The sequence below is a fragment of the Lactuca serriola genome, chromosome 6 (assembly GCF_051521515.1).
Source record: "Lactuca serriola cultivar US96UC23 chromosome 6, Lser_US96UC23_V15, whole genome shotgun sequence".
Classification (NCBI taxonomy): domain Eukaryota; kingdom Viridiplantae; phylum Streptophyta; class Magnoliopsida; order Asterales; family Asteraceae; genus Lactuca; species Lactuca serriola.
The window spans coordinates 106,973,650-107,045,738 of NC_136413.1; the positions used below are offsets into that span (position 1 = coordinate 106,973,650).

Genomic DNA, 72,089 nt, shown 5'->3' on the forward strand with positions numbered 1-72,089 from the left:
AAAAAAAGTTGTAACTTTTTAAAAAGTATTATGAAATGGTTTGTAAAAACGTTTGTAAAAAGATTATAATTTTTTTTTAAAGTTTGTGTAAAATGCCTTTAAAATTTTTAAAAATATTGTAAAAGAATGAATATGAAAGAAAATGTTTGGAACAAATTTGTAAGAAAACAAATTTATAATAAAGTTCACGTGTGTCACAACTAGAAATTTTGTGTCATGTAATCTATACACTCAAGTTAATGTTGAATCAAAAACTTAAGAGCATGTGTGATACCCATTATTATGACATCAAAAACTTCAATCAAATACATCATACAAGTACTACAAATAGTCAACAAACAATTGGAAACCCTAGAAGTTCTTGTTTAGGTCCATTTTGGACTAGGACTTCCTTATTGGACCCAAATGGACCAATAAGCTTCCAATTTGACTATCATGGGCTTAGAACCCTAATTGGGCTCTAATTGGACCCACAATCGTTTATTTCAACATTTTGGGCCATTTTGGGCCTAGGATGAAATGAATTAAAAGCTTTGATCCATGAATAACCTAAACTAGTCCAACAAAAATGTAAAAATCATACTATATTCTTTTAGGTTAAAACTCACCCAAACTAACTCTCATATTGGGCTTAGGGGCAAAAAACCCAAATTTTCCTTTTTCCTTCAAGATTCTCGGCCCAAGGCCCAAGTCCAAGAAGAAATGGAGAAGTGTTGACTATTTGCATGCCACCTCACTTATATCCAACATGTTTCCATGCACCTCTCATACTTCTAGGAACATATCACTTCAAAGATCACTTCTTCTTTCCCTCTCTCACTCTCGGCCGAAACACACACAAACACATACACAAATCTCTCACAAATTCTCTCTAGAATACTCAAGAACTCATCCCTCCTCTCCATTCAAAAATCTCGAAAATTAAGAGGCTTTCAAGAGGATATTTCCACAAACTCTTCATCTAAGGTAAGGTTATGCTTGGATCTATGACTTAGATTCTTTGTTTTATCAAAATCTCTTCCTAATCCATGCAAAAATCGTGATCTTACATCCTAGAACCACCTCAAACTCGAGATCTTCAAGAAAAGGGTGCTAAGGCCAAAAATCACCAAGTTTTCTTCCATCTTTTCTTCAAAAACCGAAACCACACCCTAAGGTGAGCTTCATACTCCCTATTTTTCTGTTTTATAAGTTTTGTGGGGGGGGGGGGGGGAATACAAGTGAAAGTGTAGATCTATATGTGTTTTGTATGCCTTGTATGATTTCTATGCTTATATGTGTGTTTTTGTGTGTTTATAATGTTGGATCTAGCCATAAACCCCTAAAAATCAAGATATACTTTATGTTAAATGATACTAGCATCAAATATATTTCTACATACAAAGTGTTCCAAGAAAAATAGCTAAATGGCTTAATAACATTTTATTTGGGCTAAAAACTCAATTTTTGGACATAAAATGTTAAAAATATAAAGTTAAAGGGCCCAAAACGAAATATTTCGAATTCTGATGGATGAGATGATTCAAAACAGTTCCCATAATGTATTTTCTGAAAATATACCCTTTTGGAGGATTAAAAACATAAATTTCAAGCTTAATGGGCTAAAAATGACATTTTCGGCCCAATAGGGCCCAATATGCGAAATTTTCTGTTTTGAAGGGCCAAAACTGTGTTTTTCTGTAAAACAGTGGACTACTAGTGTTCCAAGTCCTTTTCTAAGGTTTAAAATGCTTTTCAAATTTAAAAAGGACCAAAGTTGCAAAAAATTTCCAATTTGGGCCAAAATTGTAAAAATTGCGAAAAAGAGGGGTTACAACTGAGAAAACTGTATTTTCAGGGACTAAAACTGTTTTCAACTAAAAATGTGCTGAAAAATATCAATTCCAATAAGTTTTGATGTTAAAATGCCAAGAAAAATAGTTGTTAAACGAATTGATTCGGTCTCGAATCAATAACAACCCGAAACTACTAACACGGCGATAACTCGATTCACACAAGTAACATTTGGGAATTTAATACACACGTGAGAGTGCACAGACGTCGACGCACCATCTTTGGGCCCCAAAGTGTAAAATCTTGTTTGTTGGGCCTAGCTAGCCCAATGACCTGATCTTAAGGCCCGAAGACTTCTACCTTACGAGTTGTTGGGTCTTACATGATCTAACACAGCGTAAAAGGACTTTCAATGGCTTTTATACTATTGGTCCCCAAGGGTCCTTTGGTACTGCTAGTAAAGTCGGTTATTTTAATGCGAGGCGGGTCAAGGGCCCCTCGTACTCTTTTTTTTTTATCCCCAACCGGCTAATGGAGTTATCGAGGTCTTCGTGCCCTCTTTCTCTTCGGATGTGGGATTACTCGAAGTCAGGGCGGTTGGATTACGTGAATAGTACGGACGACGCCTACGGGATCGTTAGTATAGTTGTAAACTGGTCGTTTGCGTAACGCGTGTTTATAGCAATTCACCATGCGCAATAATCCGACGTCGCCTGGAATTAATGACTTCACACGCCGCGATGGTTTTATTTTCAACTTCATGGAATTCAAAGAATTAGGAAAACATCGGGTTTTCCTAGGGTTTTACAATACATACAGTTTCGAAATGTACACAAGCATAATGAACATTTTTTTTACAACTATAGAAACAAACAAGCATACTTATGGATCTTCACAAACGTTTTCAAAAACTCTTTTCAGAAAATATCGGATTTTCTGGTGGTTTTCAAAATAATACAAAACGTTGCTTTTCAAATACCGCTTATGAACTCACCAACATTTCATATGTTGACGTTTTTCAAAATACTTGTATTCTCAGGTAACAAGTGAACCAAAGGAAAATGTACTCAGTGATGGCTTGCAGTTTATTTATTTATGAATCGAACAATTTATTTTTGGGAATGTAATGTTTAAACAATGTACTCAATGTAAACTTTATCGGTTGTACTATATTAATGCATGGTGACGAATGATGTTACGTTTCATATATATTCAATGTTATGGTATTCAATTAAGTGACGACAGCCCTCAGACGTTTCCGCCGTCTGGTTCGGGGGTGTGACAGGTTGGTATCAGAGCTTTGTTTATAGTGAACTAGCATATCTAGCCACACATTGATATGCAACTATAAACCAAAAAGAGGGACTAACATAACTCTGAACAAAACAAGTAAATAAAACACCCTTGCTTGCATTAGGAATAAGAACATGACCCCGAACCAAACACAATAATGCTAGTATCTCGGTTAATTCAGGACTGTTCTTAGTGGTACCAAGGAGTGGATGTAGCCTGATCAACTACATTCTCTCCAAAGTAAAACTAACACACGCCCTGATGAGATCGGGATAGCTAGGGAACCTAAAACTATACCCTTTTAGCACCAAAAAGAGAATGCATGTTTAAGCTTATGCAATAACCGTAGTGCCTTAGGAATAACGTTAGCGTATGTACACACTCTCGCAGACAGCATGGCTGGTTTTCATCATCCCGGGGATCCCTACTTCCCTAACCAGGGAAACAACGGATGGCTAGAGGAGGAAGAGCCTGAGGAAGAGCCTAAAGAGGAACCTGAGGAAGACCCCGAAGAGGAATCTGACGGGGAACCGGAGGCAGAAGTCGAGGGCGAGCCTGCCGAACCCGAAGAAGACGAAGAGAATTTCGAAGAGGAACCCGATGACAGCGAAGGGGGTGATTCGGACGCAGAGTCTGAGGTCATCAACCCCCCTTACCCGATCAGGGTGCCTGCTTACCGTGTGGGCCCCAGATCAGGGTCTCGACTTCAGGACGCAGAATGCTTGGTGGCTCGTCTTCAGGGAGCATCCACATCCTCGGCACCACCTCCGGACGCAGTTCATCGCAGTTAGGGATAGACTTATCTTAGTAGGTCATTAGGAACTATGCTATGTACTCTGACTCTATGTTTAAGTGACTACACTACTCATAGAGCCGTTATGCTGTCGAATTAGTGTAACTCATGTATGCTCTTACGAGCAAAATTTTCTGGTATCAAATGCGGATAATATTAATGAACTTTTACGTGCTTTGCTATGATATTACAAATCGCTATGTGTTAAGAATTTATGATTGTATGTTCAACGGTAGTAGTGTTCCGAGTTCGTACCATGCACCTAGTTAGTAGGATCACAACCTCACAGAAACCACAAACACTCAACATCTTTCCATTTCGTGACAGAAAGATGCCTCTCCGACCTACTCGTGGAAACCCAGGACCAACTCCACCTGAAGTTGACTCAGCCGCATTCCAGGCAGCTGTATCTGCTGCGGTCACTGCAGCGATTGCACAAATTCATCAAGGGGACAATGGAGGAGTCAACGGACAAGGAGCCGGAAGTTCGAACAACGGAATGAATCAAGGACCCACCAAAACTTGTACCTACAAGGACTTCACAAACGCCAAACCACGAACTTTCAATGGCACTGGAGGGGTGATCACTCTGAAGCGATGGATCGAAAAGGTGGAGTCGGTATTCGAGATATGCGATTGCCCCGAGCAGATGAAGGTGAAGTTCACGGCCTGCACTTTTGTGGACCAAGCACTCACTTGGTGGAACGGACACGTGGAAGCCATGACGCTCCCTGTAGCCAACTCTATGCCATGGGCATAAATGAAAGAAATGTTAATGGCTGAGTACTGCCCATGAGGCGAAATACAGAAGATGGAGCAAGAGCTATGGAACCTCACTGTGCAGAATGCGAATATCGATGCCTACATATCGAAATTTAGTGAACTATCTCTGCTGTGCCCGGGTATGATCACCTCGGAAGGAAAGAAGATTGATCGATTCATCTGGGGACTAACATCACCAATTCAAGGGAATGTGAAGCTGCAAACCCCGAGACATTTGACAGTGCAAAAAGATTGGCAAAGAGGGTGTATGACCATAACAACAAGAAGGGCGAGAAGCCAGTGGAGGCTGAGAAGAAGAAGGAAGGTGATGGCAAGAAAGGGAAGAACAATAAGAGGAAGGGGCGACAGGGCCCCGAGACCTCTAAAAAGCAGCAGACAGTGGCAGTTAACGCTGTCACCGCACCGGTTCCAGCCGCACCACATGCTCCAGCCTCAGCTGCTTCAAATGCTTCAAGACCTTATTCCGGTAATCTTCCCAAATGCAATAAGTGCGGTCTCCATCATAACAGAGAATGCAAGGATTTTCAGTGCACTAGTTGCAATCGAAGGGGACACACCGCAAGGTACTGCAGGACTTACCCTCCCCAGAACCAAAATCAGGGAAACAACAACAACACCCATGCCGGCGGCAATAATACAGGGCCTAGCCACACCTGCTTCGGGTGTGGGAGGACTGGGCACTTCCGCCGAGACTGCCCTAACAACAACAATTTAGGAAATGGAGGAACAGGAAGGATGCTGACCATGGGTTAGGGTGAGGCTATTCAGGACCCCTCTGTTGTTACCGGTACGTTTCCCCTAAACCACACTTATGCATGCATCTTATTTGACACCGGAGCGGAGCGAAGTTTCGTAAGCGATAAGTTTAAGCAATTACTAAAACAACAGCCCCAAAAGCTAAATGAAACCTATACGGTGGAAATGGCCAATGGGAAAACCGAATCCACTGGGGAAATCTACATCGGATGTACCCTAACCCTCAATCAACACGTCTTTCGAATAGACTTGATGCCTGTATCAATTAGGAGTTTCGATGTGATTATTGGCATGGACTGGTTAAGCCCCCACCATGCTGAAATTATGTGTCACGAGAAGGCCGTTCGCCTTCGCCTTCCCAATCACGAAACCCTAGTAATTTACGGAGACAAACCTAGCATGAACCTATGCCTTATCTCGTGCATTAAGGCACAAAAGCACCTACGAAAGAAGGATTCGGCATTTCTGGCTCACATAGTGAATAAGACCAAGGAAGAAACTAACATCCAAGATATCCCGGTAGCGTGTGAATTTCCAGACGTGTTTCCTGAAGATCTTCCGGGAGTACCCCCCGAGAGACAACTGGAGTTTCGGATCGACCTCGTTCCAGGAGCAACTCCTCTCGCTAAATCACCCTATCGGCTGGCTCCTGCTGAAATGCACGAATTGTCCAGCCAACTCAGTGAGCTTCTGGACAAGGGATTTATCCGACCTACTTACTCGCCATGGGGAGCCCCAGTCCTTTTTGTCAAAAAGAAGGACAGATCTTTTAGAATGTGCATCGATTACAGAGAGTTAAATAAACTCACTGTTAAAAACCGCTACCCACTCCCACGAATCGATGATCTATTCGACCAGCTCCAAGGAGCTAGTTATTTTTCTAAAATAGATCTACGGTCCGGATACCACCAACTCAAAGTCCGGGAAGAGGATATTCCAAAAACCGCTTTCCGAACCCGCTACGGACATTATGAATTTGTTGTAATGCCCTTCGGTCTGACAAATGCTCCTGCCGCATTTATGGACCTAATGAATCGAATCTGTCGACCATTCCTCGACAACTTTGTTATTGTCTTCATTGATGACATTCTCGTTTATTCTCGAAGCGAAGAAGAGCATGGCCGACATCTCCGACAAATCCTAGAAACGCTGCGATCGGAGAAGCTATACACAAAACTCTCCAAGTGTGAGTTCTGGCTCCGGAGTGTGAACTTCCTAGGCCATGTAGTTAGCCAAGATGGAATTCATGTGGATCCCTTTAAGGTCAAAGCCGTGGAAGGATGGGCAACCCCGACAACGCCCACTGAAATTCGTCAATTCTTGGGTCTAGCAGGCTACTATAGGAGATTCATTCAAAACTTCTCTAAGATCGCCAAGCCACTTACCTCGCTTACGCAGAAGGGCGTACCATTCAAATGGACAGACAAACAAGAGATTGCGTTTCGAACCTTGAAGCAAGCTCTCTGTAGTGCTCCTGTACTATCTCTACCAGAAGGCACGGAAGATTTTGTAGCCTACTATGACGCGTCAAATCAGGGCTTAGGTTGCGTTCTCATGCAGCGTGAAAGAGTGATAACATACGTATCCCGCCAACTAAAGACGCACGAAGTAAATTATACGACCCATGACCTAGAATTGGGAGCCGTGGTCTTCGCTCTGAAAATTTAGAGGCACTACCTGTACGGTACGAAGTGCACCATCTTCACGGACCACAAGAGTCTCCAACACATCTTGAACCAGAAGGAGCTGAACATGAGGCAACGAAGATGGGTTGAATTGCTAAACGATTATGAGTGCGAGATCAAGTACCACCCAGGCAAGGCCAACGTGGTAGCTGACGCGTTAAGTCGGAAGGAGTACCCTAATTGCCGCGCGAAAACTCTCTCGATAACCATTCAAACTCATCTGGCCACTAAAATTGCGGTAGCCCAGTCGGAGGCAATGAAAACGGAAAACAAGGCAAGCGAAGAATTGCGCGGGATGGAGAAGAACCTAGAAGTAAAGGAGAATGGAATATACTACTTCATGAACCATATTTGGGTCCCTAAGGTCGGAGGATATAGGGAGGTAGTTATGAAGGAAGCCCACAAGACGCGATACTCCATTCATCCTGGTTCAGACAAGATGTATTTGGATATTAAACAACACTATTGGTGGCCTAACATGAAGGCGGAGATTGCTAACTATGTTAGTAAATGCCTTACGTGTGCCAAGGTAAAGGTGGAATACCAGAAGCCCTCAGGGTTATTGCAGCAACCAGTAATCCCTGAGTGGAAATGGGAGGGAATTTCAATGGATTTCCTGACCAAGCTACCCAAGACGTCGGACGGACTAGACACCATGTGGGTAATAATCGACCGACTGACGAAATCTGCCCATTTCCTGCCAATCAAGGAATCCTACAAGATGGAGAGATTGACGCGTTTGTACCTACGAGAAATCGTGAGACTCCATGGAGTGCCAAAATCTATTATCTCGGATAGGGACAGTAGGTTCACTTCACGTTTTTGGCAATCACTCCACAAGGCAATGGGAACTCACCTCGACATGAGCACCGCTTATCATCCGCAAACGGATGGTCAAAGCGAACGAACCATCCAAACGCTCGAAGACATGCTCCGCGCATGCGTGATAGACTTTGGGAAGTCTTGGGATACCCACCTACCTCTGATCGAGTTCTCATATAACAATAGTTATCATTCGAGCATCAAGGTGGCTCCTTTCGAAGCACTGTACGGGCGTAAATGTAGATCACCGTTATGTTGGGCTGAAGTAGGTGACACCCAGCTAGCAAAAACACATACGTCGGACAAGGCACTAACGGGACCGGAGATCATTCGCGAAACCACGGAAAATATCGTTCAAATCAGAGCTCGATTGCAAGCATCGCGTGACCGACAAAAGAGCTACGCCGATAAACGGCGAAAGCCCTTAGAATTTCAGGTCGGTGATCGAGTACTGTTGAAAGTCTCACCCTGGAAAGGGGTTATACGTTTCGGAAAACGGGGAAAGCTGAACCCACGATACATTGGACCTTTTGAAATCGTCGCCCAAATAGGTCCGGTAGCATATAGACTGCAACTACCCGCAGAGCTAAACGGTGTACACCCCGTGTTTCATGTCTCTAATCTGAAGAAGTGCCTATCAGATGAAACCCTCGTCTCGAAATCAATGAGAATCTCCTGTTCGTTGAAGAACCAATCGAAATCATGGACAGGGAGGTGAAGCGTACTAAGCAAAGTCGCATCCCGATCGTGAAAGTACGGTGGAACGCAAAGCGTGGGCCAGAATTCACGTGGGAACGCGAAGACCAAATGAAGCAAAAGTACCCTCACCTATTCTAGCCTTCTCAAACCTAGCTTCAAACAGAATTTCGGGACGAAATTCCCTCTAACGGGGGGATGATGTCACAACTAGAAATTTTGTGGCATGTAATCTATACACTCAAGTTAATGTTGAATCAAAAACTTAAGAGCATGTGTGATACCCATTATTATGACATCAAAAACTTCAATCAAATACATCATACAAGTACTACAAATAGTCAACAAACAATTGGAAACCCTAGAAGTTCTTGTTTAGGTCCATTTTGGACTAGGACTTCCTTATTGGACCCAAATGGACCAATAAGCTTCCAGTTTGACTATCATGGGCTTAGAACCCTAATTGGGCTCTAATTGGACCCATAATCATTTATTTCAACATTTTGGGCCATTTTGGGCCTAGGATGAAATGAATTAAAAGCTTTGATCCATGAATAACCTAAACTAGTCCAACAAAAATGTAAAAATCATACTATATTCTTTTAGGTTAAAACTCACCCAAACTAACTCTCATATTGGGCTTAGGGGCAAAAAGCCCAAATTTTCCTTTTTCCTTCAAGATTCTCGGCCCAAGGCCCAAGTCCAAGAAGAAATGGAGAAGTGTTGACTATTTGCATGCCACCTCACTTATATCCAACATGTTTCCATGCACCTCTCATACTTCTAGGAACATATCACTTCAAAGATCACTTCTTCTTTCCCTCTCTCACTCTCGGCCGAAACACACACAAACACATACACAAATCTCTCACAAATTCTCTCTAGAATACTCAAGAACTCATCCCTCCTCTCCATTCAAAAATCTCGAAAATTAAGAGGCTTTCAAGAGGATATTTCCACAAACTCTTCATCTAAGGTAAGGTTATGCTTGGATCTATGACTTAGATTCTTTGTTTTATCAAAATCTCTTCCTAATCCATGCAAAAATCGTGATCTTACATCCTAGAACCACCTCAAACTCGAGATCTTCAAGAAAAGGGTGCTAAGGCCAAAAATCACCAAGTTTTCTTCCATCTTTTCTTCAAAAACCGAAACCACACCCTAAGGTGAGCTTCATACTCCCTATTTTTCTGTTTTATAAGTTTTGTGGGGGGGGGGGGGGGAATACAAGTGAAAGTGTAGATCTATATGTGTTTTGTATGCCTTGTATGATTTCTATGCTTATATGTGTGTTTTTGTGTGTTTATAATGTTGGATCTAGCCATAAACCCCTAAAAATCGAGATATACTTTATGTTAAATGATACTAGCATCAAATATATTTCTACATACAAAGTGTTCCAAGAAAAATAGCTAAATGGCTTAATAACATTTTATTTGGGCTAAAAACTCAATTTTTGGACATAAAATGTTAAAAATATAAAGTTAAAGGGCCCAAAATGAAATATTTCGAATTCTGATGGATGAGATGATTCAAAACAGTTCCCATAATGTATTTTCTGAAAATATACCCTTTTGGAGGATTAAAAACATAAATTTCAAGCTTAATGGGCTAAAAATGACATTTTCGGCCCAATAGGGCCCAATATGCGAAATTTTCTGTTTTGAAGGGCCAAAACTGTGTTTTTCTGTAAAACAGTGGACTACTAGTGTTCCAAGTCCTTTTCTAAGGTTTAAAATGCTTTTCAAATTTAAAAAGGACCAAAGTTGCAAAAATTTTCCAATTTGGGCCAAAATTGTAAAAATTGCGAAAAAGAGGGGTTACAACTGAGAAAACTGTATTTTCAGGGACTAAAACTGTTTTCAACTAAAAATGTGCTGAAAAATATCAATTCCAATAAGTTTTGATGTTAAAATTCCAAGAAAAATAGTTGTTAAACGAATTGATTCGGTCTCGAATCAATAACAACCCGAAACTACTAACACGGCGATAACTCGATTCACACAAGTAACATTTGGGAATTTAATACACACGTGAGAGTGCACAGACGTCGACGCACCATCTTTGGGCCCCAAAGTGTAAAATCTTGTTTGTTGGGCCTAGCTAGCCCAATGACCTGATCTTAAGGCCCGAAGACTTCTACCTTACGAGTTGTTGGGTCTTACATGATCTAACACAGCGTAAAAGGACTTTCAATGGCTTTTATACTATTGGTCCCCAAGGGTCCTTTGGTACTGCTAGTAAAGTCGGTTATTTTAATGCGAGGCGGGTCAAGGGCCCCTCGTACTCTTTTTTTTTTATCCCCAACCGGCTAATGGAGTTATCGAGGTCTTCGTGCCCTCTTTCTCTTCGGATGTGGGATTACTCGAAGTCAGGGCGGTTGGATTACGTGAATAGTACGGACGACGCCTACGGGATCGTTAGTATAGTTGTAAACTGGTCGTTTGCGTAACGCGTGTTTATAGCAATTCACCATGCGCAATAATCCGACGTCGCCTGAAATTAATGACTTCACACGCCGCGATGGTTTTATTTTCAACTTCATGGAATTCAAAGAATTAGGAAAACATCGGGTTTTCCTAGGGTTTTACAATACATACAGTTTCGAAATGTACACAAGCATAATGAACATTTTTTTTACAACTATAGAAACAAACAAGCATACTTATGGATCTTCACAAACGTTTTCAAAAACTCTTTTCAGAAAATATCGGATTTTCTGGTGGTTTTCAAAATAATACAAAACGTTGCTTTTCAAATACCGCTTATGAACTCACCAACATTTCATATGTTGACGTTTTTCAAAATACTTGTATTCTCAGGTAACAAGTGAACCAAAGGAAAATGTACTCAGTGATGGCTTGCAGTTTATTTATTTGTGAATCGAACAATTTATGTTTGGGAATGTAATGTTTAAACAATGTACTCAATGTAAACTTTATCGGTTGTACTATATTAATGCATGGTGACGAATGATGTTACATTTCATATATATTCAATGTTATGGTATTCAATTAAGTCACGACAGCCCTCGGACGTTTCCGCCGTCTGGTTCGGGAGTGTGACAACGTGAAATTGTAATATGTACATCACATACAAATTTGTAATAATATGTCATAACATATAAATTTTACACAATATATTTGGTTTTTCTTACAACTTTAATAGTATTTTATAGTTTGTTTAATAAAATTAGTAAGAAATTAAAAAAATACTTTGTTTTGTATCAAATAAAATGTCAAATAAATAAGTCACTTATTGTAATAAAAAAAATAGTTAGTGTGTATCGATAAAACCATGTCAAATAAGTTGATGTGTGTAATAGACAAGTCCATAAAAAGCAAAATCAAAATCTTTGACAAACATATCTAAATATGGTGGTTGGAACAATGATTAAGTGATTTTGTTTCAAAAACAAAATACTCCCGTTCTGAAAGTTAGATGTCATGATTAATTAGTGCAGAACTTTTTTTCTTCTTTTTCTGCATATACTGTGGTCTCATTCTTCTCGATAAATCCCTACTCTCTCTCTCTCTCTCTCTCTCTCTCTCTCTCTCTCTCAACAGTGGCGCCCATGGCTTTTCTTTAATCCTTTTAGTAAAGGTCTTAAATTTATATCTCCTTTTCTTGTTCATGTTTTTTCTTCAACTGGATGCACTTTGATACTAACTTTCAATCCGACGAATCAAGTGTAACTTTAGTTTCCACTTTTCTTACTCCCCCTTTTAACTTGCATGCATTTATCAAACCTTTTTACTCTATATTTACTTATCCTTGTGTTCTTCCTCTAAAGCTTTTTTTTTCAGCTAATCCTCGAATCTATCTTGACAAATTCCATCTGTTGTTTTGCCACACCGAATCGTCATGCCAAAGTCATATAATTTGAATCTTTTCTTGATATGATGATTTGTCTTTCAACAGCAGATCGTACTTATGTTAAAATGGTTGGTTCTTGTTAGGTTTTAATCATGATGCAAGAACTTCTGTGTGTTCTGTTTTGTGTCAGTGTGTGTGAATAATCAATATGTGTTTTGCATAATGGGTTATGACCTACAAATAATATATACTTTTTTTTAATACTTTGAATCATTATTAAGAGTGAGTCTACTTTATGATTATATATATATATATATATATATATATATATATATATATATATATATATATATATATATATATATATATGATGAACAAGATGTCTTAAATTATGAATTCTCAGATGAGGAAAGTTATTATGAAGAAATCATTTGCTGCTTAGATTTTACAACTTTTATTAATTAAAATTTATTTGTTACATGTACAATTATTCTATCATCAGTAACTGCTTCGATTAATGATGTCTGGATCTTCAACACTAATATATCTGATCACTGATCTACCCATCAAGATTCTAAAACATGCATTATTTTATGCGGATCCAAGACCGATGAGATTAAGTTTTTGATGTGGATTTTTATGCAGAGTTTCTAAATGAGAAAAATGATTACGAGTAGAGAGATCTGATTTATATAAACGATGCCGAACAGCTATGGTTTGCACTGCAAATGAGTTATTAGGGTGGAAAGATTTTCCAAAGGGTCTTAGAGTCTTGCTCCTTGATGAAGACATCAATTCTGCAACTGTAATAAAATCTAAACTTGAAGAAATGGATTATGTTGGTTAGTTACTTCAACTCCAAACTGTTCTTGATTTATTTAGTTGTAGATTTATTGTGCATGACTTTTCCACATGTTTAGTTGAAGTTCTTTACTTTATTATAATTTATGTTCTTGAGATTGTCTTAATCATGTGCTGTGCAAAAAAAACTTTAAGATAAAAGAAATACTCTTTTCGTAGGTTGATGATCACGGAAATGGAGTTCGAGTATTTAAGATGTTTATCTTTCTGAGTCAGAGTTTTAATCGAATTACATCTAAATGTGTTCAAAATCGGATAATATTTTTATGTTCAATACATAAAACTATTACCTTTTAGTTTTGGTTCCATATGTTTGCAATTTTTCATCTTTCCTATCACATTCATTTTAATTTGTATATAATATGTTATAGATTGTATATATTCATATCGGGGACTTCCCAGGGCCGTTTCAAACATATTTTGGGTATGGACGAAAGGAAAAAAAATAGGCCCTTAACATACAAAAATTTCATCTAGTTTTTTATAATAACTTAACAATCGAAAGAAAATTATTTGTACTAGCTTCTAATATAACATTTTTTATTATATAATAATAATAATAATAATAATAATAATAATAATAATAATAATAACAATAATAAAGTCCACAAAAATTTTGGACCCCTTTAAAAGATGGGCCCTGGACGGTCCCCTATCGCTCACCCTCTGGAACGACGGCCTTGGGACTTCCGAGTTTGTTATAACATTGAGAAAGAAAACATAAATTTATTTTGTAAATCTATTCACATAGGAAATACAAAATTAATATTAATATACTATAATATTCCATAGTATTTAGCTTCAATTTTGAAGGGTTCAAAACCAAACCAAACTTACATTTTGACTCTTGAACTCAAATCAGATGTGCAATAAGACCATTTAGAAAATTAGAAGTCTATAAAATAATAATGCTAAAAAGAAAAATCGATTCCCCTTTTAGTTAAAACAGAATATAAAAGAGGTATTAAATAAATAAATTTCGGATATCAGATAATCCGAAATATCCGAAATATTTTGAAATCAATATCCAAATCCAAATTCGAAAATTCGGATAATTTCGGATTTTCGTATTGGGTATCAGATATTGGATATTTTTTAACACCTCTAATTATCTATGTATTCAAGTCTATAAGCTCTTTATTATGGCAAGAGAAATTAAATATTCTCCTACTTTTTGTTCCTACATATTCTCCTACCTAATAAAATGGTGACATGTGTAACATGTAATAAAATTTAATGATATTTTAGGATAGTAATATGACACATGTCATCATTTAAATGAGTAAAATGATGGTAGGAACAAAAGGTGAAAGACCCTAACTTTCGTATTTCTGAAAGACCCAAACTTTCATACTTCACAATATTGTTACTCCGAAACATGCTACATGCATATTCATAAAATAATATTTTACATTGATAGTTTGATTACAAAAATCGGATACAAACCGACAACCGACTATTACAAAGTGTTATATATTACATAACTACCCAGAATACTATACTTTGATACATACATGATCCCTAAATACAAAAGTAGTATTACAACTATTCTAAACCTTCCAACAGTATATGACTATACTGGTTACTTATCTCCTGCAAATTTGTTAAACATTGAGAGGGTAAGCGGTGATGTTTAGTGAGTTCAATAATAGATACAATATAACGTTATGCCATATATACACTTCAATATGGCAGAAGCAAGGAGGAACAAGGAACAAAAAGGCATATGTGAATAATGCGAAAAGGTTTCCATATTAATTAATGAGACATAACAATTTCCATACTTGATATACAATCAATAGAACTTCAGCACAAGTGGCATAGAAAATACTCATGAATATCATTTTGCTAAAATATCCAGGCTTTCAGCCTTATCTTAGCATACTGCCGAAGCCAAAGTGATGCCTATGTCATACACTTCATGATCAACGGTACATACTAATACCTAAGTGATGCCTATGTCATACACTTTGTGGTCAGAGGTATAGCCTTGCTACAACAATAGCAGAAATAATATACGAGATGATAACATGGAAAAGCACATAGCATATATAACACATAACATACAGTTGTTCCTATATATTGAACTCACCTTGAATTAACCGGGGGTTAAAATAGTAAATTGGGCAGCACTTCGGCTCTAAATATGACTTTCTTTGTTGAAAACCAGGAGATTTATAGAAAACCGGGCCCTACGAGGGTTGGGCTTCAAAACCAAAAAGATAAATTTTTTTGGGGGCTTCTCAGGCACTTCGGGGCGTGTTCCGGGTGTTAAAAATGATTCCGGGGCTTCGGGGGAAGTGGAAATAATGAAAAATATGAGTTTAGGGGTCAAAATTGGCAAATTTCACATTTTACTCGGGAGGGTTCGCAACCTTCCTATTTATAGGGCGAAGTCCGAAGTCGACCGAGAAGGAGGGGAGTCAGCGAAGGCAGGTGGCAGCGAGGGAGAGAGACACGCGCTAAGCCTCGGACGCGCCACAACGCTGCGCACGTGTCAGGCTCAGGGGCTTCGGACGCTACACGCGTCAGACGGAGATTGGACCGCGCTTCGCCTGCGATAAGTGGCAAGACGCGATCAGATACGGGGCGAATTGCGAGGATCCGGCTGACGTGGCCTATTCCGGACCTTACCCTTGCGAGATTTCTCGGAAAATGTGCCCCAAACTTCTGAAATCCATAACTTTCGTATACGAGCTCCGTTTTTGACGTTCATTATATGCACGTGTAGGTAAAATTATTCTCTACAACTTTCGTTGAGACTTTGTCGGCTAATTTTGAATTTAATTTTAATATTATTATTTTTAATAGATCGGGACAGGAAAATCAGTTAAAAATTCATAACTTCTTCATCCAACGTCTGTTTTGTCAGACTTTTTACCATTGTACTACTATTGACGAGATCTTCAATTCTCGTTTAGGTTGTGTCGGCTAAAAATCAGTCGATTTAAAATTCGAGTTTTTAGCTGTCTACTACTAAGTTAAAACTTAGAAAAATCATAACTTCCTCATACGAAGTCAGATTTTGGCGTTCTTTTTATCCAACTTCTTGGTTTAACGAATACTACAACTTTCATTTAGATCACTAAGGTTAAAAAGTAGTTTATCAAAAACTCACTTTTTACGTCATTCGCTGCCATGCCGGATTTGTTGCGGATCTTCGATTGGTCATAACTTCTTCGTTATAACTCGGATTTCGATGAGGTTTTCGCCTAAATGCTTCTAACGAGATTATCTACAACTTTCAATAATAAAATTTTACTTATTTCAAATTTTATATTTTCGTTAAATTTCACCATTTGACATTTGATTGGAATCTCATAAGACTTCCAGTATTTTCTGAGTGATTCTAAACATAGTTTTACTTCATTTATAGTAAAAACTATCTGTTAGAACTCAACATGAAAATTCACATAATATTTCGTAATATTATTTACAATACACGATAACGGAACGTGTATGTTACAAAAGGTAGTAGGATATTAATATACGCGCTGGAGGTTATCTAACTTTGGCATTAATGTGTACAGTTTCTGCTTTCTATAGTGAGAATGATGCATTGTTGGCCATTTCGGAAAAATGTAAAGGCTTCCATGTAGCTATAGTAGAGGTATTGAAGTATTTTTGAATTTGATATACTTTTTGATGACATGTATACTGATGGTACCAAGTTTTTGGAAATTAATATTTTCCAGATATGGGTGTTACAAAGTGGCACCTGGTTGCCTCCATTTGAGCGTGTTCTTGATTTATTGGCTTCAATTTGAGGTGTCTTATGTTTTTTTATATTTTGTGACAGGTGAGAGCAGGTAACCTAGATGGAAGGTTTAAATTTCTTGAAAGGGCGAAAGACTTGCCTACAATCAGTATGCCTCCTTAACCACTAATCTAAATTTCTATGATGATAAATCTTTTTATACGAACATAAATTGAGTTTCTTCCGGTTTTGATTGCAGTGACTTCAGATCTGAATTGCATCAGTACCATGATGAAGTGCACAGCAGTAGGTTTTTATTCAATACAAGATTGTTTTTAAGGGTTAAATGCAATAAAAAGCAATATATTTGTTGATTACTGCATTGTACTTTCACTTTGTCCTGTTAAAGCATTGCACTTTAAAAATCTACCAATGTCATCTTAATATAATGCAATTTTTCTTGCTATAACTAGGTAGATTTTTCAAAGCACAATGTCCTAATAAGATAATTAATAATGAAAGTAAATGCTATAGTTAATACATTTTTTTTAAATCCACTTCCATGATAAGATTTTTTTTTTGAAAATTTAATGTTGTAATGGGAAAAAATGAAAATACAATGCTAAAATGAACAATAAATGAAAGTATATTGTTATTTCTTGCATTTAGTCATATTTTTAATAACCAACTAGTCTTAGGCAATGTTTATGTTTTTCCCCTATTCAGTATCATCTTGAAAAATGTTGTTTAAAATATATTTTAGAAAAATAACAGAAAAATATATTAATGTGAGCAAGTATCTCAAGTTACGACAAAGTGCAAAAACCTCTTTTTTTCCGAACTATCTAAGTCATTCTTTATTTAATAATCAAATAAACATGAATACATGCTTAGCATATTAAATTGTATATACTGATCAACGGACTAAATCTTGTCCCCATTAAGTCAAAAGAAAACAATATCAAAATCATTTTAATACTGAAATCTCAATGATCTCAACCCATGTGCTTGTTTTCTAGCTTGGTGCAGTCGAGTTCCTAGAGAAACCATTGTCCGAAGATAAACTCCGAAACATATAGCAGCATGTGGCTCACAAGGTTAGTAAGTTTAATTTCTATTGTGAACTAATAAATTCATTACCTTTCACTTGTTTTCTGATAATGGGATAGTGAAAACTTCAAGCAGGCATTCAATGCAGGACCAAAGGATGAAAATGAACCATTGAAATCCCAGAGAGCTTTGATTCATTTGGAAAAAGAAGGTATAAAGCAAGAAATCATTCAAAATCAAGAACATAATGAGGAGGTATCAATTGAAAGTGATAAATATCCCGCTCCATCAACCCCACAGTTGAAGCAAGGAATAAGGCTAGTTGATAATGAAGATCAAACTAATCTCTCAACTGAGAAAGAGTGTGTCGAACATGATGGTGAGTGTAAATTTGTCGAAATTACTTGTGATGATCATTTAGTTGTTGATATTGTTATGGAGACAAACTCCTACAAGAGTTTGGATGAGGGAATCAACAAGCCTTCAAATAATGAATGTTGCCCCGATCCTAAAAATGACGATAAGAAGCAAAACGAAGCATCCGAGCATCCTTTTTCACGTTCTAGTAAATTCGGTCGAAGAAAGATCAAGGTAAAGATGATGATTGATATGATTTATTTGATTAATCCTGAAATCACTGTGCCTCATAGAAAATCTATGAGGCACGCTATGCTCATGCCTAATACATACTTGTATGTATGAGTGTGAGGCACACTGTGTGTGGTACATACTTATATGTATCAGGCACATTTGGTATGTATGTATGTATATATATATATATATATATATATATATAAGGCACGCCATGCATTGTACATATTGTACCTCATATAGTCTGAGTTGAGAGCCTAGTGGTTGAGTTACCAGATTTCTCATAGGAGGTCTACGCGATTTACCCCCCATAGGATGGGCCTTATGAGGCACATTGTGCATGTGCCTGATACATACATGTGTATGTATGTTATGTATGATGTAAATGTGCCTCATATACTTGTAGAAATCAATTGTGTATGGGCCAAGATGCATTGGTGCACCATGATTATATTTGTGATTTTAAATGGAGCATTTGTTTCAGGTAGATTGGAGTAGTGAACTACACAAGAAATTCATACAAGCCGTGGAGCAACTTGGTGTTGATCAAGCCATACCTTCACATATATTAGAACTTATGAACATAGATGGTTTGACTAGGAATAATGTCGCAAGTCATCTCCACGTTAGTACAACTTGGTTCTTACACATAATATAATATAATATGATAGGTTGTTCTACATTTGGCATGCATTGTGGACAAGACAGGAAATCTTGATCATCACAAATAGCCTTAGAAAGCTTGTCCAGTCCTAGTCATATATATATATATATATATATATATATATATACACACACACACACACACACAAGCTACCATGATTGTTTTTTTTATCTAAAACTGAACATATATTTTTGTTATGATTTACGTAGAAATATAGATTACAACAGAGACATATTTTGCCCAAGGAAAGTGGCCGAAAATGGGCTCAAACTAGGCACCATTCAACAACAAGAAACTACTATCCACAAAAGCCCATTATGGCCTACTCTCCTCCATATCATTCTAACCAAGTATATCCTACTTGGCCACCTCCACACAGTTACCCTCCTCCACCTCAGATGTGGGGCCCGCCATATTATCCAACATGGCATTCTTCCGAAAGTTGGCCGTGGAATCCCAATCCAGGGGTAAATTTGTCATTCTACACTAATATATTCATTTTGTAATGTGTGTACCGAGCCTTTTGACCTTTACGAGACAATTATGGGTGTGTTCTTGTGATGTTCCAGGCACAAACTGAAACTTGGGGCTGCCCAACCATCCCACCTCCCCCATCTTTTCCTCAAGTAAGTATGCTTTTTGTAATCGGGTAAATGCAATGAATAACTTTATACTTTTATTTATATGTGTATTTTAGCATCTTAGTTTTATTTCGTTCAACTACAACATTGCGCTTTCAATTTTTTTAATCAGGGTAATGTATTTTGAAAATTCTATCTAGTTATTAGGATTATATTTCATTTTTTTCTTATCAGGATACTATCATTTGAAAACTCTAACCTAATTATAATAGTCAAATTTGTTTCGTGTTTTGATGATGTTGCCATAATTTTTTTTAATAAACAAATCAATGAGAAAATGTTGCTATTCATTACATTTAACCCTTTTTGTCATTGGTTGCATTGAATTAAAAAAATAATATTTATCCACGATTCGGGTGATTGCAGAATATTTCGCAATTTCAGAGTAACCGAACCATGCCAAAGAATTCATCTGACCATTATCTGGTATTGACCTTGTAACATCTCGAAATATCAAGAGTAGAGTTGAAGGGCTAAAAGAGTAAATTGGGAAAGAGCGACTCGGCGAGTCCATGTGCGGACTCGGCGAGTAAAGTCGCGACTTGGTCGCGTGTTAAGTGGCCGACTCGGCGAGTCAGAGTAATGGACTCGGCGAGTAGGCGCTTAGTGGAAAAAACCCTAATTCTCGAGGTTGAGCCCTATATAAAGAACATAACATCCATTCCCCCAGCCTCCTTACTAACCCTCAAGTCCAGAAACCCTAACCCTTGTGTGTGAGTGGATCAAGTGCATTTGGAAGCTTGGAGAAGCAATTGTTGAGGAAATCATGAAGGGTAAGAGGCTTGGAGCAAAGGGGCTTTGCTTGGATTCGAGTTTCATTGCAGTTGGGGCGTTCCTTTGAGGTAATATCTCATTTTTGAGCTGCTATTTCTTAGATGCATCGTTTTGGGGGTGTTAGAGACCATATCCTTGGATGTATTGGAGTTTAGAGGTTAGATCTGAGGTTGCTACCTCAGATCTGGAATGGAGAAGGGTTGGAATGCATGAAAGTCCCTGTTTGTGAGTGGTTGATGGAGCTATTTTGTCCCAAACCCAAACCCTAGAGTGAAAATGCATAGATCTCTTTGGATTCACGTAAAGTTTGCCACTTTACGTGATGGATGAGTTGTAGGAGGCTAGATCTATGTTTTGGATCAATTGCATGGCCTGGAATGCTTTTGTATGAGTTCAGACCGGTGGTACTCGGCGAGTCACATGGGTGGACTCGATGAGTTGCTTGATGATGATCTGGAACTCGACGAGTTGGAAGAACAACTCGGCGAGTTGGATGAAGATGGCCTGGAACTCGGCGAGTTGTATGAACAACTCGGCGAGTAGGTTGAAGATAGACTTAGACTCGGTGAGTCTGCTGTTGGACTCGGCGAGTCTTGTCGAAGAGTCCCAATATTTTCTGGTTGAGTCGAGAATCGACGAGTCAAGGGATGACTCGGTGAGTTGTGTGCGAGTGGACTCAGAGTTGTGGGCCTCGGTGAGTCTCGGGGTGACTCGGTGAGTTGAGTCGCGGATTGGGGAAGTTCTGAGCATGGGGACTCGACGAGTCGACGGGTTGACTCGGCGAGCAGGGTCAACCAGGAGGGTTGACTTTGACTGAGGACTTTGACTTTGACCAAGAGTTGACCGTTGACTTTTAGGGGTTGGTCAACAATGTGTCCTTTGGGTTAAGAGAGGGGTAAAATAGTCTTTTACCCTTAAGAGGGTGCCATGAGAGGGTTGATTCTAGTCTCGAGAGTTATATTCATGAGAGTATATGCCTTACGTGTTAGGCGGGGACGAGTTCAAGATTCAAGTGTGGGGATATCTGCTTTCTACTTGCCAGGTGAGTCTTCTCACTATACTTTACCTTGAGTAGGTAACCAGAGTTATGTGACAGAGTATTTGTATGCTATGTATGTTATGTGTTGTACTGCATTATTTCTACGTGATTTATGCTGTGCATGTTTTCAGAGTTGGAACCGGAGGGTTCCTATGTAACATCCCGAAATATCAAGAGTAGAGTAGAAGGGCTAAAAGAGTAAATTGGGAAAGAGTGACTCGGCGAGTCCATGGGTGGACTCGGCGAGTAGAGTCGCGACTGGGTCGCGTGTTAAGTAGCCGACTCGGCGAGTCATTAAGATGGACTCGGCGAGTAGGCGCTGAGTGGAGAAAACCCTAATTCCCGGGGTTGAGCCCTATATAAAGAACATAACAGCCCTCTCTCAGCCTCTTTATTCATCCTCAAGTCCAGAAACCCTTAGCCTTTGTGTGTGAGTGATCATATCTCATTTGGGAGCTTGAAGGAGGTGTTTGTTGAAGGAATTTTGGGAGTTTGAAGGCTTGGAGCAAGGGGTTTGCTTGGATTCGAGTTTCATTGTAGTTGGGGCATTCCTTGGAGGTAATATCTCGTTCTTGGGCTGTTGTTATGTTGTTTCTTCATTTTGGGGTTTGTGGGGAGCTTGTCTTTGGATGTAATTGGAGTCTAGAGGTTAGATCTGAGGTTGCTACCTCAGATCTGGAATGGAGAAGGATCAGAGAGCATGAAAGTCCCTGTGTTGGAGTGTTAGTGGAGCCATCATGTCCCAAACCTTAGCCCTAATGTGCAAAATGCATAGATCTCTTTGGATTCACGTAAAGTTTGCCACTTTACGTGATGGATGAGTTGTAGGAGGCTAGATCTATGTTTTGGAGTAATTGCATGGCCTGGAATGCTTCTGAATGGATTCAGACCGGTGGTACTTGGCGAGTCACATGGGTGTACTCGACGAGTTGCTTGAAGATGAGCTGGAACTCGACGAGTTGGAAGAACAACTCGGCGAGTTGGATGAAGATGGCCTGGAACTCGGCGAGTTGTATGAACAACTCGGCGAGTGGGTTGAAGATAGCCTTAGACTCGGCGAGTCTGTTCTTGGGCTCGGCGAGTCTTGTCGAAGAGTCCCAATATTTTCTGGTCGAGTCGAGAATCGGTGAGTCAAGGGATGACTCGGTGAGTTCTGTGCGAGTGGACTCAGAGTTGTTGAACTCGGCGAGTCTCGGGGTGACTCGGCGAGTTAGGTCACAGATTGAGGGAGTTCTGAGTATGGGGACTCGGCGAGTCATCGGGTTGACTCGGCGAGTAGAGTCAGTTAGGGGTTGACTTTGTCCTTGTCTTTGACCAAGGGTTGACCAGTGGTTTCCAGGGGCATTGTGGTAATTGTTGATTTTTGTTTTGAGTTCAGTGCATTGGTGGTTGTCCAGTGGTGGAGATCGTATCAGTGAACGGAGCAGCTTGGGTTATCTGTTCAGTCGGCAGTTTCGAGGTGAGTTATCCTCACTATATCGACAGGGTCTACGGCACCAAGGCCGGCCCTTTATCGGATGGAAATCCGGATAATTTTCTGTTATGATATTGCTTGATATTGGCCGGAAGGCATTATGTTATGGGCCGGAAGACATTATGTTATGAGCCGGAAGCCATTCTATGTTATGTGGACCGGAAGGTCATGGCCTGGAAGGGCGTATGTGTGTAAGTAGTATTTTGACTGAGACGTAGGGTGAAGCTATGCTAGTAACCGGTTAGGTCGGTATCCTGGTTAGGATGATGATATGCTATGTGATCCGCTTGATTGACTTGTTGCCTGTGAATTGCTATATGATTGTATGTATATGTGCACATGGTTGTTTGGACTGGAGTTGGGTTGAGGCGGATCATGCTGTGTGCTGTAGGCCAAGATACCCAGGGCGGACCGGTTGTCCCGAAGGCCCAGCGAGCGGTCCGGATAGGCTGTAGGCCCCGAAAGGGGCGGACCAGACGTGCCGAAGGCTCGGAGAGTGGACCAGATAGACTGAAGGCCCGGTGCGGGCGGACCAGTCATACTGTAGACTCAGAGAGTGGACCAGGTGGATTGAAGGCCCGGGAGCGGGCGGACCAATCATACTGTAGACTCGATGTATGTGGATAGACTCAGAGGGTGGACCAGGTGGACTGTAGGCCAGTGCGGCGTACCAGTCACACAGTAGACCCGAAGTGCATGGCTGTTCTGTGATCGGATATGTTATGGCATGTTATGCGTGTATGGTATTTATGGTTGGTATTTTGGGGATATCTCACTAAGCTTTCGGGCTTACAGTGGTGGTTTCATGTTTTTCAGGTTCTTCAGGAGACTGTGGCAAGGCGAAGGCGTGATCGTACCGCTCCTCATGATTTTATAGTGATGTGATTCTGGGAATACGTTAAATGTTTTGTATTGAAAACCTTTTTGTAAAGATTTTAATGAAATCGAGCTGTTTTGAAAATTTTAAAATTGGTTGTATTTTTCGGTCGTTACAAGTTGGTATCAGAGCCTTGGTTTGAGTGAATTGGAGGAACATTCGTGTGACTCCAGTCTCAAATCGAGGAGAGTTTTCAAAAGAGTATTTAAAATGGTTTTCAAAATGAGTAAGGGAGGATGCGGAGGTACGATCAGCCGGAGCCAGTAAGTAACCCCAAAATACCATGCATATTATTTGTTTTTGAGCTTTGATAGAACAGCATGCTAGTGATAGGCTAGGGATCTTCAGGATTTCATGATATGTTGCCTGATTTGTGATGCCTGTAGCCTAGGGTTCCTTATGGGATATTTTCAGTATTCCTCTAGTGGTGAGGGTTGAGCGTTGCTATGCATGTTTCTCTAGGGCGTTGTGGTAGTACTTCATACAAATATGGGTAGGTGTGGAAGGTAGTATGGGCCCGTACTACTGAAAGCACAGGAACCATACGCGTATCAGGGAAACCATGATCTCTAGGGTTGGGTTGAGAGAGTTGGATCCCAGGTTGTGGGAAGAGCCTGAGATTTTGCGTGGTGTTTTCAGCATGGAGATTCCGAGGCATGATGAGAGTGGATCCGGATCAAGATCGGGAGCTGGAGAGAGAGTTCCGGGCGAATCGGTGCCACCCGAGGTTATCGGTCAGATGAGCACGAGCGAGTTGGATGCGAGGATTCATGAGATCCTGCGTGATGAGATTGCTGAGTTGTTCCGGGCTGAGTTGCCAGAGTTGTTTGGGTCGATTAAGACCGCCATGGTTGAGTATTTTGATGAGCGCTATGCAGCTCTCACTGAGACAGTTGCCGCGGCAGCTACAGCGGCTGTAGTAGCGGCAAGGGGAGGAGCTAGTCGGGGTTTTCAGTATCGGGACTTCGATAATACGAAGCCTCCCACATTCGACGGAGTTCAGGACCCGATTGTTGCTATGAGGTGGTTGTCAGACGTGGAGGGTTGTTTCTTCACATGTTCATGCCCTACTGATCAGAGGGTGAGGTGTGCTCTGAACCTGTTGAGGCTCGGGGCGAAGGATTGGTGGAGATTGACCACGGGGTCATATTCGGATGCGCAGAGGGCTGCGGTTTCGTGGGATCAGTTCAGGGAAATGTTCAGCACTGGTTATGTTCCGCAAGTTGAGAGGGAGAGATTGGCTCAGGAGTTCCTTGAGCTGAAGCAGGATTCGGAGTCGGTGACTGAGATCACCAGGATGTTCACTGAGAGGGCGATGTTTTGCCCAGAGTTCGCTTCGGAGCAGGCTCAGATGTCTTGATATCTGAGCATGCTCAAAAGGGACATCAGGCAGTTCGTGTCTGCGCAGAGGTGCGGGACATTGTTGGAGTTGCAGGAGGCCGCTAGGCGGCGTGAGTTAGAGATTGAGTTGCAGTTGCGTGAGCTGAGGCAGGCTCTGGTGCAGTCGCAGCCGGTGCCGAAACAGTCCAAAACCGTTGATGTTAGAGTGGGGGATCTGAGCAGCCACACTTGTGGGAAGTGTGGGAGGGGTCACACCGGGGTTTGTAGGTCTGGTGGTGCATGCCGCAAGTGCGGAAAGGAGGGGCACTATGCGAGGGATTGTCGGTAGTCAGCGCCAGTTCGGGATTTGAGGATTTGCTATCATTGTCATCAGGTTGGGCATTTGAGGGTCAACTGTCCGCAGCTTGTTGCAGGACCGGTGTAGGCTCCAGCACCGGCCACTTTGAGGATCACAGGTGGAGGTCAGGGTGGAGCAGAGCCCCCAAGGGCTCAGGGTCGTGCTTTTCAGCTTGTAGCAGAGGAGGTCAGGGCAGTGCCGGATGCAGCTGCGGGTAGGTTCTTTCTTGATATCTTGTTATCTTGTGATTATTGTGGTGTAAAGTTTATGAGCTGGTATTTTGTTTGGTTTTTGTTGTGGTATTCGTCATTATGCGGGTTGTGGTTTTGGTTATGGGTTATTGTTTTGGGAATTCCGTTGGTTATCATTCATGAGGGTTATTAGTGGAAACCCAGCATTGGGTTGCAGGCCGGGTAGCATCTGCTTTCTGAGGAGTGGTTAGATGTAGATTGAGTTTCTTTCGAGCAGGTTGATCAGGGTTGACGTGAGATCTCGTTGAGGTTGTTTATGCTTGTGGGAAGCAGTCTGCATGTAAGTGTTTTCTTTGTGCAAGAGTTGTTCTAGGAGGTTGGTGATGGCGATCGGTGGTTGATAGTTAGTGCCCAAGTGGGGGAGAACTGGAGAATTCTGCGGGAGATTGTCGAGTATTCGAGAGTGCTTAGCTGTTGGGATTCAGCAAGTGTACTGTCAGCCCAGAGTATAGGCTGATAGGAGTAAGTGTCGGGCATGCGGGGCGGGATACAGACCTAGGGCATTTGATTGTGGAGGTCCGGGGAGCAGGCCGGGATCGAGTATGTATGATGGAGTTAGAGTTCGGAACCCCTAGAGGGCTAGAACGGTATGCATGGGAGGATTTCCGAGGGGGATAGCCCGGAATGTTGAATGGTAGTTGAGCGGTCCGGATAGACTGAAGGCCGGTAGGCGTACCAGTCAGGCCGAAGGCTCAGAGAACGGTCCAGCCAAACTGAAGGCACTGAGAGCGGTCCAGATTGGCTGAAGGTTTTGAGAGAGTGGTCCAGATGGGCTGAAGGCCTGGTGAGGCGGTCCAGTCATGCTGAAGACTCTGCATGTATTGTTGGATCAGTTTGAGGATATGGTTTGTGTATGTTGCAGTGTGATTGCGTTAGAAGGTCTGGCCCCGGGTAGTGATCTTGATTAGTGGAGTTAGTTCAGGGGCTTGAGAGTCCGAGTATGTGTGTGTTGGATGGATAGCGGATACGCTAAAAAGGGGTGGTGTAGCGTTGGGCGAGCACCGTGGCACTTGTTGGAGTGGCAATATGGCCAAGTGGATTCCTTGGAAAAAGGAAGTGAGAGAGTTGTGTAACTCCGAGAGGGAGTGCAAGTTCACGGAAGTGGAAGCGGCAGAGCAGAGTTATAATTAGAGTAATTCGAGTATGGTTTTTGAGCAGCGTGTTTGCGGCAGTGAAATAGAAGCTCATCTGGTTTGGGATGTCTGTTGAGGTTGCGGAGGAATTCCGCAGATGTAGAGCCAAGAGACTCGGAAGGGATGCAGGGAGAGAGCCTTGGGCTCTCAGTGTGATTCTGATCAGGGTATTGGATATGTATCAGTGGTTCATCCTGGGGGATGTTGGAGGATATCATCAGTGTATCAGGTTTTCCCAACCTGAGGGTGCTGGAGAAAGTTCAGCATGTGTATGTGATTGCAAGAGGAGAACTCGTGGGAGTTGCTCTGAGATTGAGAATGGGTCTTTCCGTTGTCACGGAATGGATAGAGTGGGATTCGGATCGGGGATCCGATGGTTCATGGCTTTCTAGCCCTTATGGGTCGAGTGATTGTTGGGATTTGGGGCAATGGTGCGTCATGGGTAATTCTCGGTTGTTGAGTGTGATTATCAGAGGGTACAGCCGGTGCCCAACTCGAGACGGTGGTCAGGACACCGTAAGGAAAGAGAAAGTGTGTTTGAGTTTCGATGGGTATGCCTTGAGGGACTTGGCCCGGTTAAGGCCAGGTGGCGCGCTGTGGGAGTATCTTTGGGATTGAATTGCTGTAGGCTTCGAGGACGAAGCCTAATTTTAGTGGGGGAGAATTGTAACATCCCGAAATATCAAGAGTAGAGTAGAAGGGCTAAAAGAGTAAATTGGGAAAGAGTGACTCGGCGAGTCCATGGGTGGACTCGGCGAGTAGAGTCGCGACTGGGTCGCGTGTTAAGTAGCCGACTCGGCGAGTCATTAAGATGGACTCGGCGAGTAGGCGCTGAGTGGAGAAAACCCTAATTCCCGGGGTTGAGCCCTATATAAAGAACATAACAGCCCTCTCTCAGCCTCTTTATTCATCCTCAAGTCCAGAAACCCTTAGCCTTTGTGTGTGAGTGATCATATCTCATTTGGGAGCTTGAAGGAGGTGTTTGTTGAAGGAATTTTGGGAGTTTGAAGGCTTGGAGCAAGGGGCTTTGCTTGGATTCGAGTTTCATTGCATTTGGGGCGTTCCTTGGAGGTAATATCTCGTTCTTGGGCTGTTGTTATGTTGTTTCTTCATTTTGGGGTTTGTGGGGAGCTTGTCTTTGGATGTAATTGGAGTCTAGAGGTTAGATCTGAGGTTGCTACCTCAGATCTGGAATGGAGAAGGATCAGAGAGCATGAAAGTCCCTGTGTTGGAGTGTTAGTGGACTCAGAGTTGTTGAACTCGGCGAGTCATCGGGTTGACTCGGCGAGTAGAGTCAGTCAGGGGTTGACTTTGACCTTGTCTTTGACCAAGGGTTGACCAGTGGTTTCCAGGGGCATTGTGGTAATTGTTGATTTTTGTTTTGAGTTCAGTGCATTGGTGGTTGTCCAGTGGTGGAGATCGTATCAGTGTACGGAGCAGCTTGGGTTATCTATTCAGTCGGCAGTTTCGAGGTGAGTTATCCTCACTATATCGACAGGGTCTACGGCACCAAGGCCGGCCCTTTATCGGATGGAAATCCGGATAATTGTCTGTTATGATATTGCTTGATATTGGCCGGAAGGCATTATGTTATGGGCCGGAAGGCATTATGTTATGAGCCGGAAGCCATTCTATGTTTTGTGGACCGGAAGGTCATGGCCTGGAAGGGCGTATGTGTGTAAGTAGTATTTTGACTGAGATGTAGGGTGAAGCTATGCTAGTGACCGGTTAGGTCGGTATCCTGGTTAGGATGATGATATGCTATGTGATCCGCTTGATTGACTTGTTGCCTGTGAATTGCTATATGATTGTATGTATATGTGCACATGGTTGTTTGGACTGGAGTTGGGTTGAGGCGGGTCCTACTGTGTGCTGTAGGCCAAGATACCCAGGGCGGACCGGTTGTCCTGAAGGCCCAGCGAGCGGTCCGGATAGGCTGTAGGCCCCGAAAGGGGCGGACCAGACGTGCCGAAGGCTCGGAGAGTGGACCAGATAGACTGAAGGCCCGGTGCGGGCGGACCAGTCATACTGTAGACTCAGAGAGTGGACCAGGTGGTATGAAGGCCCGGGAGCGGGCGGACCAATCACACTGTAGACTCGATGTATGTGGATAGACTCAGAGGGTGGACCAGGTGGACTGTAGGCCGGTGCGGCGGACCAGTCACACAGTAGACCCGAAGTGTATGGCTGTTCTGTGATCAGATATGTTATGGCATGTTATGCGTGTATGGTATTTATGGTTGGTATTTTGGGGATATCTCACTAAGCTTTCGGGCTTACAGTGGTGGTTTCATGTTTTTCAGGTTCTTCAGGAGACTGTGGCAAGGCGAAGGCGTGATCGTACCGCTCCTCATGATTTTATAGCGATGTGATTCTGGGAATACGTTAAATGTTTTGTATTGAAAACCTTTTTGTAAAGATTTTAATGAAATCGAGCTGTTTTGAAAAATTTAAAATTGGTTGTATTTTTCGGTCGTTACATCCTAGAGTTAGAACCGGAAGGTTCATAGAGTTAGAACCAGTGGGTTCACAGAGCAGGGTCCACGAACCCACAGAGTTATAGCCTCGTGTGGCTAATATGTGTTGTGTGTGGTATTTTGGGGAAACTCACTAAGCTTCATGCTTACAGTGTTTTGTTTTATGTATGTGTTTCAGGTTTCTTTCAGGACCATGGGACGACACCGACTTGATTGTACACACCAGAGAAAGAGTCATGTTTTGAGGATCCTAGTTTTCTATACAAGTGAAAATGGAGTCATGTTTTGTAATTCGATTATGAATGAGATTTTAAACAAGTGTTTCTAAGAATTAAACGATTATTTTTCAATGAAAATTGTTTGAAATTTTCGGTGTTACAAGTTGGTATCAGAGCCTTGGTTTGAGGGATTCGGATGCGCCTTCGGGTAATTCTGGACTCAAACTGAGGAAGTAAGAAAAGTTTTCAAAGAAATAATTTACTAAAGCGAATAAGAGTTCAAAAAGAAAACGAGAAAGAGCAGTGTGTACAATCAGCCAGAGCCCGAACGGTGATTTCCCAAAATACCCTTACTTTTGTGTTATGAGATATTTATGATGCACTTTATGAGATATTATTGCATGCTAGAGACAGGCTAGGTATTCCATATCTTAGGACTAGAGTGGCCTGATTTGTGATGCCTTAGCCTAGGAATTACTGTGATATGCGATGTGCTTTTGAGTATGTGATGAGTGAGAATATTTGATTGGAATCCTTTAGGGGATTTGAGTAGAGGAGTAATCTAGGGGAGATACCTAGATGAGTACTGCGGTACTTGGAGAAAGAATAGTTAGAGCCCGCGAGGGGAAGAGTTGCAGAGTTCGGTGGTACTTCCGAGGATGAGCAGAGCAAGCGGAGTTATAACCCAGAGTGAGTCATATATATTCTTCGATGCTCAAATGCTGCTTGCTTCGTGCTTTGTGGAACTCTCGATGATGGGAGTCAGCTACCAAGCGAATATGACGATATTCAGGAGGTAGATGGCTGGCATCATTAGGAGCTCTTCAGCAGTTGATGGCAGAGAAGTGTAGGAATCTAGGAAGAGCCTAGGGAGTAACCTTAGCCAGATGAGTGCACTGGCAGAGTAGAGAATTTCGCTGGGAAGCGAGCGCGCGCGACGGAATTGGTGAACGAGAAGGTCGAGCAGCTACTTAGGAGCTCCGGGATAGTCCGTGTGGAAAGTATGGGTAGATGTGGCAGGTAGTATGGGCCCGTACTACTGAAAGCAGAGGACCCATACTTGATACAGGGAGTATTCTGAAGGTTTTAACGAGCGTATTAAGGAGTGATGTTATGGTTTGAGTACCATACATCAGAGCAGATTGAGGAGTGATGTTATGGTTCGAGTACCATACATCGGAGCAGATGGAGGAGTGATGCTATGGTTTGGGTACTATACACCGGAGCATATTGAGAAGAGATGTCATGGGATGAGTACCATGGTTCGTAGTGAATGATGCTTGTGATTCTCTGGTTATCCGGTCACGATTGATGAGGTAGAGATTGGACGCTATGGGTTTTAGGCCTATAGACCATGATTGAGTTTGAAGAGGCGTCCCTCGAGAGGGAGGTCGAGAGCTTATCAGAGTATTTTGGTAAGGAGTTAGAGGGAGGGGCGAATTTCGGTCTGAGTTGAGCAATCAGTCGATAGAGGAGATGTCACCTTCTATGACTTGAGTGGTGCTATTTATGTTCGTGTGTGGAACATGAGAAGCCTAATGTTTAAGTTTCGGGTTTGGGGGTAAAACCCTGCAGGTTGTCATTGATGATGATTTTCCATCAGAGTATCAGGTAGCATGTGTGCTGCGAGACAGTGATTTACCATGAGCAGATAGTCAGCTGGGACTGAGATAGTCAAGGACCACGTTACACCTATTTGAGTATAGTAGGGCGTATTGTAGAGGTATCAGTGGGGAGTCCAGTCGAATTAATCAGTGCAATGGTTTTTCTATCCATGTTGGGTGTTGAATATGGGAGTGGATCCCTGTTCTTGGGATGATCCATGTGTTGGAACGTTGGTTGATGAGTCGAAGTGGGGAATATGATGATTTCGTGGTCCAGTCTATAAGACAGTGATGTTATTGGACAGTTGAGTTGTTGGTATTGGATTGGTACGAGACTTGGAACGACTAGAGGCAGTCGTGATGAGAAGTTCTTGAGGATTTCATCTGAGGTTCAGAGTTATGAGATCGATTAATTTCCTTAAAGGGGATTATCGGGTGTTGCGTCGCACTTTCCAGAGGCAGGTGCGTTATTGCTGGTGGAAATAGTTCGTGAGGTTGTTGATGTGTCAGATAGTGATGGTTCGAACCCTAAGTGGGGGAGAACCGGGTGGTTTATTGAGAGAACCAGAGATTTGTGCAAGAGCGGTTAGGGGTTGGATGTAGAACCTACGGCTTGAATTCAAGAGATCAGGGTCATTGGTGGTCAAGGAAAAGGTGTAGGGCGAGATAATGCATATGGTGTATGCCTGAGGGAAGGATGGGTGTCTCCACGGCGGGTGGTCAATGGTCAGGAATCTGGTGGTGGTCAGAGTCGTTTCAAGTGGAAGACTCGTAATGATGGTATGGGCAGTTGAGAACTTCTGGGTTGAAATATGGGTAGCAGATTATCGAGTAGCCAATTCCCGGGCTAGGATGTGTATTCTTGCTTGAATTTTGAGTAGTAGTGGAAAGGGTTTCGGAGGATCATCAGTGTGTTCTGAAGGGTTAGCGCCTTCCTTGTATTCCAATTGAGTGTTTGGATGCACTGAAGTTGCGCATCGTGTGATATCAGAAATTATTATGGGATTTAGAGGAAATGTATTGTTGTGTGTGTATGGTGTTGGGAGTAAGGGAATCTGTGGTTGTGGCAGGATCTTGTGATGTTCTGTTGGGATATTCCGAGGTATCCGGGTATGATATCTTTATTTCGGAGTTACTCATGAATCTTGAGTTGAAACGATTTGTGGTGTATCAGGTATCTACGGATCTAGTGGGAGCCCTTCGAGTATGGGCATCCAGGGAGATTATTTAAGAGAGTGGATCTTTGCAAGGGTGGGCATTTTGATATGTCGATTGCCTCCAGAGTCTGTGATGCATATTCGAGTCGAGTATGGGTAGCTGCCTATGATAGCCTGCAAAGCATGAGCTAGTGGAGTCAGAGGGTGTTGTGATACTGCGGGAAGTCGTAGTACTCACTAGTCAGAGGGTGTTGTGATACTGCGGGAAGCCGTAGTACTCACTAGTCAGAGGGTGTTGTGATACTGTGGGGAGCCGTAGTACTCACTAGTCAGAGGGTGTTGTGATGCTGCGGGGAGCTGTAGTACTCACTAGTCAGAGGGTGTTGTGATGCTGCGGGGAGCCGTAGTACTCACTAGTCAGAGGGTGTTGTGATACTGCGGGGAGCCGTAGTACTCACTAGATGGCAAGAGAATGTGATGATGGAATGTTCTCCGATCAGTGTATGATGTGGAAGAGTTTTGGGTTTGAGTAGCCCTAGTATTGAGTTCTGGAGCCTGGGTGTTGAACCGGGGGCGAGACCGGGGTCTCCGTCTCTGTCGGGAGATGCACAAGGGATATGCGCAGCAGAAACCAGAGATCAGAGTTGAGACGATCCTTGGTTGGATTGTATTTTCTCGCATGAGGAAAAGAGAATTTTGTGACTTGCGTGTCCCTGGGCCGGGATAGTGGTCACGGGGAGGAAGTTAGTGGGATATTTGGATCATGATATGGATGACCTTTGGAGGCTCAGCTGTGGAGTCAAAAGCTGACCTGGTGCTCAGTCTTGAAGAGGGATATGAGAAATGAGCTAGAGCTTATCATGACGATGTCTGAGGACACTTCAGAGTGAGCGAGCGATTCAGACGCTCGAAGACATGCTTCAGGCATGTGTATTAGATTTCGGAGGGAGTTGCGGCACGTATTTATCCTTGGTTGAGTTATCCTATATCAACAGCCATCATTAGTGCATTGGTATGCCACCCTTTGAGCTGTTGTATGGCAGGAGGTGTCGGACCCTCATTTGCTGGGAAAAGGTAGCGCATGGACCCGAGAGCCCTTGCGAGCAGATCCAGAGCATGTGCGATACATGGAGTAGTGGCAAGATTGGCAAGTGGATTTCACTGGGTAAGGGAGGAGAAAGGTATGTAACCCCCGGGGGGGAAGTGTTGGTTCACGGAAGTGAAAGTAGTAGTGAGAGTGGATGATTTGGAGTATGGTGGTTGAACACTGTGTCTGTGACAGTGGTATGGAATGACATCAGGATGGGATGTCTGCTGAGGACGCGGAAGGGATTCCGCGGGTGTAGAGCCAAGAGTCTCAGGATGAATGCAGGGATGGAGTCTGGGACTCCCAACTTGATTCTGATCAAGGGTTGTGTGCGTAGTGGTGGTTCCTCCTGGGGATGTTAGAGATGTCGTCAGTGTGACGGGTTTTCCTAACCCGAGGGTGCGAAGGTTGGTGCAGCATGTGTGTGTGATTGCAAGAAGAGGACTCGTGGGAGTTGCTCTGAGATTGAAGAGTGGGTCTTTCTGTCAAGCATGGATGGATAGAGTGGGATTCGGATCGGGGATCCGGTGGTTCGTGATTATTTCTAGCTCGTAGGGGGGTCGGGCGATTGTTGAGATTTGGAGCAGTGATGCATCTCGGGTAATTCTCGATTGTTGAGTGTGATTATCAGAGGGTACAGCCGGTACCCGGTTTGAGACGGTGGTCAGGACACCGCAAGGAAAGAGGAAGTGAGTTCGAGTTCGATGGTTATGCTTTGAGGAACCTGGTCCAGTTAGGGCCAGGTGGCGCGTCGTGGGAGTATTTTGGAGTTGAGTTGCCATAGGCTTCGAGGACGAAGCCTAATTTAAGTGGGGGAGAATTGTAACATCCCGAAATATCAAGAGTAGAGTTGAAGGGCTAAAAGAGTAAATTGGGAAAGAGCGACTCGGCGAGTCCATGTGCGGACTCGGCGAGTAGAGTCGCGACTTGGTCGCGTGTTAAGTGGCCGACTCGGCGAGTCAGAGTAATGGACTCGGCGAGTAGGCGCTTAGTGGAAAAAACCCTAATTCTCGAGGTTGAGCCCTATATAAAGAACATAACATCCATTCCCCCAGCCTCCTTACTAACCCTCAAGTCCAGAAACCCTAACCCTTGTGTGTGAGTGGATCAAGTGCATTTGGAAGCTTGGAGAAGCAATTGTTGAGGAAATCATGAAGGGTAAGAGGCTTGGAGCAAAGGGGCTTTGCTTGGATTCGAGTTTCATTGCAGTTGGGGCATTCCTTTGAGGTAATATCTCATTTTTGAGCTGCTATTTCTTAGATGCATCGTTTTGGGGGTGTTAGAGACCATATCCTTGGATGTATTGGAGTTTAGAGGTTAGATCTGAGGTTGCTACCTCAGATCTGGAATGGAGAAGGGTTGGAATGCATGAAAGTCCCTGTTTGTGAGTGGTTGATGGAGCTATTTTGTCCCAAACCCAAACCCTAGAGTGAAAATGCATAGATCTCTTTGGATTCACATAAAGTTTGCCACTTTATGTGATGGATGAGTTGTAGGAGGCTAGATCTATGTTTTGGATCAATTGCATGGCCTGGAATGCTTCTGTATGAGTTCAGACCGGTGGTACTCGGCGAGTCACATGGGTGGACTCGACGAGTTGCTTGATGATGAGCTGGAACTCGACGAGTTGGAAGAACAACTCGGCGAGTTGGATGAAGATGGCCTGGAACTCGGCAAGTTGTATGAACAACTCGGCGAGTAGGTTGAAGATAGCCTTAGACTCGGCGAGTCTGCTGTTGGACTCCGCGAGTCCTGTCGAAGAGTCCCAATATTTTCTGGTTGAGTCGAGAATCGGCGAGTCAAGGGATGACTCGGTGAGTTGTGTGCGAGTGGACTCAGAGTTGTGGGACTCGACGAGTCTCGGGGTGACTCGGTGAGTTGAGTCGCGGATTGGGGAAGTTCTGAGCATGGGGACTCGACGAGTCGACGGGTTGACTCGGCGAGCAGGGTCAACCAGGAGGGTTGACTTTGACTAAGGACTTTGACTTTGACCAAGAGTTGACCGTTGACTTTTAGGGGTTGGTCAGCGATGTGGCCTTTGGGCCAAGAGAGGGGTAAAATAGTCTTTTACCCGTAAGAGGGTGCCATGAGAGGGTTGATTCTAGTCTCAAGAGTTATATTCATGAGAGTATATGCCTTACGTGTTAGGCGGCGGCGAGTTCGAGATTCAAGTGTGGGGATATCTGCTTTCTGCTTGCCAGGTGAGTCTTCTCACTATACTTTACCTTGAGTAGGTAACCAGAGTTATGTGACAGAGTATTTGTATGCTATGTATGTTATGTGTTGTACTGCATTATTTCTATGTGATTTATGCTGTGCATGTTTTCAGAGTTGGAACCGGAGGGTTCCTAGAGTTAGAACCGGAAGGTTCACAGAGTTAGAACCAGAGGGTTCACAGAGCAGGGTCCACGGACCCATAGAGTTATAGCCTCGTGTGGCTAATATGTGTTGTGTGTGGTATTTTGGGGAAACTCACTAAGCTTCGTGCTTACAGTGTTTTGTTTTATGTATGTGTTTCAAGTTTCTTTCAGGACCACGGGACGACACCGACTTGATTGTACACACCAGAGAAAGAGTCATGTTTTGAGGATCCTGGTTTTCTATACAAGTGAAAATGGAGTCATGTTTTGTAATTCGATTATGAATGAGATTTTAAACAAGTGTTTCTAAGAATTAAACGATTATTTTTAAATGAAAATTGTTTGAAATTTTCGGTGTTACAGACCTTCACCGTATCTTATAGGATTTGACTTTTTTGGTTATAAAAATGTTTTTCAAGTCAAGAATAAGATAGATTTTTCAGTTTTGGAGTTGATTGCTAAGTTATACTCTTCGGTACAAATGTCAAATCCTAGAATGATATTATTATCAGTAAGTCATGGTTAGAACTTTAGAGGTGAAACATAACTTTTAGAGTTAGAATTTTATATGTATCCTTTCTTTTTTACTACATTTTACTTCATAACCCAAGTAATTATAACATAATGATCATACTTGAAGTGTAGTGTCTTTGTTTGACCTCAAAATTCAAACATGAAAGTCAAAAGTCATTGCTTCCGATCCATTGGGCTTAGACGCCTTCCACCCTTAAAATAAATTAGTTATAACTTTTTCTAAGCTTGTTTTTGTAAATTCCCCACACAATTTTTTTGACTTTTAAATGTTGGAGTGTTATTTAACTATTAGTGATTTAGTGTTAGTGTTAAGTGTTATATATAGCACAAATTGCAATAATTAATATGTTTTGCTTTTTTTTTACTAATATAGTAAATGTACCTAATCTTTTGACATATAACAGAAATGTAAGAACATTCTTTACCCATAATAGCAACTTATAGTTTTTATTGTGTGTTGTAACTCATAATTGCAGTGTATAGATTTCTCTACAATCATGCTATACTTACGATTCCTTACCCATAATTACAATATACTTACATTTCTTAACCAATAATAGCAATATATAACAAATACACTGTATTTCGATGCATCCAAATGTGAGTAGTAGCTTCTATTAATTATTGGTAAAAATATAAGTAGATTGTTATGAATATAACATAATCTACATTGTTATTATTGGTAACAAATATAATTAATTACCTTGCAGCTATCAGAAAAAAAAAGTACATTTCTCGTATTGAGAACGATAGTGAAGTACATTGCTATTCTCTATAATTTGTTAATATTCATATTCCATTTTGTGTTAGTGCTTTGCATGTGCTTTTGAAGTGTTGTGACATATGGACGTACTATAATTATTGTAGGGAGATGAAGTCATTGACAAGGTGGTGAAGGAAGCAATAAATAAGCCTTGGCTGCCATTGCCTTTAGCCCTCAAACCTCCATCTACTGAAAGTGTCATATCAGAGCACTCCAAACAAGGGATCTCAACCATTCCTCCCAAAATCAATGGTTGTTGTTGATGTTGATGCTGATGTCAGCCGCTGTACACAATTGATGTGTATGATCTCAATAAATTAACTCTGATCATATACAATATTGTCGACGATAGTTCAATGGGGTTGTAAATAGATTTTAATTAAGAGAATTTGATTCGTGGGCCCACACATTTTGAATGTGAGCCCCACATATTGTGGTGCTCATGTTAGTGGTGAAGAACTGCCCTGTGTAATAAAGGTTGTACATCTTTGAAGAGATGCCTATGGGTTGGGTTGGGTGGGACTATAAAAGGGACGTGTCAAAAACTCAATATGGTCTAGTTTTCCATCTTAAATTCTTGTACATTGATTTTTGCTGAGCAATACTTGATTGACTTACTGCTGTATTTTATCTTTTTACCGGTGTAAAAAAAAGAAAAAGAAAAAAGGAACTGTCACCGAAAAATCAAAGCGGTTTATAAAAAATATATTGATTGTTTGGGTCTTTTTAAGGGAAAATGAAAATTCTAATGTTGGTTTTGTTTATTTATTTATTTATTGAAACTAAAACCAGAAAGGAAGCGAACTTATATTATGACATGATTTTTACAACATATATAACTCTTTACCTTAACTTCTTTTTTAGCTTTCTTTATATAATAGTTAGGGGGTGCTTAAAAGACTGAAGATTCCGTTATATATGTCTTTTGTTTAAATGCAGAAAGTTTATTTAATAAAAAACTGATTTATGACATAAACACTTTATCTACGTAGATATTATTATCCATTTTCAGTGTACATTTTCAATTTAACACTTAATAAAAAATTAAAAAAAAACCCTTAGTTGTGTTGTTTAAAATGCTTTTATCATTAAATTTTGTGAAATTCTAGAAACAAATTGTTCATTTTTATGGAGTTTGACTTATAGCAAACTACTATATTCGATTTTCGCTTTTATCACTTTATGTCTAAAATAACAAAACAACATAAAAAGATGGGGGCTAATATTTCTACGGTTTGTTTCTATTCATCCACAGATTTTAAAAGCAAATTGACAATGATGCCTTATTTATATTTAGAGTGTAATTATGTATATTAATGCAATATATATCCTTTTTAATTCTTTTGCAATAAATAAAATATTAAATTAGTGATCCCCTTTATCTGATCTAGTCTCCTTGTCTCCATTTGACACCCTTTCCTTCACATTTCATCTTCACCCACACCGGAGACCTGCAACCCCAGGTGCATCTTCTCGCTCCTTGCCTCCCTCGTCTTTTGTGGTCCTCGAAAAACCTTCTTATCTTTGCCCAATGCCCCAATAAAAAATACAAGTATCATCGGAACTTCTAGAGAAACACCCATCTTCGGTTGATTCCATACGGGGATGAAGCTCGCTCCAAAAGGCCTTCTCACCACCGCCCCTCCGTCGGCTTCAAGAAACCCTCTCACCCGGTTAACAGAAAGCACTAGATCGGAAGCCTTAATCGCCCGATAGAAAGCACTAGATCAGAACTCTTCTACAAATCGAATCTTGAAATCTTTAAACCCTATGGACCAACAAATCATATTATGAAAGGTGATTGTCGATTTTGCAGGATGCGGCAGAGGGAGCGGTTTCCGGCGAGGGTTTGGGTATGGGTCGAAGGTCTCTGACTTGGGCGTACGAATGATGAGGGGGAAGGTATCAGGGTGGGGGGAAGAGTAGCAAAGATAAAACTAGTGGGTTAATTTACTTTTTATTTATTCCATAAGAGCATATGGTATAGGCAACTTGAAGTGGTGTTATAACAAGAAGGAATAAGATGAGGGAGTGGTGTTCATGGTGTTATAACACTATGTTAAGAGGAGAGAGATAGAGAGAGATAATTTGGCAGCTAATAGGTGATCACGTTTCTTCTTGTCATGGAGACAACAAGAAGCACCACAACAAGATGCAACAAGAAGGGGGGGGGGTGTTTTTGATGTTATAATGGCGTTATGGGATGCCAACTCAGCCACAAGAAGAAGCAACAAGACCCACACCGTATGCTCTAAGGATTAACCAAGATATTAAATACTAACATCTACCATAATTACACTCAAATACTAATTAAAGGCATCTTCGTCAATTTTCTTTAAAATTCATGGATGAATCAAAATGGGCCGTGGAAATATCACTTCCCTAAAACGATAAAGAACCAAGAAACCAAAAAGGTGGTTTTGGGGTGATTAAATATTTTCATTTTTGGTTTTAGTCGGATTGCAACCATAAACAAATTATGTCTACTCGATTAATTTCTTTTCTTAAATTAATAGATTTAACAATGTAATGTCTCAATTTAGTGAGTTATATATCAACGTTTCACTTTTCTTTTAGAATACATTACACGAATCGTCCCTCGTGTAGGTGCTAAAAGGCGTATTTAGTCCATATTTTTAAAAATTAAATCGTAATGTCCCTCGTTTAGTTAAAAGTTGTATGTTTCATCCCCAGTTAGTTTAAATTTACACGTTTAATCCATTGCGAGACATGAAATGACGGCAATGTCATTTTCAATTTTAATTTTCATTTATTTTTAATATTCTTGATTATTTTTAATTATTAAAATATATTTTAATTAAAATTATGGGTCTATCAAACGTTAAACCACCATAAATGTGCACACCTATCTTCCTCTCCTAATATGTTCTTTTCCGCCTATCTCAGATCCTACACGGATCATCTTCTCTGACCACCCCCATTTGCACCTCTTCCACATCAGGTTCTAGAAATCGCAAATAAAAAATTAAAAATCTAAAACCTGTAAGTTGAATGATTCCAGAAACTGAAATTCGTTTCAGAAATCTCAAAATTACTTCAGAAATCAAAATCAACATGAAATCCAAATAGTTCAAAAAATCAAAAATGCGGTGGATCTTTTTGAAAACCTGAAATAAACACACATCGCCGGTTAATCAAAAATCTGAAACTTGTAACCCCTTCACTCTCTGTTTCAAGTCGAAGAGCATAGAGAATTAGGGAAAAATCAGTTTCGTTACATCGAAAACCCAAAATCACTTTACTCAAATCTAATAAGAAAAAACACAACCCTTCGATCATAGTTTGAATATAGGCTTACTATGGTGGCTTATTTCGAACAGAGAAAAGAGAAATTGAATCCCCTACCAAAAATCAAAACATTACCCCTCACATCTTTCGAAAAATCAACTAATATCCAGGAAATCATTCATTTGAAGCCCTAAAATCATTCTTCTTAATAAGAAATTGGTGATAATTTAGATCTAAACTTGATTTTCAGAAAGAGAGAGCAAGATAGATGATATCATAAAATCGTTTTTTCAGCAATTGTGGTTTTTACATCTAGGGTTTTAGGTTTTTAGTAGCAGATGAAGGTGGCTAGCGGTTGAGGTGGCTGGTGGCTGTTGACCGAGGTGTGCAGGTGGAGTGATTTATCATTATCCCATTTCCGTCCAAGTTCGTCGATATCTTCTTCTTTCTGTCCAGGTTCGCCAACATGTTGGAGAGGACAGAGAAATAGAGATATATTGGAGTCGTCGGATTATATGAGTGACTAGAGATGCCTTGGATTCATAGGATTACTGGAGTACTAAGTGGTGACGCAGGCGGACACTGTCCGTGGTCATGGTGGAATGGAGATTTTCTGATGAAGAAGAAGAAGAGGTCTGTGGAGACAAGTTGTGCACGTGCTTAGGGTTCATGCCTATTTCTTTTTTAAAAGGCAATTAATAATTAGTTTAGATAATAAATAAATAAATAAACAAATAATAATAATAATAATAATAATAATAATAATAAATTAATACAAATGAAAAGAAAAAGAAAATGAAAACGATAAGATAGTCATTTTACATTTGCAAGGGACGTAAAGTGCACTTTTTAACAATATGAGACACGGTATGAGTTAATGTAACACCTTGTTTCGAATCGTTTCATAATTCGGGGCCGCGACACGAAGACTAGTTATCATAAAGCTTGGGACCTTTAGAAAAGAGACTTAGTTCCCTTTGAGTGTGGATAATGTAGATTAGATGATCGGAGAGTTCGGTTTGTGTTTTGGAGTCCAAGGGTAAATTGGTAAAGTGGCAGTTCGGACCTTTTATGAATTTTGGATTTTAGTTCGGAAAGTTTTTTTGGCAAGGGGAAGTTAATATAAGTGTATAGCTTCTCATTACCTTTCCGTGGATATAAGGATCGTCGGAATCAGAATTAAAACGAAGAAGTTATGGCCATTTGAAGTTAACAGGGAATTGGGGCAAAGCCGAGTACGCTCGGCGTACAGGGAGTATGCTGAGCGTACTAGCTCTTTGAATGATCATATGTTCACCCACGTATGATGGCGTACGTTGGGTGTACGCAAGGATTGGGAAAACCCTAATTTTTAGGGTTTGCACCCTATTTAAACAACTTATTGCACCTCTTGGACATTTATTGATCAACCTCTATCACCTTATGCCCTAATATCGAAACCCTAAGTGCATTTGGTGAGATTTGAGCTTGAAGGTGAGTTTTTTTGGTAAAAAAGAAGAAGAAGAAAACTTGGAGGGTGTTTGGGAATAGCTTGTGCTTGTAGATCCAGAGTTATCTTCACCTTAGCAAGCCTTTGAGTTAAAAATCTCTCACCTTGTTGGTCCTCTGTGCTAGATCCATTTTATGGTGTTTACCTTAGTAAGAATTTGAGGTAAAAAGCTCTCACCTTGTTGGTCCTTTATGCTAGATCCATTTTATGGTGTTATTTATGCATTTTTGAGTCTTTTGAGTTACAGTTGAGCTTTTGATCTACTCTAGAAGCCATGGATGTTAGATCTTAGCTCCATTGAGGCCCATTGTTCATAAAAATGCAAACTTTATGGAGGATATTTGTCCATGCAAGTATTAAGATCTTTATTAAGCTCCTTTTTGAGCTATGAGTCCCATTATGTAACACCCGAAATCTGGAAGGCTAATTATGGAAAATAAAACCTCATTTTTAAAGGTCAACTCGTCGAGTTTAAGGCATAAACTTAACGTGTAGGAATTATGAGTCATGCGAATTTTCGAAGATCAACTTGATGAGTTGATCGCAGTTTGAGAAACCCTAATTCGAGTTTTTGCACCCTATTTAATCAACTTAAGCTCTAGGGTTTGGCCTCATTTCCAGCCTCCATCGTCTAAGACCCTAACCTCGAGTCCTTAAGGCCATTTTTGAGTATTGTGAGTTCATAAAGATTATTTTTTGGTGATTCTTGAAGGAGACTTGAATAGGGAAGCACATAGCTTGGGGGAGTGACTCTAGATCCAAAAACCCTTCAACAAGAGCTGCATCTTTGAGGTATAAAGTCGTCACCTTAACATATAGCTTACTAGATCTCTTTTCTTGAAGTTTTAGCTTGAGTTTTGGGGCTTTGATCAAATGGTCCGAAGAGAAGAGGTTTCCAGGGGTTAATGGGATAGATTTGACCCTTATATGACCTATTGAGGCGTAAAGTTGCAAACTTTAATGGCCTCCATGTCCCATTCATGCAATATGCCCACTATGAAGCCAAAAATGGACATTTGAGGGTGTTTTCTAGCATGGATGAACGTAAAGTTGGAAAGTTTACGTGATTTGTCCACCTTGGGACGTCAGATCTGTATGTTGGTGTGTTGTAGTAGGGGTTTAGGGGCTTAACGAGTTGAGACCACCTTTAAAGAAATTAGGAATTGAGTTTTAAGCTTAGTAGATGGTTCTTGAGGGTAAAGTTGGGAACTTTACCTTTTTAGACATCATAATGGAAAGGACCTGAGGTTTGGAGCGGTTGGATTTGAGAAAAATGGCTTAATAAATTAAGAATGGTTAACAGACTAAAGAACTTGACGAGTTCTTAAAGGAACTCAACGAGTTGATGTGAGTATGTCCCGATTCTATTGAAAAGGAAAGAACTCGACGAGTTAAGGGAGAACTCGATGATTTGATTCATAGTATCATGATTATGTGGTTTATGGGAACTCGCCGAGTTGATGGAAAACTCGACGAGTTGAGTCAACTCGGAGCGTTGACTTTGACTCTATCTTGGATGTTGACTTTGACCTTGACTTGAAAGTGATCAAGGTTGACTCTTGGGGGTTATGAAGTACATAATGGATTCTAAAGGGTAGTTCCATGTAAGGGTTTGGGCCCAATTTGGAAAATTGGGCCATTGATGGGTTTTCATGGATTTTAGAGTATGAATTTTGATGGGTCGGGGTGAAATGGTCATTTCACCTCAAGTATGAATTATGGATCATGGGTTGGGACCCAGTTGCTAATTGGGTGATATTTTGGTATTGATAGCTCGAGGAGTTGCCAGGCAACAGCTAAGGATTTCTTGCGATGAGCTTCAGCAGTGTGAGGTGGGTTACCTTCCTGGTAGAAGTGGTTCGAAGGCACCAATGTCGGCCCACTAGTACCTGTTTATAGGTAGATGATTATCTTTGTGATAATTTTCTGGTATGCCACTATCTGGTATGATTTATGTGCTAGTATGTTATGATGATAGGTGATAATGTTAGTGGTAGGGGTGAAATAGACCCCGTAACCGGTCGAAAGGACCGAAGGGGTAGGCCAACACCCAGAGATGCTAAGAAGTATGTGGCTTATGTGTTTATGTACTAGGATGATATGTGGTAGTAATAGGGGTGAAATAGTCCCCGTTGCCGGTTGAAATAGACCGTAGGGGTAGGCCAGCACCCAAATATGCTAGGCAGTTACCAGTTGAAAGAGACCAAAGGGGTAGGTCAGCACCCAGATATGCTAGTTAGTTACCAATTGGAAGAGACCAAATGGGTAGGCCATCACCCAAATATGCTAGACAGTTACCAGTTGGAAGAGACCGAAGGGGTAGGCCAACACCCAGATATGCTAGGTAGTTACCAGTTAAAAGAGACCGAAGGGGTAGGCCAGCACCTAAATATGCTATGGAATATGTTTTGTATGGTATGTGGTATGATGGGGGGAACTCACTAAGCTTCATGTTTACGGTTTTCAGTTTTGGTTTCAGGTAATTCTTCTTCAAAAGGAAGGGAGTCGACATGATCGCAACGCATCATACTATGATTTTCCGCATATGAGATCTTTAGGAGTTGTACTCTCATAATACTCTTGTATGACATGTTTTGATTATTGGTACATTGGTTTTGATATGAGATGATACTATGGATGTTTTCAGACAAATGATTTTAGAATTATTAAATTAAAAATGAAATTTTTGGTCTTGAATTTTGGGATGTTACAAGTTGGTATCAGAGCCCTGGTTTGAGGGATTCAGACACACTCTCGGGTGTGTTTGGACTCAAATCTGGGGTTTGAAGGACTTTTTACAAGAAAAAAAAGATTTTTTTTTAAATTAAAATTAAGGGTTTTAATAAATAACGAGGAGTGTGATGTGTGCAATCGGCCGAACTCAAGTAAGTTTTCCCCTAGATACCCATACATGTTATTTTATGTTATTTTATGATATGAATTGAGAATATGTGATCTGCATACTAGATTAGGGCTAAGGATCTAGGAAGGATGCCTTATATGCCTATTGTATGTGCTTGTGGACCTGCATGCTAGTACTGATCAGTCAGTGGTAGGATGGCGTGTTTAGGTTATGCATGATTGTATGAGCCTTAGAATTCCATGCTAGTACAGATTCCTAAGTAGAGGATAGAATGTTTTGATTGGGATATGTTGGTTAGTTTTTTCAGTGTCCGAATGCTACTTGCTTTGTGCTTTGTGGGATTCTTAGCGATGTGAGTTAGCTACTAAATGAATATGCTAAGTCACATGGGGCACAAGCCGGATAATCTTAGAGTGATAGACTTGACCCTATTGCGCAACTTTCATCTGAGTCTAACCGCACACAACACATATGATATCGAGATGACTGGAAGTTAAGTATAACAAAGAACCAATCATTTGACGATACAACGTCATATCGGTTGTTGGTTTATCATGAGAAGGTGTGAGTTTTGTTTCGAACACCATTGGAACTTTGACTTTAGAATCACCCACCATTCCAAATTTTGCCAATAAGGTTTTTCTAAAGGCTTCTTGATTGATGAAAATAACTTCGGAACCCTGTCTTATATTTAATCTAAGGAAAAAATTAATCTTACCCATTGAGCTCATTTCAAATTTAGTTTCCATTAGCTTTCGAAATTCAGCTGTTAAGCTGGGATTAGAAGATGCGAAAATAATGTCATCAACGTAAATTTGAACAATCATCAGATGGTTACCCTCCTTCTTACTAAAGAACGTAGGATCAACAGTACCTTGTTTAAATTTATATTGATTAAGAAATCGATTCAAAGTTTCATACCATGCCCTTGGTGCTTGTTTGAGACCATATACCGATTTATCCATAACATAGTAGTGATTCGGATATTTTTCATTCACAAAGCCAGGTGATTTTTCAACATAGACGGTTTCTTCCAGTTCACCATTCAGAATTGCACACTTTACATCCATTTGATATACATCAAAGTTTTTGTGAGTTGTATAGGCGAGAAAAATCTAAATAGATTCCAGTGTAGCCACCAATGTGAATGTCTCTTCGTAGCTGACTCCTTCTTCTTGACAGTAGCCTTTAACGACCAAGCCTACCTTGTTGCGAATTACATTTCTCTCTTTATCCATATTATTGAGAAATATTAATTTCATTTCGACAACAGAATCATCCTTTAGAGTGGGAACCAATCTCTATACTTTATTTTGTTCAAACGCGTTGAGTTCTTCCTGCATTGCTTGAACCCAATCTGCATGATCAAGAGCAATTTTCACAGTTTTAGGCTCAATTTTAGAAATAAAAGAACTAAACATGCAAACTTCCAATTTTGAAAATAATGCATTTGTTTCGCTTTTTGTTGAGCCCCTGTAAGAATTCCTGAAGATGTGTCTCCAATCACTTGAGAACTTGGATGATCTTTTCTCCATTTAGTCATAGGAGGATAATTCTGATCATACACTCAATCGATTTCTGCAACAACTTCTTCAAATTCCGATTATACATCGGATTCATTATTTTCATCCCCCCTGGAAGTTTGCATATGACCCATCATTCAAAATTGGATTCTCCCCCTGGATTGAATCATCAGTGTTGGAGTTTGAAGTGGAGCCCTCCCCCTGGAATGGAGCATCAGAAGGTTGTGGTGGATTTCAGAATTCAGAAGCATTCGGAATTGGTTGTTTATCAAAAGACTCGATGTTTTTAGCAACTTCATTAACGATCTTCTTTAATTCATCTTCTTTGTTTTCCTTGTCCTTCGATTATAAGGAATTGGATTTTTTAGGCTCATCAAACAAATTTAGAAATTCCTCATATAAATTCATGAGAGTAATTGTAACATCCCATTTTTCAAGACCAAAAATTTTGTTTTTTAAATATGTAACTTATAAAATTGTTTACTGAAAACATTGTCAATATAATATCAATCCAGAAAACCATAACAAGCATGTCTCAAAATTGTAAAATCGAATAGTAATAAAATTAGAGAACAATCCCATGAATCTCAAAATGCGAAATCATGTATGCGGGTGTGTGATGTGCTGCTACCGTGCCGACTCCTTCCCATTCGACGAAGAGGTACCTAAAACAAAACTGAAAACTGTAAGCACGAACCTTAGTGAGTTCCCCCATCATACCACATACCACATAACACATAACATACATACTGCCGGGCAATTCTGGGGTGCCCGACCTACCCTGTCTGGCCATTCTGGGGTGCCGACCAACCCTGTCAAGCAGTTATGGGGTGCCGACCTACCCATTTCAAGCAGTTCTGAGGTGTTGACCTACCGTTTGGCCCTAACAACCGAACTCCAGGGACTATTTCACCCCTACTACTACTACCACACATATCATAACATAATCATATTGTGAGGCATGTGTGGGGTGCCCGACCTACCCTTCGGTTCTAACAACCGAACTTGGGGACTATTCCCCTCCTACTACCACTATAACATATAACATATAATGCTAGCACATAAACATACCAGGTAGTAGCAAAATAGAAAATTATCACAAAGAAAATCATCTTAACTATAATCAACTACTAGCGGGTCGGCCTTGGTGCCTTAGACCCATTTCTACTGGAAGGTAACTCACCTCGTAAAACTGCATATCGAATCTCACAGAAAGTAGTGTCTAAGAGCTACTCTGATGACTCTCAGCTATCATAATCACATTAACACTCAATCATAGTCTATAACACTACTTAGGGTAAAATGACCATTTTACCCCTTGGTCCAATTGGAACATTCATAAGACCCAATTCTAGCTTATTAAGCCCAACCCTCCTATGGCCCACCAAAACTCCCTAAGGGCCCACTAATTGCCCAATTTTTGAATTGGGCCTTATGGCCCAAATGGGCCTATTACAAGTCCAAAAGTTCCAAGTCCAAATACAATAATTCCAAAGGGTCCAATCATGGCCCAATAGGCCCAATACTCTAGTTCCAGATTCCCAAGTCCAAAATTATACTCCATAGTGGGCCATGGGGTCCAATAGTCCAGGCCCATTCCCTTAAGGCCCAAAAGCCTAATATATCAATTATGCATGTGTACGCGCGGCGTACCTGACACATACGCCCATCGTACGCTATCCTTGACCAAAACGGGGAGTTGACCTAGTATGCACAGCGTACCAGGGAGTACGCCCAACGTACTGGCCAACTTCCCTGGGACTTCATTTATGACTTAATCCAGTAAGTCCTTACGTCCAAACTGTAGATCCAGGTCCTTTAAGACCTCCTAAACCATAAAGTCACAAACTTTATGTGATTGCATGCATGGTTGGGGTAAAAACATGATTTTAGTCCTTTTAACAAGCTTTAAGACCAACTAGAACTTGCATGGTTGTGGCTCATGAAGGTCCGATTTTTATGACCATAGGTGCTTCTAAGAGTCTAAAGGACAACTCTTATGCTTTGAAACTAACAATACTCAATTATCCTCAACAATGGAGTCTAAAAGTGACCTTAAACACCCCCATAAACAAATCTAAGCATACAATGGCCAAGTATGGAACTTGATTGTAGCACCTGGTTCTTGGTATGTAATTTAATTAAGTATTTTGCATTTTTGGCTTTGGACTCGGCGAGTTGAAGGACCAACTCACCGAGTAGAAGCGGGATATGACGCGAGTTTTAAGTTATGGACTCGTCGAGTCAGGTCCCGGACTCGACGAGTAGGCTCTGACTGGACAAAACCCTAATCTGACGGTTTGCACCCTATTTAATCATCTCTTTTAGCCACCACTCGTCCCTATTCCTCCCAGAAACCCTCCATAGCAAACCCTAAGTGTTTTGGTGCAAGATCTAAGGCTTGTGAGTGATTTTTGTGGATTTTGACCACAAGGAAGAAGGAAGAGCATAGAAGGATCAAGAGGAGGCTGAAGGATTCGAGTTTGGTTCATCATTTGCAGTCTTTGAAAGGTATAAATTATGTACCTTGCTTGCTTGTTTGTTAGATCCCTTTTTGGGGAAGATTTAGGGGTTTTAACCCATATGAGGTAGCCAACCATGATTGCAAACATGGTTGGGGGTCAATACTTCAGATCTAAGTCTTGGGAGGAGTCACAAGGCAGATTTGGGTTGATTTTGCACCCAAGGAAGGTCCCATGCAACATAAGAGCCATTTGAGAGCCTTTTAGGCTCAAAAGTCTCATGCATGCACATAAAGTTCGTAACTTTACGTGCTAGATCGAGCTTAGGGGATTGGATCTATCTTTTGGTCAAAGGTTGTACATTAGAAATCGAGGATTTAGGGTGTGGACGTTATTGATTCGGCAAGTCCGTTCTTGGGACTCGACGAGTCTAAGGCATAAAGTCCCATGTCTGTTGAGGGTCAAAGGAACTCAGTTGGGTGTTAGAAGGGTTGTAGAAGGTCCGAAGGAGTGACCCAAAGTATTGGACTTAGCCTTAGACCTGGAGTTCATGGGACTCGACGAGTGCTAGACCAGACTCGGCGAGTCCAAGGCAATCTTCTTATGGATGAAGATGAACTCGACGAGTTGTGCATACAACTCGGCGAGTCAAGGACAGAACTTGTTCATCAGATGAAGATGAACTCAACGAGTTGTTCATATGGTTAATTCAATGTTCATATAGAGGAGGAACTCGTCGAGTCGTTACCAAACTCGACGAGTCGAGTCGTGGACAAGGAAGGATAAATGGTTAGGAACTCGACGAGTTGACGGCCCAACTCGGCGAGTCGGGTCAACTGGAAGTTGACTTTGACTTGGACTTGGTTGGGGGTAAAATAGTCATTTAACCCAAAGAGTAGATATCAGATTCTGACTAAGTGTTTTGTGGGGATTATAGCCGGAGGATTTCCAGAGCAGCAATAGATAGAGGTTTCCCACACAGATTATCAACAGCTACTCGTACGAGGTGAGTTACCTTCCAGTAACGGTGGGTCTACAGCCACAATGCCAGCCCACCAATAGGAGTTGTATGATTAGATGATTGTCTTTGTGATATCATCTAGGTTTGCTACTACCTGATATGTTATATTTTGGCATGATATGTTATATGTGATAGTAGTAGAGTTCGGTTGTTAGGACCGAAGGGTAGGTCAGACACCCTAGATATGTCTGACAGTATGTGATGATATGTTTATATGATGGCATGATATGTTATATGTGATAGTGGTAGTAGAAGGGGAATAGTCCCCAAGTTCGGTTGTTAGAACCGAAGGGTAGTTCGGACACCCCAGATATGTCTGATAGTATGTTTATGTTATGATATATGTGGTAGTAGTAGTAGGGGTGGAATAGTCCCTGAGGGTCGGTTGTTAGGACCGACGGGTAGGTCAGCACCCTAGAATGGCTTGACACGGGTAGTTCAGCACCCCAGAATGGCTTGACACGGGTAGGACGGCACCCCAGAATGGCCGCAAGGGTAGGTCGGTACCCTAGAATGGCTGTACGGGTAGGTCGGCACCCCAGAATGGCCGTACCGGGTAGGACGGGCACCCTAGAATTTCACGACAGTATGTATGCTATGTGATTGTATGATATGTGGTACGATGGGGAACTCACTAAGCTTCGTGCTTACAGTTTATAGTTTTTGGTTTCAGGTACCTCTTCAGCGAAGGGGAAAGAGTTGGCGCAGTAGCGGCACATCATACACGTACTCTTTGTTTTTCTCACTATGGATATTCTGGGATTGTACTCTGACATGTTACTAATTTTATGACTTGGGTTTTCATACATGATACATTGTTTTATGAGATGATGTGATTTCACAGTATTTTCTTATGAATGTTTTTATGAGTCAGCTAATTAAAATGAAATTTTTGGACTTGAAAATTGGGTCGTTACAAGTTGGTATCAGAGCCATGGTTTAAGGTATTCGGACACACCCTTAGGAGTGTCTAGACTCAAATCGAGGGATTAAAAGATTTTTACAAGAAAAATGGTTTCCTAAAAGCTAAGATAAAAAGGTTTTGGGAAAGAATAAGGTGTGTGATGTGCGTGACCGGCCGAGCTCAAGTAAGTATTCCCCAAAGTACCCATACAAGTTTATATTATGGTTATCAGTTTCAGTAGAACAACATGATAGAATAGGACTAAGGATCTAGGAATGATGCCTTATGTGCTTGCTTTATGTGCTTCAGCTTATGAGAATTGCATGCTAGTATTGAGTAGACAATAATAGGATAGCCTGTTTAGGTTATGCTTGGTAGTATGAGCTCAGCATTGTATGTTGGTACAGTTTCTCATTAGGAGAATAGAGTTGCTTGAGTAGTTTCCTGTGTCCGAATGCTGCTTGCTCCGTCCATGTAGGGCTTTGAATGATGGGAGTTAGCCATTAGGTGAGTACGTCGCGTCACATGTGATTAGGATTGAATAATCTCAAAGTGCTGGATTTGGCCCTACTACGCATCTCTCATTTGAGTCTAACCATTGTAGGGACAAGTCTTTTACTTGAAAGATTATCTGAGCCCCGTCACATGTGATGGTATTCAGGTAGTGGCTAATTGGCATCACAAGGAAGCCTTTAGCAGCTGAGGACCGGTTTGGGTGGAGTCAGAGTTTCCCTAGGGTAAGCCTAGGATGAGAGTAGTAGAGATTAGTAGTGGTAAAAGGGACTTGGTGGAGTCAAGGCAGTCCTTGAGGAAAGTACGGATAAATGTGGAAGGTAGTATGGGCCCGTACTACTGAAAGCAGAGGATGCGTACTCGAATTGAGGAAGGTTGAGGCAAGAGCGGGGAACTTGTAGTGGGTGTGATACCTCTAGATGTACCAGTATCACTGACGGTTGTCATGATGTATTGCAGAATGGTGGTACTACATCCAAGGCCAGCAGTTGGCAGCTCAGGAGAGGGATCGGGTTCGGGTTCAGGCTCCGAAGTTGTGGATGAGAGGCTACGCGAGCTCATCGCATTTGAGATCACTAGAGGCATCCTTAATGCGACCCTGGTCATCTTTGGGTCGATCAAGGAAGGGATTGTTGAGCTGATGGAAGATCGCCTTAAGGCGTTCAGGAGTGACATGGCGACCAGCCAGTCAGGATCCCACACATTGTCCTTTAAGGACTTTAGGGGCAGTGGTGCGTCGGATTTACATAGGGCGAATGACCCCATTGTTGCTAAAATATGGATTGCGAACATTGAGTCTGCACAGCTGACCAACTTCTGCCCCAAGGGATCGAAGGTGAGGTATGCTGCAGGGTGTTTGAGAGACAGAGCTAGATATTGGTGGGAGTCTATTGGTGACTTATTGGGAGCCTCAGCTGTTGAGGCTATGACCTGGTCATAATTTGTGACCAGATTCAGGGAGGAGTTTGCGCCAGCTGTAGAGCGTCAGCAGCTGGCCAGGGAGTTTTTGGACATGAGACAGACTATAGAGACTGTGGCGGAGATCACCGCCAAGTTATGAGAGAGGGCATTGCTGGTGCCCCAGTATGCGAGAGATGAGGATATGAGGAGGACCCACTATCATGACATGCTGCGATCCGACATTCGGGAGCATGTTAGTTTTGTAGCATGTCGTACCCTGGATTGCATGATTTCCAAGGCAATGGAGAGGGAGATCGATCTGGAGCATGTCCCGAAGAGGAAGGTAGAGGAGGGGCAGACGACTGGGGCTTTGGGGATGAAGCCCAAGGGATCAGATGGTAGGCCGAAAGGCCAGTCAGGACCAGGGCGCTGTAGGAAATGCGGCAGGCCACATGAGGGGGCGGGTAGATTGGGATCATCAAGTTGCTACAAGTGCGGCAAGACGGGGCACTTCAGCAGGCATTGTACCGCCCCTACACCGGTTATTCAGACGTCTGAGTTTCTATGTTTCCACTACAAACACAGGGGCCACAAGAAGGCCAACTGCCCCCAGTTGATAGCAGCTGGGCCAGTGAAGGCGCTAGCTCTAGCGACCCTGCAGATTACTAATGGCCAGCAGGCCAAGGCTGAGGCTTCAGTGGTAAGGAGCCGGGCCTTCCAGTTGACTACCGAGGAGGCACACGCTGCACTCGATGTGCTGATGGGTATGACTTCTTGTTTATGCTTTTATTATATGCTGCTGTGATTTTGATATGTTATGCGTGTGCTATGTTTAGGGTCGTTCCATGTGAACGGTATCCCAGTTCAGGTATTGTTTGATTCGCGTGCTACCCGATCATTTTTCTCTCTTGCACTTAGTAAGAAGTTTCCTGAGTCTTCGGGCATGTTGGATTGCCCTCTAGAGGTCAAGTTTGCAGTTGACCGGTCAGTGCGAATATCTGAGGTCTTCCGAGATTGTGTTTTGAGATTGTTCGAGGAGCGTTACCTGGTAGACCTGGTTCCTATTTAGTTGAGAGGGAACAAGGTGATTATAGGCATGGATTGGTTGAGCCCCAATGGGGCAGTGATAGATTGCGCACAACAGTTGGTGCGAGTTAGGACCCCAGGAGGGGGAGAGTTAGTGATTCAGGGCGAGAAGCCATAGCGAGGGCCAGCTTTATGTTCGGCAGCGAGGGCAAGGCGTTACCTTCATTAAGGTTGCGCATGATATGTCACTTATGTCATGGACACCCAGGAGGCGGGTAAGGCGACGGTGAGCGACGTTCCGGTGGTGCGAGACTACGCAGATGTGTTCCCAGAGGAGCTTCCTGAGTTACCTCTGGAGCGACAAGTGGAGTTCAGGATTGACCTAGTCCCAGGTGCGGCTCCGATAGCCAAGGCACCATATCGGTTAGCTCCTTATGAGATGCAGGAGTTTTCTACACAGCTGCAGGAGCTGTTAGACAAGGGATTCATTAGACCGAGTAGTTCTCCTTGGGGAGCCTCGATTCTGTTTGTGAAGAGGAAGGACGGGTCGCATCGGATGTGTATAGATTATCGAGAGCTGAACAAGGTAACGATGAAGAACTGTTACCCACTCCTGAGGATTGATGACCTCTTTGACTAGCTACAGGGAGCATCTTGGTTCTCCAAGATTGATCTGCGTTCAGGATATCATCAGATGAGGGTCAGAGAGGAGGATATGTAGAAGACTGCGTTCCGGACGCGCTATGGCCACTACGAGTTCGTGGTGATGACCTTCGGGCTCACCAATGCTCCTACCGCGTTCATGGACCTCATAAACTGCGTGTGTAGACCGATGTTAGACCGGTCTGTGATAGTGTTTATTGATGATATCTTGGTTTACTCCAAGACGCAGGAGAAGCATGAGGAGCATCTGTGTCACACCCCCAAACCAGACGGCGGAAACGTTCGGGGGCTGTCGTGACTCAATTGTATACCATAACATTGAATATATATGAAACATAACAACATTCATCACCATTCATCAATACAGTACAACCAGTAGTGTTTACATGAAATTCATTGGTTAAACATTACATTCCCAAAAATTAGATTGTTCAATTCATACATAGATAAACTGCAACCGTCACTGAATATGATTTCCCTTGATTCACTGGTTCCCTGAGAATACAAGTATTTTGAAAAACGTCAACATATGAAATGTTGGTGAGTTCATAAGTAATGTTTGAAATCCAATGTTTGTATTGTTTGAAAACCACCAGAAAATCCGATATTTTCTGAAATGAAAAACTTTCGAAAATGTTTGTGGAGATCCATAGGTATGCCTGTTTGTTTCTATACTTGTGAAAATTGTTTATTAAAAATTATATGCGTTTCGAATCCGATATGTTTGAAAAACCTAGGAAAACCCGATGTTTTCCTAATCGTTTGAAAAACCGTTAAGTTGCGTTGAAACCATTACAAAGATAGGAGTGTCATTCCCAGGCGACGTTGGATTATTTTTGAGCATGATTATTTACTACAAACCCGCATTACACAAACGCCCAGTTCATAGCCATACTAACGATCCCGAAGGCGTCGTTCGTACAAATCACGTTATCCAGCCGCCCTGACTATGTGTCGTCCCACATCCGAAGAGTAAGAGGACACGAAGGCCTCAATGACTCTATTAATCGGTTGGGGAGAATATGCGTGCGAGGGGTCCCCGACCCGCCTCGTAAAATATGCAGACTTTTCTAGCAATACCAAGGACCCTTGGGGACCAGTGGTATACAAGCCATTGAAAGTCCCTCTACGTTGTGCCAAGTCGGTGAAACTCAACACTTCGTAGAAAATATGCGTCTTCGGGCCTTAAGATCAGGTCATTGGGCTAGCTAGGCCCAACAAGCAAGATTTTACACTTTTGGGGCCCGAAGATGGTGCGTAGACGTCTGTGCACACTCGTATGTAAGTTAAGTTCCCAAACGTTATTTGTATGAAGCGTAGTGTCGTAGAGTTAGTAGTTGTAGATTTCTATTGGTTCGAGACCGAGCCAATTCGTTTAACAACGACTTTTGGTATTGTAATGTATTGTATTTCGTCGAAAGCCGCGGTGCCATTATTTGATCAAATTGTATATATTTAATTAGCCTTGAAATATTTCTGTTTTCAGCCCCTCATTATTTGTAAAATTTACATTTTCAACCCTTTTATTGAATATTTCCCGGTTTGGTCCTTAAATTAATTTTCTTGACATTTTAACACCAAAAATTATTGAAATTAATAATTTTCAGCATATTTTTCATAGAAAACAGTTTAAGTCCCTGAAAATGCAGTTTTCTCGGTTCTAATCCCTTCTTTTCGCAACTTTGACAATTTTGGCCCAAATTGGAAAATTTTTGCAACTTTGGTCCTTTTTAAATTTAAAAAGCATTTTAAACCTTTGAAAAGGATTTGGAACACTTATAGTCCACTGTTTTACAGAAAATCACAGTTTTGGCCCTTCAAAACAGAAAAATTCGCATAATGGGCCTCATTGGGCCAAAAATGTCATTTTTAGCCCATTAAGCTTGGAATTTATGTTTTTAATCCCCTAAATGAGTATATTTCCAGAAATTGATTTATGGAAACTGTTTTGGCACACTTCATCTAGTAGAATTCGTGATATGCCAATTTAGACCCTTAATTTTGTATTTTTCACATTTTAGGCCCAAAATTTGTGTTTTTTTAATCCAAAGAAAATTGTTACTAAACCATTTAACCATTTTTCTTTAAACACTTTGTATGTAGAAATATATTTGAAGAAAAAATCATTTTTCACAAGATATATCTCGGTTTTGAGGGATATTATGGCTAGATCCAACATTATAACACACAAAAGCATACATATAAGCATGGAAATCATACAAGGCATACAAAACACATATAGATCTACACTTTCACTTGTATTCCCCCCCATAAAACTCATAAAAACAGAAAATAGGGGGTATGAAGCTCACCTTGGGTGTTGATTCGGTTTTTGAAGAAAGATTGGAAGAAATGAAGTGATTTTTGGCCTTTACACTCCTTGATGAACTTTTCGAGTTTATGGGGTTTCTAGAGTGTAAGATCATGATTTTTGCATGGATTAGGAAGAGATTTTTGATAAATAAGGAATACAAGTCATAGATCCAAGCAAAACCTTACCTTAGATGATGATTTTGTGGAAGAACTTCCTTGAATGCTTCCTAATTTTCGAGATTTTGGATGGAGAAGAGGAAGAAGTCTTGAGTGAATTTTAGAGAGAGTTTGTGAGTGTTTTGTGTGTGTGTGGTGTTGCTCTCGGCCGAGAATGAGAGAGGAGAGAAGAAGAGATGTGATCTTGAAGTGATTTGCATGGAAGAATGGGAAATAATGCATGGAAGTCCTATGGGTAATAGTGAGGTGGCAAGCAAATAGTCAACTCTTTCTTGGATTTGGGCCTTGGGCCGAGATTGTGGAAGGGAAAAGAAAAATTTGGGCTTTAAATGCTTAAGCCCAATTCTCATGGTTAAGTTGAGTGATTTTTGGTCCAAATAAATATAAAGGTGATTTTTATAACTTGTTAGGGTCAAATTAGGTCAATTATGGATCAAAGCTTTCAATTTATTTCATTCTAGGCCCAATATGGCCCATAATATTGAAATAAATTAGTGTGGGTCCAAATAGAGCCCAATTAGGGTTCTAAGCTCATGATAGTCTAATTGGAAGCTTATTGGTCCATTTGGATCCAATAAGGAAGTTCTAGTCCAAAATAGACTTAACAAGAACTTCTAGGGTTTTCCAATTGTTTGATGACTACTTGTAGTACTTGTATAATGTATTTGATTGAAGTTTTTGATTCACATTAACTTGAATGTATAGATTACATGGCTCAAAATTTCCAGTTGTGACAATCTGCGAGAGGTTCTGGAGACCTTGAGAAGGGAGAACTTGTATGCTAAGTTCTACAAATGTGAGTTCTGGTTGCGCGAAGCACAGTTTCTCGGGCATCTTGTCAACCAGAACGGGATATCGGTGTACCCGGCCAAAGTGAAGGCCGTGATGAGATGGGAGGTTCCGAGGTATCCATCTGAGATTCGGAGTTTCCTAGGTTTATCCGGCTACTATTGGAGATTTATCCAGGATTTCTCCAAGATAGCCATACCCCTGACCAGGATAACGAGTAAAGCCATGTTCTTTCGTTGGGGTCTGAGCAACCGGTTGCGTTCGAGACGTTGAGATAGAGATTGTGCAAGACACCGATCTTAGCCCTGCTACAGGGCATGGAGGATTTTGTTGTATACTGTGATGCGTCCATCTCGGGTTTAGGCACAATATTGATGCAGAGAGGACATGTTATTGCTTACGCTTCGAGGCAGCTGAAGCCTCACAAGGCAAACTACCCGACGCATGATCTGGAGCTGGGGGCTGTTGTGTTTGCCCTCAAGATTTGGCGTCATTACCTCTATGGGGTTCGCTGTACCATCTACACGGACCACAAGAGTTTGAGGTACCTCATGGATCAGGCGAATCTAAACATGTGGCAGCGCCGGTGGTTGGATGTGGTGAAGGATTACGATTGCGAGATCCTTTACCACCCGGGGAAGGCCAATGTGGCGGCCGACGCGCTTAGCCGCAAGGCAGCACGGATCAAGGATATCTGTCTGAGGATGACAGTGGTGACACCGCTATTGGAGCAGATTCGGGAGGCCCAGCAGGAGGCCATGAAGGAGGAACATCGGAAGAGTGAGCGGATTATAGGCCAGGTTTCCTCCTTCGATTATGATAGCCGAGGGTTGTTGACCCTATACCATAGGGTGTGGGTGCCGTACCATGGGGTGTGCGTCAGGTTCTGATGGAGGAGGTGCACAAATCTCGATTCTCCATTCATCTCGAGGCGACGAAGATGTATAGGGATCTTCGTCTAGACTATTGGTGGCCCTGCATGAAGCGGGATGTAGCATGGTACGTGGAGCGGTGCTTGACCTGCAGTAAGGTCAAGGCCGAGCACTAGAGACCACACGACAAGATGCAGCCGTTGGATATCCCGCTGTGGAAATGGGACGACATTACGATGGATTTTATCACAAAGCTTCCCAGGACCGCGCGGGGAATGGATTCGATTTGGGTCATCATCGATCGATTGACCAAGAGCGCCCATTTTATCCCGATTTAGGAAAGTATTTCGGCCAAATGGTTGGCCGATATCTATATCAGGGAGGTAGTAGCGCGGCACGGGGTGCCATTTTTGGTGATTTCAAACAGGGATGTACGGTTCACTTCCAAGCTTTGGAAGAAGTTTCATGACGAGCTGGGTACTTGTCTGCATTTTAGCACCGCCTTTCACCTGCAGACGGATGGCCAGAGCGAGCGGACCATCCAGACTCTAGAGGATATGTTGAGAGCATGCGTGTTAGAATTCGGAGGTAGTTGGGATACCTATCTTCCATTGGCGGAGTTCTCCTATAACAATAGTTATCATGCGAGCATTGGCCGCCCTCCCTTTGAGATGCTGTATGGGAGGAAGTGCAGGACCCCGATATGTTGGGGCGAGGTTGGACAGAGGGTAATGGGGAGCACCAAAGTGGTGCTCAAGACGACCGAGAGGCTTCAGCAGGTCTAGAGCAGGCTTCAGACTGCTCAGAGTCGGCAGAAAAGTTATGCTGATAAGCGCCAATAAGACCTGGAGTTCCAGGTCGGGGATCTGGTTCTCCTGAAGGTGTTGCCATGGAAGGGCATCATCCGATTCAGGAAACGGGGCAAGTTAGGCCCCATGTACATTGGACCATTCAGGGTCTTAGCCCGGGTGGGCAAGGTGGCGTACAGGTTGGATCTGCCGGCCGAACTCAGCCAGATCCACAACACTTTCCAAGTCTCCCAGCTGCGAAAGTGCCTGGTGGACGGCTCATCATTGGTACCCTTGGAGTACATTCAGGTTGATGACAGCCTAAATTACATTGAGCGGCCAGTAGTGATCACTTCGGTGCAGGTGCAATGGCAACATTGGAACAAGAGGGTTGAGCTAGTGAAGGTGCAATGGCAACATCGGAAGGGATCAGAGTGGACTTGGGAGCCGGTGGATGAGATGATGGAGAATTACCCAGAACTGTTCCGGGAACGAGCAACAGACTTCGAGGAAGAAGTCTAAAATAAGTGGGGGAGATTTGTAGCAACTGGTTCTTGGTATGTAATTTAATTAAGTATTTTGCATTTTTTGCCTTTGACTCGGTGAGTTGAAGAACCAAATCGCCGAGTAGAAGCGGGATGGGACGCGGGATTTAAGTGATGGACTCTTCGAGTTGGGTCCCGGACTCGACGAGTAGGTTCTGACCGGACAAAACCTTAATCTGACGGTTTGCACCATATTTAATCATCTCTTTTAGCCATCACTCATCCCTATTCCTCCCAAAAACCTCCATAACAAACCCTAAGTGTTTTGGTGCAAGATTTAAGGCTTGTGAGTGATTTTTGTGGGTTTTGACCTCAAGGAAGAAGGAAGAGCATAGAAGGATCAAGAGGAGGCTGAAGGATTCGAGGTTGGTTCATCATTTGCAGTCTTTGAAAGGTATAAATTATGTACCTTGCTTTCTTGTTTGTTAGATCCCTTTTTGGGGAAGATTTAGGGCTTTTAAGCCATATGAGGTAGCCAACCATGACTGCAAACATGGTTGGGGGTCAAGACTTCGGATGTAAGTCTTGGGAGGAGTCACAAGGCAGATTTGGGTTGCTTTTGCACCTAAGGAAGGTCCCATACAACATACGAGCCATTTTAGAGCCTTTTAGGCTCAAAAGTTCCATGCATGCACGTAAAGTTCATAACCTTACGTGCTAGATCGAGCTTAGGGGATTGGATCTATCTTTTGGTCAAAGGTTGTACATCAGAAATCGAGGATTTAGGGTGTCGTCGTTATCGGCTCGGCGAGTCCGTTCTTGGTACTCGACGAGTCTAAGGCATAAAGTCCCATGTCTACTGAGGGTCAAAGGAACTCAATTGGGTGTTAGAATGGTTGTAGAAGGTCCGAAGGAGTGACCTAATGGATTGGACTTAGCCTTAGACCTGGAGTTCATGGGACTCAACGAGTGCTAGACTAGACTCGGCGAGTCCAAGGCAATCTCCTTATGGATGAAGATGAACTCGACGAGTTGTTCATACAACTCGGCGAGTCAAGGACAGAACTTGTTCATCAGATAAAGGTGAACTCAATGAGTTGTTCATATGGTTCATTCGATGTTCATATAGAGGAGGAACTCGTCGAGTCGTGGACAAGGAAGGATAAAGGGTTAGGGACTCGACGAGTTGACGCCCAACTCGGCGAGTCGGGTCAACTGGAAGTTGACTTTGACTTGGACTTGGATGGGGTTAAAATAGTCATTTTACCCTAAGAGTAGATATCAAATTTTGACTGAGTGTTTTTTCGGGATTATAGCCCGAGGATTTCCGGAGCAGCAGCAGATAGAGGTTTCCCACACAAATTATCAGCATCTACTTGTACGAGGTGAGTTACCTTCAAGTAGCAGCGGGTCTACGGCCACAATATCGGCCCACCAGTAGGAGTTGTATGATTAGATGATTGTCTTTGTGATATCATTTAGGTTTGCTACTACCTGATATGTTATATGTTGGCATGATATGTTATATGTGATAGTAGTAGACTTTGGTTGTTAGGACCGAAGGGTAGGTCAGACACCCCAGATATGTCTGACAGTATATGATGATATGTTTATATGATGGCATGATATGTTATATGTGATAGTGGTAGTAGAAGGGGAATAGTCCCCAAGTTCGATTGTTAGAACCAAAGGGTAGTTCGGACACCCCAGATATGTCTGATAGTATGTTTATGTTATGATATATGTGGTAGTAGTAGTAGGGGTGGAATAGTCCCCGAGGGTCGGTTGTTAGGACCGACGGGTAGGTCAGCACCCTAGAATGGCTTGACACGGGTAGGTCAGCACCCCAGAATGGCTTGACACGGGTAGGACGGCACCCCAGAATGGCCGCAAGGGTAGGTCGGTACCCTCGAATGGCTGTACGGGTAGGTCGGCACCCCAGAATGGCCGTACCGGGTAGGACGGGCACCCTAGAATTTCACGACAGTATGTATGCTATGTGATTGTATGATATGCGGTACGATGGGGAACTCACTAAGCTTCGTGCTTATAGTTTATAGTTTTTGGTTTCAGGTACCTCTTCAACGAAGGGGAAGGAACTGGCGCGGTATCGACACATCATACACACACTCTTTGTTTTCCGCACTATGGATATTCTGGGATTGTACTCTGACATGTTACTAATTTTATGACTTGGGTTTTCAGACATGATACATTGTTTTATGAGATGATGTGATTTCACAGTATTTTCTTATAAAAGTTTTTTACGAGTCAGCTAATTAAAATGAAATTTTTGGACTCGAAAATTGGTTCGTTACATTGATACCTCTAAAGAGTCAGAAGTGATGCCAATCTCCTGGATCTACAAGCTCTTGGTGGATCCTTGCTTCCTCTTCAAGCTCCTTTCTTCCCTTCTCACTAACACAACACACAAACACTCTCAAATGGCTTCCAAATAACAAAGGCACACAAATATGAGCTAGGGTTTTCGTGGTGGTTGTCTATGGGTGAAGGGAGGCTGAGCAAACAGGGTTAATGTTCTTTATATAGGGAATAAACCCTAAATTTTAGGGTTTAAGGATCTACACACGTATGATGCGCGTACTCTTAGTACGCTGGGCGTACATGCATGGCTTCCGCTGTCACACCCCAAACCAAGGAAGGCGGACACGTCCGGAGGTGGCGGACTTCATGTGTAGTATCTGGTTCAATAATTTCCTGAGAATACAAGTTGTTTCGAAAAAATGTCAACAATTAAGTTGGTGAGTTCATTAGGTTTTGAACGCGGTGTTTGAATTTCTTTCCTTGTAAAAGTAATGCTTGTTCCAGAAAAATCCAATACTTCCCTTATAAAATGCATTGTAGTCTTAAAAGTCAAGACCAGAATATACAATTATTTTACCATACTTAAATAATTTATGCAAGTTTAATTCGACATAAACTCGTTTAATTGGAAGAAAACCCATAAATCTTATGTTTTGTTAATACCCCATGTGAGTTATTATAACCATACTATGACTTAGACGACCTCGTAATACGACGTTCTTCAGGCGTCAGAAAGTTAAATGACACTTGTCACCCCATACTTGTCGGTCTAGCTGTTGCCTGCAGCTTAGGTGTGGGTTTTTCAGACCCAATATAGATCTATACACAACTATCACGCTCTCCCTACAAGAGACTCTGGTTACAATTTACAGGACTTTTGATTTCGTTACTTTGGAAGTAACGTGAAGCGAATGTCTCACAAATTTATTCATTAACAGATTTACGTGAACTAAACTGAAAATCCCTTTTTGTATAAACCCGATACTTTGTATTCGCACCCCGTTTATATGAACTAAAAACCTTTGGTAATGAGTTTGAAATGTAAATAAAACATAAACTTTACCTATTATTGTTTAACATAATTGTTTATAATGTATATGAAACATAAACTATACTTACTATAGTTTATCATAAGTGTTTGTAATGTATATGAAACATAAACTATACATATTATAGTTTATCCAAAACGTTTGTGATGTAAAAGAACCCTTTTCTATGTAAGTCGAATGTATAACAAAAATATAACTATGTTTATCGTGCCTTGTCTTGTACTATTGGTAATGATAGAGGATTCTTACAAATCAGTGAGTATTTTCTATTATATAATTATACCACAATAGGAAACACATGTAAAAATATGAAATCCTCAAAGTTTAACACTTTGCTCAACATGTTACAAAGTGTGATGAAAGTTATAAGCTGTTAACTTCTTTCTAACTTTTCTACACTGTTTTGGAAAAATTATAGAGAAATTATACGAAGTCAAAAACTAAATCCGTAAACTCTGAGAGTTTAGAAAATGTGTCTAGTTTATTCATAAATTTTATTATGATTTTTAGAAGTATCTAACTGGTGTGAAAACATTCATATTCACAGACTGGTCCGAATTCGTAGCTATAGTGATAGGCAGTTTTGTAAAACTTACCGTAAATTGTAGAAAATCGTGTGAATATGTGCAAGTAGTCATTTCAAAGTGTCACACCCCAAAACCAAGAACGGCGGAAACGTTCCGGGGCGGAGGACGTCATGTACAGTATCACAACACAGTAAATGTAAATAAGCAAACAACATCATCCATTGCATTAAATATATAATTTCAATACAAGTGTGTTCTGTACAGTTATAGACACCAAAAATAATGAAACACAAAATAATATGAGATGAGTCTTGAATGCACTCCATCTTCTCAAAAGCTGGCCTCGGTACCTGTCTACTGATGACCTGAGAATACAAGTTATTTTGAAAGAGTTTATCAGCATTAAGCTGGTGAGTTCATAAGTATTTTAGTGTCAATGTTTCTTGTAAAAACGTTTGAACCTGTCTCAATGTATAAGTTGGTGAAAATGTAAGTAAATGTTTGAAAGTGTTTGTAAAAGTTTGAATCTCTCAGAAAATCCTATATTTTCTATAAAAGTAACCTTCTACCAAGGCTAAACTGTTTTGTAAACTTGTCTGTTGTAAAAGTGTGTAATTACCCAAGTATAACTATCATTTGTTAAAATATAGTTTGTACACTAATGCTTAAGTGAGATTATCACTAAAATATGTAATGGGTAAATCATTGTAGTACTGTAGCTTTGTATAATAAGACTACTGCTGTACTAAATACTACTACCTTAAACCGGATTTATATTAAGGCATAATGTGATAAATTGCACCATGCTATCGACTGAAAATCAACGACATAATGAACGGTCGTAATAAGAAATGACGTTTGGCACCCGCAGACCTGCAGGTCCGGCTGTAGCTAGCAGCAAGGTGTAGGATAGTCAATCCAGTATAGATCTATACGCAAACTCACGCTCTCCCTCCAAGAGAATTCTGGCTACAACTCGGGCCATGACATTTAAGGCATGCCCGATACAGTGGATCACAATTGTTAAGTATTCGTGTATATGTATTGTTTCTCGTATATCTGTATATGTATTGTTTCTCGTATTTCTGTATATGTATTGTTTCTCGTATATCTGTATATGTATTGTTTCTCGTATTTCTGTATATGTATTGTTTCTAGTATATCTGTATATGTATTGTTTCTAGTATTTCTGTATATGTATTGTTTCTAGTATATCTGTATATGTATTGTTTCTAGTATATCTGTATATGTATTGTTTCTAGTATATCTGTATATGTATTGTTCCTGCGTTACCCCGATGGTAACCAGCTAATGATGTACTGAAGAGTATGAATATGGAAGTACCTTTATGTCTATACATGTATATATGATATATAAGTAATATGGAAACGACCTTCGGATGGTCACCCGAAATCCCACCAGACCACATCCAAATCGAGGAAAAGGAAATAGGGCGGATGGCCTTCCTAAGCCCTTTAAACATTATTTATATATCTATACATATATGGGCATGCAATTGGATATATATAAAAGCATAAATAAGTTTTCATAAAACATTTGAAGCAGTAATATAATTTCAAGAGAGGATCGACTTGATGTCGATCTATAAAACATTTTGAAGGTTGATTCAAGGGGTATGAACTCACTTGTGGTGAGTCGTTTGAATTGCAGTGTCGGCTACCGTGCTAGGTGACAAACGGAGACTGGTTTACACGCACGAGCCTAGTTATCATATAATAAACATGTATATAACTAATTAGACATATAATAACTTAAATAAATAAGTTAAGACACTTAGAAAACATTTAAACACTTTTGTGAGTGTTTAGGGTTCAAATGGTTGCATCTAAGTTGCTACGGGACAAGGCAAAAGGGTTTGAAACATCAAAGGGCCTTGTATAGGAGTTCACCATCCAACAAACCCCACACCTTGGAGTTTACGGCCATAAACTCATAGGTTTATGGCCGTGAACTCCTCAAATGGTGTTTTTGGGTGTTTTGTGGCGTTATCTTGCATCTAGAACACTCCTATCTTTATTGGAATAATGCATGAAGTAGTTTTAAGGCTTTAGAACACTCCATAAGGGAGTTTACGGCCTAAGGTCCTTCACCTTAGAGTTTACGGCCGTAAACTCTAGGAAATTAATTGGTTTGAGGCACTTAAACATCAAGAATGGCATCCATGATTTTATCTAAGGCTAATGGGGACAAGAGGCACACTTTGGTGCCTTCACTTGGAGTTTACGGCCCAAGTCATGTTCCTTGGCCGTAAACTCCTTTCAAGGAGTGGTTTCTATGTGTTCTACTCTCCTTTCTAGTCCCAAAGGTGCAAGGTAAATTGTCTAAAGGCTCAAGGGTAGCTTGGAATGATTTTTGTCCCACAAAAAGGGGTTTACGGCCCAAGAGGAGTTCTTGGCCGTAAACTCCTAAAAACTTATGGCTTTTATGGGCTTTTGGTGTTCTAATCAAGCACATGTACTAGTAGTTAAAGTCCTTAAGCATTTGGGGAAGGTTTTAGGGCATTTAAGCCCTTGAAAAGGGGTTTACGGCCCAAGGTAGTTCCTTGGCCGTAAACTCCTAGAAACTTATGTATTTGATGTCTTTTGATGCCTAAAATAAGTACAAGCAATTTAGGGTAAAGGTCTTTAAGCATTAGAGGGGAGTTTAGGGCACTAATTGCCCTTAAAAAGGGGTTTACGGCCCAAGGGAGTTCCTTGGCTGTAAACTCCTAGAACTTGTGTTTCTTGGATGATTTCTAGGCTATAAAGATCATACACAATGTCCTTGATAAGTCCCCTAACATGCGGATGGGTCTAGAAAGCATTAAAGTTCCATTTTGGAGTTTACTCCCCAAGAACGATCTTGGGCGGTAAACTCCCGGATCTTGACATCTAGACATGTAATTTGTGTTAACAAGCATTAAACAAGTATTGAAACACATATAGAAAAGTAGACTCACAATCTGGGATGAAAACCCGAAGATCTGTCAGAGAGAATATGGCTTTTCTCTATTTGGAATTGTGAATAATGAATTAATTTAATTCAGAAAACTATTTATAGTCCTGGAATATTTTGGCAGAAAATATTTTCATTCCTGATGTTGGACTGTAACAGTATGAAACTTGAAATGCCCAAGTTTCACAAAACCAGGAGTATCCACTCTCCTGATATCATCTAAAACATAACCCTAATGTACACAAACTTGTTCGGAAAAGCTTGAAATTCACTGAAACTGAACTAGCTTCTAATGAGTAGATGAGGTTTATACGGTTGGAAATTTCAGGTTGTCACATCATCCCCCCGTTAGAGGGAATTTCGTCCCGAAATTAGAATTTAAGCAAATAAAAGTTACAAACAATTTAAGCGAAAAGATGAGGGTATTTCAACTTCATCTGATCCTCGCGTTCCCAAGTGAATTCCGGTCCTCGCTTGGCGTTCCAGCGAACCTTCACGATAGGGATACAGCTTTGTTTCGTCTGCTTGACCTCACGGTCCATTACCTCTACAGGTTCTTCCACGAAGTTGAGGCTCTCGTTGATCTCGATCTCGTCGAGTGGGATTACGAGAGTCTCGTCAGACAGACACTTTTTCAAGTTAGATACGTGGAATGTAGAATGTACGTTGCGAAGTGTGTCGGGTAGGTCAAGTTTGTAAGCTACGGGGCCGACTCTGGCAAGAATCTCGAAAGGCCCTATGTACCTCGGATTAAGCTTCCCACGCTTGCCGAAGCGTATCAAGCCCTTCCAGGGTGAGACTTTGAGAAGGACTCGGTCTCCCACCTGAAATTCCAAAGGTTTTCTTCGTTTATCGGCGTAGCTCTTCTGTCGGTCTCTAGAGGCTTTCAATCGTTCACGGATTTGAACGATTTTCTCTGTCGTTTCCCGAATGATTTCCGGACCAGTGAGAGTACTGTCGGAAGCTTGCCCTCTTGCTAATTGGGTATCACCAACCTCAGCCCAGCACAGAGGGGATCTGCACTTGCGGCCGTAGAGAGCTTCGAATGGAGCAGCCTTGATGCTCGTGTGATAACTGTTATTATAGGAAAATTCGACAAGGGGTAAATGGGTATCCCATGCCTTCCCAAAATCAATCACACAGGCTCGCAACATGTCTTCCAATGTTTGAATGGTTCTCTCACTCTGTCCGTCGGTCTGTGGATGGTAGGCTGTGCTCATGTCCAGCCTTGTTCCTAGGGAATGTTGTAGGGATTGCCAAAATCTGGAAGTGAACCTACTATCTCTATCGGAGATAATGGAAATAGGTACACCATGCAATCGTACAATTTCCCTAATGTATGTTCTCGTAAGTTTCTCCATCTTGTCTGTTTCTTTGATAGGCAGGAAGTGTGCAGACTTGGTCAATCTATCAACGATGACCCATATGGTGTCAAGTCCACCCGTTGTCTTGGGTAACTTGGTTATGAAATCCATAGTGATCCGCTCCCACTTCCATTTTGGAATCTCTGGTTGTTGCAGTAAACCAGAGGGCTTCTGGTACTCGACCTTAACCTTCGCGCAAGTAAGGCATTTACTCACGAAGGTAGCAATCTCTGCTTTCATATTAGGCCACCAGTATAGCTTTTTCAGATCCAGATACATCTTATCTGAACCTGGGTGGACGGAATACCGAGTGTTGTGCGCCTCGGTCATGACCACGTCTCGGAAACCACCGTGTTTCGGTGTCCAGATCCGGTTCATGAAATATAAAGCTCCGTCACCCTTGGCTTCGAAGTTCTTGTCCATTCCCCTAAGGGATTCACTCGACACATTTTCAGGTTTCATGGCCTCTAGTTGAGCTGCCTGAATTTGCTCAGTCAAGTGTGAATGGATGGTTATTGATAATGACTTGACCTTGCGACCAGAATATTCCTTCCGACTTAGGGCGTCTGCTACTACGTTGGCTTTACCCGGATGATAACGAATATCGCATTCGTAATCACTGAGTAGCTCAACCCACCGTCGTTGTCTCATGTTGAGCTCCTTCTGATCGAAAATGTGTTGTAAACTCTTGTGGTCGGTAAAGATAGTGCTCTTCGTTCCATACAAGTAATGTCTCCAGATCTTCAGAGCAAACACTACTGCTCCTAGTTCAAGATCATGGGTCGTGTAGTTAACCTCATGTGTCTTCAACTGTCTCGAGGCGTAGGCGATGACCTTACCTCGCTGCATCAGAACACATCCGAGTCCTTGATTGGATGCATCGCAATAGACTACGAAGTCTTCTATTCCTTCTGGAAGGGATAGTATCGGTGCGGTGCACAAGGCTCGTTTGAGCGTTTGGAACGCTCTTTCTTGCTTCTCTTCCCAGCCAAAGGCCACGCCTTTCTGGATCAGGGTCGTAAGAGGCTTTGCTATTCGGGAGAAGTTCTGAATGAACCTGCGGTAGTAGCCAGCGAGACCTAGAAATTGGCGAATTTCTGTAGGTGTCTTTGGTGCTGACCAGTTCTCAATGGCTTTTATTTTGGATGGGTCCACGTGGATTCCTTCTTCGCTAACCACGTGTCCTAAGAATTCGACTCTTCGGATCCAAAATTCACATTTTGAGAACTTCGCATAAAGTTTCTCCCTTCGTAACGTCTCTAGAACTTGTCGCAGATGATCACCATGCTCTTTCTTACTTCGGGAGTAGATCAGGATGTCGTCAATGAAAACGATGATGAACTGATCTAAGTAAGGTCGGCATACTCTATTCATCAGATCCATGAAGACTGCGGGCGCATTGGTCAATCCGAATGGCATCACCACGAACTCGTAGTGTCCATAACGAGTTCGGAAGGCTGTCTTCGGCACATCCTCCTCGAGCACTCGTAACTGGTGATATCCGGATCTCAGATCAATCTTGGAAAAATAGCTCGCCCCTTGCAGTTGGTCGAATAGATCATCTATGCGTGGCAGAGGGTAACGATTTTTGATCGTCAATTTGTTGAGTTCTCTGTAGTCAATACACATACGGAATGATCCGTCTTTCTTCTTAACGAACAAGACCGGGGCTCCCCAAGGTGAGAAACTTGGTCTTATAAAGCCCTTGTTGAGCAGTTCGTTAAGTTGACCAGAGAGTTCTTGCATCTCGGCTGGTGCGAAACGGTAGGGCGACTTGGCTACGGGGGTAGCTCCTGGGACCAAGTCGATTCTGAACTCGACTTGTCGTTGCGGAGGTAACCCGGGTAGTTCTTCTGGGAAAATGTCGGGAAAGTCGCTCACTACTGGGAGGTTCTTTAGTTCTTTCGTTTCTAGGTTCGTGTCGACGACGTGAGCAAGAAATGCGTGGTATTCTTTGCGCAGATATTTCCGTGCTTGAATACTAGATATAATGCGAAGACTCGCACCAGGTTTGTCGCCGTAGACTATAAGGGTTTCGTTAGATGGGAGGTTTAAACGGACTGCTTTCTCGTAGCACATGATGTCGGCGCGATGAAGACTTAACCAATCCATGCCGATAATAACGTCGAAACTTTTTATTGAGACCGGCATAAGGTCGATCGGGAATGAATGGTTATCTAAGGTTAGAAGACAACCTAAGTATATGCTATTAGTACTTTCAGTTTTCCCATTGGCCATTTCTACGGTGAAATGTTCATTAAGTGCGTGTGGTTGTTGCTTAAGCATGCGAGCAAATTTGTGGTTTACGAAGCTTCGCTCCGCTCCACTATCGAACAGAATGCATGCATAGGAGTTATCAAGGAGGAACGTACCAGTCACCACTGTCGGGTCAGCAACTGCTTCCCCGTGGCCTATTGCTAGTACCCTCCCTGCTCCTCCAGTATTCCTCGCCTTAGGGAAGTCCCTTTTAAAGTGGCCTGTTTCGCCACATCCATAGCAAGTTGGGCTCGCGCCAGAGCCAGGAACTTGGGAGATCGGTTGCGCCGGGAACCTACAGAATCGGACGGTGTGTCCTTTCCTGTGGCAGTTAGTACACTGCATTTCACGGCAGGCGCCGTTGTGGTGGAAGCTGCATTTATTGCACTTCGGCAAACTTCCCGAGTACTGCTTTCTCGGAGCAGTAACAGCAGTAGGGGCTACCGCAGCATGTATTGCTACGATTTGCTGTTTCTTTGAAGCTCGCTGTTTCTTCTTCTCATCCCAAAACTTCCGCTTGTTGCCAGCGGGTTTGGAGGGTTCTGGGATGGCTAGAGTGGTTGTAGTTGCAGGGGTCTTGACTCCATGGTCAATAAGTCTTTGTGCCAATCGCTTGGCACTGTCGAAAGTAGCAAGGTTGGATGCTAAGACGTTCCCCTGGTACGGAGGCACTAGCCCCCATACATACCGCTCAATCTTTTTCCCCTCAGTGGGAACCATGTTGGGGCATAGGGCCACCAATTCGCTAAAGCGGGCAGTGTAAGCGATCACGTTGGTGCCCTTCATTGTTAGATTCCAGAGTTCATGTTCCAACTTCTGGACTTCGCCCCTAGGGCAGTACTCCTCAGTCATGAGGTCCTTCATTATTGCCCAGCCCATGTCGTTAGCCACGACGAGAGTTAGGGCTTTGACGTGGCCGTTCCACCACGTTAGGGCTTTATCCTCGAAGGTGCATGCGGCATATTTCACCTTGAATGCTGCAGGGCACGAACAGATTTCGAAGACTGATTCAGTCTTCTCGAACCATTGCGAGAGAGCAATGACTCCGCCGGAGCCATAGAAAGGCTTCGGCTTGCAGTTTGTAAAATCCTTGTAAGAGCACTCTCTCGAGCGCACATGGATTTCAACTGGGATAGATTCCACAGGGGTTCCACCTCTGCTAGCATCCGATGAGTGATACTGAGCCATGGCAGTAGCCACTGCTGCAGCTACGGCAACATTCAGAGCTACAGTATCGATGACCGCAGGTGGTGGAGGCGGTGGAGGTACAGGATTATTCCTATTCCGAGGAGATTTGCGAGGAGGCATCCTTCAGCTATAAGTTCATAAAAACAAGGAGGATGATAAGAATCAATTTGGTAAGCAACGTGAGAGTGACCCATGGACTAACTAACCATAGCCCAACAGTTTGAATGAGTGTTTGAAATCACATAAGAAATATTAGTAGGAATACGCAAGTGTACAAATTTTTCCCACAGATTATATAGATTTCAATAGTACGGGTATTACTGATGTAATAAGTTCAAGGAAAAAGTCGACCTAACAGTAGGTCTTACATCATACCATAAGGACAATACTGACAGTCCTAGATTCCTAATTAGAGTACCGAAAGTTAGGAATATTTTACAGACAGGTGCTACTTAAAGCACATAAGTTCAAGGCTATCCCTAAATCAAAAGACAGAGATGCACTAGACATCATCTAATGGCGATGGGAAATCCTCGGGCGATCCCTGAGGTCGGACACTTGGCGAAACACCTCTTGAAGGTGTCGGTCCTGAGCTCTTTGACGAGCTCGAAGTTCTAAGACTTCAGCACGGGAGGCAGCCAGCTGTTGCTGCAGAGTTTCGTTGGTTCTCCGGGTCCGTTCCATGTCTTCTTCTAGACGGCGAATGCGGACTGTATTGACACCTGAATTGGCATCGATCTCCATGACCCGGTCGATGGCTGCTCGACCTTGCTTGACATTACGAGCTATTCTGCGGATGATTATCGGCAGAGCTCTGTCAGCAGAGCCACCATCGCTGATGTTGTAGAAGGTTCGGTCCCCAAAATATGGTAAGGGCTGACCCTGCTCATCACTCCAGCGATTCAGATTGTTTGCCCACATGGGGGTAGGCCCTGGAAACGCTGGTCGAGGGTTGTTGTTCGGGGCTTGACCTACAAGCGGTAGGTTGTTGACTTCAGGCTCGGAGTCGGATCCATCCGAAAAGCCTTCTGCGAGGTGATC

General features: G+C 41.9%; 1 pseudogene; it reads left to right on the top strand.

Moving 5' to 3' along the window:
- The first annotated feature begins 13,115 nt into the window (after nt 1-13,115).
- LOC145058368 (two-component response regulator-like APRR2) lies at nt 13,116-37,806 on the top strand (annotated as a pseudogene).
- Nucleotides 37,807-72,089: the final 34,283 nt, after the last annotated feature.